This window comes from Sparus aurata, chromosome 11 (genome assembly GCF_900880675.1).
Source record: "Sparus aurata chromosome 11, fSpaAur1.1, whole genome shotgun sequence".
In the NCBI taxonomy this organism is placed as follows: Eukaryota; Metazoa; Chordata; class Actinopteri; order Spariformes; family Sparidae; genus Sparus; species Sparus aurata.
Window position 1 is genome coordinate 23,081,365 of NC_044197.1, and position 60,948 is coordinate 23,142,312.

Sequence of the window (60,948 nt, forward strand, 5' to 3'; positions counted from 1 at the left end):
AGAAAAACCCACAGAGGAGGTATTCACTGCTGTACGCCTGGTTAAAAGAACCTCTATGTACCAAAAAAGTGTTTGCTCATCACATGGTGTTACAGGAATTCCCCCAGAATGACAAAACATTTGGTCCCTGTGATCTTCAGAAGAGCATGGTGTCTCTCAGAAGATGTCAAAGAGTTGATAAAAAAATTAAAAAAATAAATAAGGCAGGAAGAGGAAGGATTCCTCTTGGGCAATTTTGTCAGCAAGGTTAATTCAGCCTTTTAAAATGTGAGCATAAGGTAACTTTAACCCACATCCGTCACAGTGAGACTCATTGTGCATGGATAGGCCTTTTGTTAGGTTATGAGGTTATCAGGGGCCAAGCCAAGCTGCTGTACGTGGAATTAGGGCTTTCCTTTAAGCCTCAGTGTGTGTGTGTGTGTGTGTGTGTGTGTGTGTGTGTGTGTGTGTGTGTGTGTGTGTGTGTGTGTGTGTGGGTGGGTGTGTGTGTGTGTGTGTGTCTGTTAGAGAGGTCGCACCATGTGGGATAGTGTTTGATATTTTCTTATAAAATGGCAACCTGGAAGCCCTGCTCAGAACAGAACATGCTCAGAAAGTACAGCCTGACTGTCCTCAGTTTTAGTAAAAGAGAGACAGGACCATCTTTCTGAGAAGAGGAATACAGGCCCTTATCTTCAGGGATGCTAAAGGACACATTCTGAATTAATTTTGGGTGATCTCTAGACATGCTCTATACAAGTATGTCTGAGTGTGTGTCTGTGTGAGACCACTGGATGTTTCAAAGGGGACCTCTCTACAATTTCCAGCTGAGTTTGTGGTGACAAAAAACAAGTTATTTCATGATTTTTTACTATCCCTAACAGAATGGTTCTCACGCCTTACCCTAACCAGAGCTAAAGCACAGTGTTGTCACAGCATAAGAGAGAAAATTAGAACCAAAGAAATAAAGAAGTAAAGTTGCAACATATCTGTGGTTGGGCGATTGGGGGTTGACGAGATTGCAGCATTAATCTGTCTGACCTTGCATGTTTTTGTCTCCTGGATTCTCTGTGGCGTTGGTGTGTGAGGAGACGGACATTTTTCTCATTTTTCGTCTTGCATGCATCAAAATAATTGTTTCTTTACAAAAAAACAATCATTTTTTTGTTTGAATGTTAAAAATATTGTCTTTGTTCTGAATTAAAGTGAATAAGGCGTGAGAAGGGTTTGAAAATTGTTGCAGTCTGTTTGTAATCATGCCTCACGCAGCGTCACAACTTTTTTTGTAATCCGTGTCGTACAGTACTTTCGAGTATGAGCCTGAGAGTGTGTATGTGTTATATGAGTGTCACTATGCATGAAGTCTGAGGCGGAGGCATGCCCTTAGTACACATCAGTACATATGTACCTCACATATCTGGTGAGTGGGTGTGTTTTTGTGTTTGTGTTTGTGTTTGTGTGTGTGTGTGTGTGTGTGTGTGTGTGTTCTGTGCTCTTTGAACTGCAGGTCAGGAATGCAGCTGCTCTCAGCATGAAGCCGACTGTGGTGGAGTCTGTGCATTCTCAACACAGTCAGGAGTCCAGAGCCATCACGGTGAAGCAGACAAACCCTCAGTACAGCCACCTGAACGCTGCACACACACACACACACACTGACAGCTCTCATTCACATCACACACATCTCATTCAGTTTATTTAAAAAACATTTAGAAACATTTTCACACACTATTTTTTGTGTTGGATCCACTGGTGTGTGGGAAGCTTACACCAAATATTCAAACATGACTGCATATTTGCATCAGATGAAAATGACCTAGGTGTCACAGGAGTATTTCCTCACCAATCGACTTTACATATTTGTTACAAATATTAAATTGGCAGTATCAAGGAAATGTAGTGTAATCTTCCACATGTGGACAGTCAAATTGCTCAGCCGGCGTGTTCCTCAGGATGGTTCAGCTGAAGATCAGTCCAATGATGACTGAGCCTGTGGGCCACTCATGAAAGCACTTGCATTTGCTGTAATACCAGCAGTAGATGTAGACTGGGTGTTTGGTGGCGACTTTCCCTGAAAATATCACAAGCGGCCCACAGTTAGTGACGTGTCACCCAGCAGTGGTTGATGGGCCAGAGACAGTAGGTGGTTCGCAAGCTTTGTTTGTCCTGGTCTCTGCTAGCATTGGGAGCACTGTTAACGTTACTGTTAACGGTCACGGTCAAACAAACAAAGAAAAGACCAATAACAGCGATCAATGGAAGGAAGGAATGAATGGAATGAGATGTTTATGGATTAGTGGCAAAGCTGCCAGCTGACAACTGACTGACGTCACACAGGCGACACTGGATCTCCGGGAAGCCCTGAGGTCCTGCAATTGCCACTTGCACAAATCTTCGGGATTGCCACTTAAAAGGACAATAAAGTTGACGTTGGCGCTAAAGTCATGAAAAACTTCTACAGAAATGGACACCGTGAAGAATAAGATAGAACACAACATCTCTCTGTCTCTCTCTCTCTCTCTCTCACACACACACACACACACGATGTGTACACACATGTTTAACCAGATGAAGCCCTGAGGGCTATAGGAGTGGCTGAACTGTGAACACCTGTTGAGCAAAGATTCACATTTCTGCATCTATTATCTCCTCACCTGAACAGAAGAGGCTTGTGTCCGTGTAACAGAGGAGGAGATTAAACTACACAATACAAGGAATGATAATAAATCCTCGAAAGCTCATATCTCACATGATTATGACAGAAAATACAACCAATTAGAACTCCCCCACCATTTTATTTTTTGCCCTTAACCTTTACATTACTAGTGTGAAACAATAGTAAAGGTAATTCTCTTCAAATGGTGGCCTGAACCTTAGCCAGGAAGTGTGCTAACGGCGTTAGTAGAAGTGCAGACGAGTATGAAAACTGAGGTTAAACTTTAACTCTGAGGAGTAACTCTGGGCGAACAGGCGAGAGCACATGACTCCCTGCTCCTTCCTCATTAGCCCCACTGCCCTTTGGCCCAGAGGCCAGAGGAAAAAAAGCGTCTCTCCTCTCTCCCCCTCCCTCTCTCTCACTTCTCACAACACTCTCTCCATCCTCGGGCCTTTGACCTCGCGCGAATGATGGAGCAATTTAAAATACACAGGGCAGCGGAACCTGCCAAAGGAAAACATCTGCTGGGCTGACACACGGTGTCCAATCAATATTTACCCTCCTCCCCGCCCAGGACCTGCTGGAGATGGTGGGAAACTTCCCATTTGGCGTTGCTTTGTTGTCATTCAAATCAGCTATCTTGTGTTCGCTGTGAACAAGGTATCAACCCATTCTTTGTAGAGGAGTCAATAGAAACTGTTTACTGTAGTGGTGGTGGAGCTTTTTTCCCACGTGTCTGCCTTGAAGATAAGATATGTTATTGAATGTAGCTGAGTGGGAAAATGAGCCCCGGCTTTGCCCAACCTTTGGCTCCACCACTGAAACTGTGATGTTTACAATATTCCTGTTCAGTACTTTCCACACCTTCTGGAAATTACTTGTATATTGAATAGGTTTTGTAGCTGGTTTCTGATTCGCCCTCTTGTCGAGAGTTCAATGGGAAGACTGAAACCACTTAGCAATTAGCTTAGCTTAGCGTTGGGACTGGGAGCCAAGGGAAACAGCTAAGATCCCTCTATCCAAGTTTAAAAAAAAAAAATGTCCCGCAGCATCTCTAAAGCTCACTAATCAACATGTTGTATCTTGTTTGGTAAATCTGTTCAAAAACTCCAAGAAAGGCTGATCTGGTCTGATCTGTTGATCTGTCAGGATGAAGTCTGTCCATCACAGACGATGACAGACAGATGGCTCGTCCAATCACCCACCAAGTATTTTTTGCAGCGATTTTGCAGCGATTTTCCTTTTCCAGATGGTTCCGTGTTAAATCTGGCGCATTAATTGTTCTACTTCCATTTCCAGCTTCAGAAAAAAATGTTGTGTGTAATTCAGAAGGCTACCTATTCATTATTTTTTAAAACAAGTTGTAAGATCTTTCGGATGTAGTCTGATCAGGAATATGATCTGCTGTTCCCTGTTATCACCAGTGAATGTAACGTACCAGAATTAAAAACGTAAGGGCAAACTTGTCCACTGGCGGTGGAAAAGAATTCAGTTGCTTATTTTTTAATTAACCCGCACTTTTTTCACTGTCTGGTCATATATGGACTTTGACAAGATAGTTATGTCCCACATTTTTGCTGCCTGTATGCTAAGCTAACCTTGACATGCGCAATAGGTTCCCAGCCAGATGATCAAACTGGAGGCATGGCAGCTACACGGGAAACATCGCAGCATGAGAATGCCCTGAGGTCACATTAAAAATCAGTTAAAACTTATTGACAGCTTGTGAATGGATGGATTATAATATTCGTGTTTCTTTTTTGTCTGTCCTTCACACATTCTTTGAGGGGAAATTTCAGGCTCTTTGGCTGCTGAATTCTCAACTATTGAGATATACTACTGTCAGTTTATCAGACATTTTGCTGGAAACAAGCCTAGTCCTTCGGCCTCATGTTCATATAAGAGCAGATTTAATTTTGACCAGTTTTGTCGTTGACTCCTGCAGCGAGTAGACATAATAACATACTGTCTGAAGTCATAACAGTTCAAAAGACTCCAGTTGCAAATACTCAACATCTTTTAACTTCTGTTCCAACTTATCACATAAAATTTTAAATATGCAAATGTGGCGCATTTATGGAAGCGACCCTGAATTCTTTAAGGTCACTTCCTTGTTTTTCTATTGCGCACCATTACTTTTACCACAGTTTGAAAAACTGACGGCGTTAACTGTGATTGTGCAGATAAAATACATTTGTAACGACGAGACCCCTGAAAGATCTGTGGGGCTTAAAAAACAAATTAGCCAAATGTCTTTCTTCAGATGTCAAGTTATTGCCGTTGACAGGTTGTTAACAGGTCGTCAGCGGAACATTCAGACCGGGCTTTATCTTAACGCTCTCGGCAGCCACAACACATTTGATCATGTTCCCAATCGCCATCTTCAATCTCTTGTAAACCTGTGTCCAATCTGTTACCCCACGATTGTACCCTCTGCTACCTGCCAGACTTCGCCTATAGTTCAATTAAGGTGCTTAGGATGGCAGAAAATTAACCTAATCAGCTCACTGAAGACGACTCAAATGCTTTAACGGGATTTGAAGAGGCCCCACCCCTCGCCATCTTACGCCTCTAAACACCTTATAGCTTTAATCTATCGCACACAGGATGACGAACTAGCTGACCTCTTCAGCTCATCTGATCTGTTGTTGGTTTAGACGCTGACCTGTGGGGAGTTCCGCTCACACTCAAAACACAGACTGTAAGATATGAATCTAAAAGGTTTTTAGCTTCATTCATGAATTCTAGCGATCAAAATGAGCAGACACTACTTTTGCACTCAACTCGATCAAACTCTACCTTTAGGAGTCACTGTGAGACTTAACTATACTTTTTTTTTTGCCCACCCCACTTGAATGTGCACTTTATAGTTTTGGAGAAGATATTTTAATGAGAGGAGAAAGATTTTTATTGACAAAAAAAGCAAGCTCTTGTTGTCTAAATAAACAAACTGATCATAAAGGTCGACACAATGTCATACTTTTTTACTTTTTGTATAACACTGCATTAGTTTTTAGCTTGGTGTACCTTAAGAACTAATAAATTCAGCACAACAAACACAGTATTTGTCAGTTTTTGACAGTTTTGTTATAGCTGTACAGATTTTTCCAAACCTAAAGCTGTTTAATCGCTTGATGGGAACAAAACTTTTGGGCAAGCACATTAAGTCTTTCCAAGTTCATTTTCATACTGCAATGCAACCAGTGGAAAGGAAACCAGTTGCTGTGTGTATTATAGAAAAACACAACTTCTTCTAAAGTAAGATTGACTTGGTCCGCTGAATAAAACTACCTGTGAGGCTTCCTGTAAAATCTATTTGCTGCTAGGCTGTCTTACGTTTATGTTATTGTACAACTGGGTGACAATTGCTCCACAGTTTAATTCTAAACAGTTCAAAATTGAGGAGCGCTGAGGGAAGGGGCTGACCTGCTGACCTGAATGCTACAGGTACTGCACCGAAAACTGATGTTGCAAACATTTAGTTTTAGTAAGTCTCAGTTCTGCAGCTGCCCCTACAACGTATACACCGTTGCATACAGAATGTATGTGACCCACTAACCAACTTTGACCTTCTTGCTTATACATTCATCACATTCCTCAGTGCAGAATGTGAGGTGTCATTGATCTGTTCTCTCTCTGCAGCTCAGTCATGTGACTGCAAAATGCAACTGGATGCAGCAGGACATCCTGATATTTTTGGCATGTTGCATTTGACATCCTGTATATTTTTGGCATGTTGCATTTGACATCCTGTATATTAGGACATACTGTACATTCAAAATGTAATTTTTACACCATATTTTAGAATGGCAGTATGCGTGTGCATGTTTGATTTTGATTGATTGATTTGATTGTGATTTTGGGCTGTATAAATAAAACTGATTTGATTTGATGTCTTTGGTTGAGTGTGATGCATTTTATCCTAATAATAATAATACCAGTACAAATTAGACTCTATACCTTTAAAAACTATGTAAAAAGCAGGGGTAAGTTTCCCGGAGAAGTCTGACGATGAAGATGTTGCATACGATAAGTGTTGTGTCTTAAGTATGTATGTTCGGGATTTTCTGATAAATCACAAAACAGTTTTCTTGAAAACTGGCTTGTGGAAGCGTTACCGTATCCACTGACACTGGTTAAGTGTTGCTTTTTTCATTAGAAAAAAGCATTTTTAAATGTGTGAGTTCCCTCCTGTGTCATCTAGCCGTGAATTCTACAGTAACCGTTATAAGTGCAACTTCTTTTCCACACAGTTTGTTTTGTGTTCTTGATTACGGATGTACTGAGGAGCATTATCGAGGCGAAAAAAGGACCAACACTGCCAAACATGTGTCGCCATTTTTGTGAAATGTTTTATGTAAAACATATAATAGGACTACACAGCTGGCATGCTACCAGTGTTAGCTAATTAGCCAATTGAACTGTACACCTAAAACTAATGTATAGATAAAGCTGTATTACATATGTCCATCAGTTAGCCAACTTCCTGTGGCACATAGTGCACACAGTCTGTCTGAAATAGAGTGCTGCAGGGATGACGTATTTTGGCAGGCTAACCTGCAAGTTAGCATCACCCTGCTACCCTCATCAAAAGCTTATGGGATTTTTGGACTGGAGTTTGGATTATTGCTGTAAATAAGCTCTGTGGCAACACGTTTACACACTTACACATTATATTCATCAAGATAATCTTCACAAATGAACACAATTTTCATTGTTACGAGCCTTAATGTCTTTGACAACCTCTGTAGTCTCAATTAGAAGCAACCGCCTTTTTTTATAGATGTCTAAACGCTTTTTAATTCACGTGTGGGACATTGACTGATGTATATTATGTGGTAGAACAAAACATGAAACTCTTTGTATGGTGGACTTTTCGCACACATTGGGGATCACTGAGTTTCCAGTAGTAGTTAAATGACTTCAGGGTGACTCTCATGGTGAAAGGAGGCATACAATTTGAAAATGCTGACATTTCAGGGACTAAAAAACATTGTGTTCTAGCTTGATGTTCATTAAATTGATCCAAGGATCCAGAATGAATTCGTCAGACTACTTTGTTAACCTGCAGACAGGGAGGCATCTAATCCTTTAATAGGAGCTTGAGCATAAAAATCCCTATAATTGGACTCAGTTTCACCACAACAAGGTTTCACTCCTAATCTGGTTGTTGTTATGGTGAGAAGGACTGTTGGCCTGAGCTGTTTGCTGTCATTATCTGAGTGGGTGAGAGCACAAAGCGGATGTGATCGGCGTTTGATTGAGGTCAAATCTCTTTCATGCATCTCTTTGCTGATAGTACCCGATACTCCTGACCTCCACACGGGCTGGCTGGTATCCAAAAGCTCAGGAGAGAGGTGTCAGGTCAGCGTGGCAACGTCCCAGAGCACCGGGCAGAGAATAAAGACATTTTGAGAGGAGGAGGAGATGAGAGGGGATATGGAGTGGCTGTGACAGGTGAGCTAATGGCTTTGAGAAAAAAAAAGGGCGCTGACGAAGGCGCAGGCTGTGATCTCTTTGTACAGCTTACACAGGGACAACTTATTAAAATGAGGAACGGATGCAGAGAGTAAATGAGTTGACCTAAATCCCCTAGGTCAGCGCCCCCCTCCCCATGGATGTGCGTGTGTGATGAGTCCACCCCTGTGCTGATTGACAGCCCCTGTCGTTGTCTAATAATGGTTTGAGTATTTTTCCCAGGCACTGAAAAACCCCCCTGTCCACAGGCTCGGCTGCTGGCTTTTACGTGTGGGGGTGAAATGTGTCCAGAAATGTGGAGCTTAAATGTTACCAGATGAGAGCGTTGCTGCCTTTATTGAAATGACTGATTAAAAGCCCAAATCATTTAGTTCTCATGTTATTTGTTTGACGGTCTTATCTCACTTGGTCATGAGTGCACTTTTACTTTGATGCCTATTTAAATGTCTTTATCACGAGAAAGATTAGCTCGGACCTTTCACACTTTCATGTTGGATGAAGGTTAAACAAGGTTTTATTAGTTAAACACAGAAACGTAGATGTTTGAATAACATTTATCTCAAAGACATTAAAAACTTCCAGCAGGTCAGTGAGTTCTAGTGGGGCAATATTACCAAGCTGATGTACTCAAATACTGTATTTCTGTACGATTTTTAGGGATTATTTAAGTATATTTAAGTATTGACATTTCATACTTTATACTTACACTCCAGTAGATTCTTCATAAGAAAATATTTGCTACTTTACATCTTTACATACAAAACATCAGTTTATAAAAAACATTTTGACTGCAGTGAGCATATAAATGTTAATTATGATAATATATAATAATCAGTGTTCTGGTCATTGAGCTACTTTCATACATATTTTTAATTAAAAAATTATAACGTGACAGTAAAAGAGTATGAATTAGTTGAGTTCATTACTTTATTTCCTCTTTTAATGTGACTTTGTTAGAACCGTATTGTTTCGTGTGTTAAGGAGGTTCTGTTTTCACCTGTGTCCAGTTGTTGATTGGTCAGTTTGTCAGCAGTACTGCACATAAAAACTGCCGGGCAGATTTACTCCTGGAACATTTTCTCATTTTCTTTCACATCGAAAGATGGGCATTTGTGTTAATTTCTCAGGGAATAATGTATGGATCTTGATTAAAACATAAAGCTGTATAAACTTGACTGGTATGTATAAGTGAGTACAGAAGACGACGGTTGGGCCTTGGCAGAGGTACGCGCTTTACTGAGTAGCATTCAATTTGTTCTGTTTCTGTAGAAACATTAAACGACTATATATGACAGCAGAAGGGCTGGTCAAAACCGTATGCAAAATATCTTTTATCTTCCAGCTTCAACTAGTTCACTACGACTACAACCAGCTGCTTACACATGAATGCTTCAGTAATAAAAATCCAGTATCAACCATCACTCAGCTTTTGACAAGCTGGAAAAACCAGACGGGAAGGAGACTCAACAAGCAACATTTCACAAATTGCATCTTTTAGAAGATGTTGCTATTCATTCATAACATTTTCAGTCCAGTGCTTCCTCACACCTGATGACAGTCCCGAGGCTGGACTGCTGAGAGAGAAGAACAAGTCATCAGATGCTATATTTAAGTTCAATTTTGAGCAGTGATTGAATGTAACCAATTACATTGACTCAGGTACTACAATAAAGCGCAGATTTGTGGTACTTGTACCACCTTAGTACATTTAGGAGGTACATATAGAACTTTTTGTCCAAGTACTTGTATTAAAAACTATACTGCATCAGATTCAATGTAGATTATCTTAAATAAAATCACTTAACATATAACTTATCAACATAATCAGGCAGGTTGAGAAGAAATTGATCACTGATGTACAGTGTAAACATTCATGTTCACATATGTATAGTTTAGGTTTGCTTGTATTTCTAATACTCAAGAACATTTGATATCAGATACTTTAAAGCTATGGATGACTTTCATATTTACCAGAGCAATATTTAAATTCTAAAGTGTGACATTTTAAGGTACTTGTGCTTTATTTACTTTATGTTATTTCCATGTAACACTTTCTTCTACTGTTTTACATTTTACATGCTTTTAATTGATCGGTGTTAATAAACAAGGTCTCTTTCAGTGGGACATTTCGTCATAACGTGGCCTCTTTGATACAAGAGTCACTCAGAGGTTACAACGATCATGTCGTCTAAAAAAAACCTTTGATGAACTGAGAAGCTTAACATAGGTCTTAGGGAGAGCGAACACAAAATGGAACGATAATTGTATCATCTGCTCTAATGGCAGCTATTACAACAATAGCGATGGTGACCTGGAGGTGCGGGGGGAGCGGCGAGGACGGGCCCTCCGCGCTGACCTCTGCTCGGGAAAGGGCAAGCTCAGGCAAGAGTCAGGGCGTCAGGGGGCTCGCCACCTCGTCTGGCACTCTGAACTCTCCATTCACAGCCTAACACAACAGCCAGGCATCACTGTGACCCTGTGGGTGTGGCACTCAACCTTTGCCTTAACCTCCTGACCGCCGGTCACAGCTGCAGCTGACCGGCTCGGGCGGGTCAGGGCACGGGGTCGGCTGGAAGGGGGGAGGAGGGATGGAGATGATTGAGAGATGAGGGAGGACGGAGGGATGAGTGAGAGGTTAAAGACTGAAGGGGGAGAGGAGTGAGATGGATTTTTAAAGGGCTGATACACCCAAATTGAAAATGATCTCAGATACTTCAATTTTGAGTTTTTTTTTTATCTCCACGTCCAATGCAGCCACTGTGAAAGGGATTTATTATTATTTTTTTTTTCCCGTGTTGATCACAGAATATAAAGGATGAGGTTGGTATTATTTTATATTTTTCACTTCAACAACAAATCGATGAAATTAATAGAACAAAAAAAGTGTTCATGTCTATATACTTTATCTTTTGATATTCATATTTTGTATTACATACAACAGTGTCACAAATACAACATTATAAACAAGAAGTTGCCTACATCTATACATGTACAGTCTTATTTCCAATTATTGTATATTTAGTTAATACAGGTGTTTTATTACTGTTGTTGAGTCAGTGTCAGTTGTGGACTACAAGTTTGAAATTGAAAAAGTTTGGAGGTGTGGTTAGAAAGAAGTGAAGTCCCTCCACCTCTGCAGCCTGGTACTCATCTCCCCTTGAAGTCAGCGACACAATGCTACATTAGCCACTAATAGCATTACTCTTGGATATATTGAGGGATCTGGATCTAGTGTTGGAGGCAGAGCCCTGAACATTCCTAGAAAAGCTGCTGAGACTTCCATTGGTTGAGCTGCTGAGGTTTTGCACTCTGCTAACTTCAGTGGGAATAAAATGATGTAATGGTTCAGCTCTTCTAGACTTTCCAAGTGTTGTCAGACTGATTGGCTGAAATTAAGACAATGAAAACGAGTCATTTGGCAGAGAGCTGTGATGCTCAGAAACATGTATCCACTGTTTTGCCAGCGTTGTCTAATGGGGAAACTTAATTGAAAAAGTCTTTTTGGGCCCATGAGCACCACGTGATGTTGTAATCACACAGTTTGGCCACTATGTGAAACTGGTTTCAAAGCCCAGCACTTCGGGACTTGAGCATAATGATGCATTCACATTCTCCTCAGGTGATCCCATTTCCCGAGTTGGGAGGTCCCTCTTCTGACTTTGGTGTGTTCATGTGCTTCATGCCAGTATGTGGGAGCATGGATGCCAAAAAGAAGCTGTTTTGCATTTTATTGCTCAGAATGTTGAAACAACGCATTGACAGCTGTTTCCAGTATTTGCGTGACCAGGAAGAGCAAAGAAGACGATACAATGAGTATACAATACATGACTTTGGTTTGGAGTATCTGACCATCAACCGATGACGTTATATTAAATCTGGACACAGTTTTAGAGGCAGCGCCCAATTCATGCCTATAAAAGCTGCTCAGTTTTTGAAGCCAAAAGCCAATTTAATCATGTGTCTCTGCTAGACTCGCCAAATTCTATTTGACCAAATGGCTCCAGACAGTGAAACGAGTCATTTTCAGGGTTTTGACACTCCAAGATATGTAGCCCTTGTCTTACAGACACTTCTTTCACAATGTAAGCATATGGAATAAGTATTTTCGAGCTGAAGTGCATAATGTGACGATGTAATCATACTGTTTAGCCGCTACGAAAACTGGCTTCAAAGCCGGGCACTCTTCCTGGGAGCTTGCCATCAACCTGATGTTTACTTTCGTCTACTTAGTTTCAGCATCACATGAAGTCAACTTGGAAACTCGTGTTCAAAAATGTTGTCAGACCTTCTGAGTCGTTGTTGGATTTCATTTCACTTGAATTTCCCCAGTCAGTAAATTTGTTTTTTCTATGTTTTACGACAGCAGATGAATGCACAGTAACACACCTAAATCTAATTCCTGACAGTCAAAACTGCATCATGGGTAATGTAGGCAGGAGGTTTTGACAAGAAAGAAGAATGCATGTAATATTAAAAGGCAACATATGTGGTTCTGTTGCATCGACTTTTTAAATTTAACCCTTCATTGTGAGTCCCACGATGCTATACAAATGCAAAAATTACTCACTGGAGAGCTCTTTGACTAGTTTGTTGTTAAAGCTTTTTGCTGGCTATAAGCAAAATGTACATCACAGCACAGTTTGGAATGTCAAATCATATAATGTCTTAATGTCATTGTCCAGGTTGCCACAGAGTCCTAAACGTGCTTGTTGGCTTATTCACTCTCATCTTAATACCGTCTGGCCTCCCCATCCTGTCTGTGACTGTCAGCCCTAGGAGTTTATTTTTGTTTTGTTTTTTATAACTTGAATCCAATCACTTTTTGAGCATGTTCGATTAAGAGAAATGGAAAAAGGGCAATACAGAGAGATCAAAATGGAGGGCACTATGTGAGTGCGAAGAAGACAAAAGGGCTGGCCGTACATTTTGTGTGCACATCATGTGCACCATTGTCCATCGGCCCCCATCCCCCTTTCGCGGAGCATTGTCATGACAGCTCGGCCGACCGGGAGCGGCTTCATAGAGTCGGCTTGGACGGGAAAAAGGACATGTGCGCTCTCGAGGTCAGTCCCTAGGTCCTCAGTGGGGTCAGTCCTTGAGTCAGCCTTTACACATTCATGACTGCATGACAGCTGTTTCTCTGAAATAAGGCATGTGTCTTGTGACGTGTGACTCCTGTTAGACAAGTTAAGCTCTGGAATCCAGTTTATTGGTGACTCTCAAAGGTTGGAAAGACAGAACTGTGAGTGATTTACATGTTCGACTGCCCTACATACTCTATATTTACCTCTCAAGAGTAAATGATGCCTGAACAGATATCTGTAGATCTTGACAGAGCAAATGGATGAAAACGTTTATGTCTCTTTACAAGGATAGAAAACTAAGTTAAGATATGACTTCTATACACATCTTAATAAAAAGACCAACCAGCTGTGCTGCTGTGTTATCAGGCTTCTGTTTGCTGCAATAACTTCATAAATCATTTTAAAAAATCACATGGCCTGAGTGAGCTGAATTGAGCAGGACGTTGCAGTTGATGTGGATATATTTGACTGACTCTCTGGCTGAACTATCACAGGACAGTCTCTTCCCTCCTCCACTCTGATGCCTCCCCTGCAGCTTTCGGTGCTCCACTCTGTTGGTGGTGACTCTCCGTCATGGCTGCCACTTTCTGCTCCAGCCGCCACACCTGCTCTCGGTACTTCCTGCGAATCTGCCGGTACGAACTCAAGGCTTTACTGGAATGGAAGAGGAGAGGATTTTACTACACGTCACAATGGCCCTACAGAGCTACTACTTTCGAGATGATAATGAACGAAGACATAATACCATTCCTGTGATACTTACCTGTGAGCTTGCGTGAGCCGAGCAATCTGCTCCCCGTTGTCCCTCCTGTGTGGGCTGTTGTCCGTCACAGCTGTGTTTATTGAGTCATGGACTAAAGCCAGCCGCTTCTTCAGAGCTTGTTCCCTGAGATCAGATGAAACACAGTGGTAGACAAAGTATCCAGGTCCTTTAAGTGCTAATGCCACACTGTCAAAATACTCAATTACAAGTAAAAGTCTTGCATTGAAATATGTACTTCAGTAAAGGTGTTATCAGGTAAATGTACTTTGTGTTTAAAATGAAAGTACTCAATGCAGAAAAATGTCTTCTGAGGATGTTATACTTTTATATATCATATTATTATTAAGTTGTAGTTCGTTGAAGTCAAGCTAGATTTGAATAAATAAGTATAACAACTAATGATTTTTATCTGTATGGCTCGATCAGCTGAATATTTTCCCTGATGTCGATCGATTGATTGATGTTTCCTGTCAGGATTCATATGAATCTAAAGATCTCTCCTTCACTAAAGAGTGGATGTGCTGGAAAGTGTGAATGGCTGTGCTTTAAATATTCGCTGTGCGAGGTCAGAGGAGACAAAGGATGTTCTCTGAAGCAACAGTGTGAAAGAACTGCGAGCCTTTAATGCCCATATACTGCATTTGTGCTGATAGCGTTCCTAAGCAACAGATAAAACCAGACAACAGACGTCTGAATGATTCATTTCCTGCACATCTCATCAGGAACCTTTATGTATCTGTGAGAACTTAATGTCTCCAGTTGAACTCACTGCATCGATTTACCAGGTGTCCTTGTAAAGACACTTTTATTGAATATGTTATATATAAGCTGCTTAATAGGTGCTTTTATTGTGAGTATTTCACAGTAACACATGTAGGTAAGTAACATGTTTTTTTTTTATGCATGGGCCAGACAAAATCAGCCCCCTGCAGCCTCAGTGTTTAAAAAAGCAGAGCAACGGCGTCTCACCTCTGCAGGACGGCCTGCAGCTCTTTCAGGATGGGTCGGGTCCGAGTGATGTCGCCATCAGCACCCAGTTTAGCCGCGCTTTCACAGAGTCTCTGAAAACAAAGCAATTAAAGAGGATTACATTTATCTTCTTACACCCCATTCAGTTCTGTATTAATGAACATGGTATACACAGTTATTCAAAGCCTCTGCGTCTGTTCCCAGGTAGAAGCAGATGAAAGAGCAGGAGGGAGGGGAAAGTACGGTATCTGTTTTCTTTACTCAAACGTAGCGCCATGTGATCTTCTGCTTTAGCACACTTTAACTAAAAATATTCATGGGACCGACAGAGAATAACACATGAGCATTTAATATCCCTGAAATTCACATTATAGACACCTTAACTATCTGCCTCTGTGACAAAGTGGCCTCATTTTCACACATGGACCATACACATTGCAGCCACATAGTCATGACCTGGTCTTGTTCACCTTGTGACTATCCAACATGTCACAGTTTAAAGGTAAAAAAAACAACAACTGACGCTTTGGGATGGCGGCTGGACCCTCCTATAATCCCAGCAGCAGTTTTTGATGAGTTGGGAATGAAGCTCAAAAATCCACTTTTCTTATTAATAGGACCTTTCGCTGAAGAATGATTCTGACACTCACAAATGGCTTCATTCTAATAAGCTTAAGAGAACTGAAGAGGTTAAAGTGCCCTATACAGTAGCATAATTATTTTTATTTAATTTAAGATTATAGTTTTTTTTCAAATTTTTAAAATCAGTCATTTCTATTCAGTCATATTTCTTGAGCTTCACAGCAAAACAGCATTGCAGCAATCTCCTAATGAAACTGAAGTGGATTGCAACTTTTTTTTAAATGTAAAAATATGACCCAAAAACCCCCCTAAAGACAAAATAGCTCTGTAGAGCCGGTCCGTAATCCAGGTTTCCTGAATTGAAATTTGATTGCAGTAGAGATGTTGTGCTCCCTCTTCAGACGGAGTGTGCGCTAATGCTATTAGCTTAACAGCTACAGTGACAATCTGAGCTTGAAAAGAGGAATAAATATCATCTTTTCAAAATCATTTTGGGATTTCGTAGCTTCTGGAGACTTGAATTCCACCAGACGAGCTGTGTGGAGCCATTTTATGTTTTTGTTTTTAACAGTTGTTTTCTGAACATTTTAAAGCAAGTCCCCATTTAACCTCTATTTTTTGGATTTTTTGATTTCCCACCTTGATCATCACTTTCGATTCATCATATTTGTCTATCTTAGTGGACCTACTGATCTCAAGGTATGGAGAAGATGGTGCAGAAAGCAACATAATCACTCATGCTGTAAGTAGACGCCATGTTATTTTGATTGACAAAGCTAAAGGGATGAAGTAAATCAGTCTGTAAAATCAAACAAAGGGATATTTGGTCAGACCACGTGCAGACAGATAAAATCTCTGTTCCTTTAAACCATCTAAAAGACCTATCGAGGAAGAAAAGAAACCAGTTTTTGAGGACATTTGAACCCTTAAGGCACCAGAGTGTGTGCAGCCGTATTTCTGATGCCCTGTGTGTGCAGTCATAGCTAATGTGTGAAGCCGATGTTCAGTTCTTTCTCATCTGGCGGTGACGGAGGTGTGCGGTGCGGTATGAATCTGTGCTGCGGCGACAGGACAGCCCAGAAGAAGACCTTGTAGAACCGAAATATCCCTCTTGGCCTGGAGGGATTCTGCTTTGGTAGATGTGTGATTTCCCATGTGGGACACCCAGATTTGAATCGGGTCTGCCACAGTAGACCAACGTCCTGCTCCCTCTTGCTCGTTTCACCTTGACTTATTTGAAAATTAAAAAGAAAAAAGCCTCCGTTGCTGCTGATGGAGGTGGTCCTACCTGTTGTTCGGTCTTACAGTCCTCCAGCTCTTCTCTGAGGCTTTCTGGAACGAAAGCTCCAGCCGCCTCCTGGGCCTTCTGGGCCATTAAACTCCACTCCAGACACCGCAGCTCCTTCTCCTTGAGGCGGATGAGAGCTCGCAGATCTGACATCTCCTCCTGAACACAGAGTAAAACCATACATCACTGTGTTTAAATAGTCTATCACACAAACAGCACAAGTGAAGTTAAAACCTGTGATGAAACTTCTTCCATCACAGATTTTGCAGGTTTTAACTCCATTTGGTTCTGGTGTGGGCCGTTATAGGCGGACTTCCAACTGGGAAGAGTAGGAAACAGCTTAGTCTAAAGGTAACACTATGCACCAACCAGCACCCTAAAGGTTCACTTATCGACATGGCATATCTAGTTTGTTTAATTCAAGGCAAATTTTGTTTTTACATGGAGTTATATGCAAGATTGTATCTGTCCAGAAGAAGTAGAACATACTGGCTGGTAATCCCATGATGGCCACAGGAAAATGTTATCTTTCTTTTGAATTTTCGCTCTGATGCAGAATTAAATCTGCAAAGTAACTTGTACCTAACCTTATCAAATAAATGTAGTGAGGTAGAAAAAAGTGCAGTATTTCCTCCAAAATGCAGTGGAGGTACAAAGTAGCAAAAAATGGAAACACTCAGCTAAAGAACTAAAATTGTACTTTCTCAGCCCTCATACTTGAGTGCTTGAGTAGAAGGACGTGGTTACATTCCAGCAGTGCTCATACATGTACTTTATATGACCTCAGAACACTGTGTTTTGGCATTGTGAGCTAAGTGTAAAGTTATGTCGTAAAAAAAAAGAGTTTCCCTCTAAAAATTCACCTCAAAACAACTTGACAGTCGACTCTTACCCTGACAGAGATGAGTTCATAGAAGAGGGAGGCTTTCTCTTTCTTGGTATCTGAAGGTTTGGCGTTATCTTTAGTCACATGTCCTCCCCTCGATCCGGCCTGGTGACCAGTTTCTGGGCTCATTCTGCCCTCAGCTCCTGTGCTCTGCTTAGGTAGACAAAGGGCCGCCCGGTCACTTTTAAGGCGCTTGATTTTCTGACGGAGAACAGCCTCTCGCTCCACCGGCTCAGGCGTCCTGGGGGGGGGGGTTTACAGGCCACAGTTCACTGAATCATCCCTGATAGCTTTTGAAACATTTAGTCAATATCGATCTTTAGTGGTGGAGCGGGATGATTCATGCAGTATTTATAAACTTTCCCTCTTTATCTATTTTTGCTCTCAGTCTGACCTACAGCCATCACTGACACATGTTTTCCTTTCCACCCATTCCTCTGACTGTGCTTTGAATGTACAAAGAGTGCTTTAAAGTATCACCTCTGGCCCGGGTGACTGTGTCTTTCCGTCTCCTCTGTGACCCCTGCTGTTGAGAAGGAGGTGGACAGCTCTTCAGCTCCCATGTTCCTGAGCGGGGCTGATGAACTGTCGGGCGGCTGCCTGTCACCGGCTGCCTCTGATTAGAGGAGAAACTGTGAGCCCTCCTGTGTATCTGTGTGTGTGTGTGTGGCATGCATACCAACTGTATACGTATGTGAAGGGATGCGTGCCCTTAGTTGTAAGTATTATTAAAACATGGTATTCAAACACCTGCTGAGTCTGTCTGCAGAGGAATGCTTTGCTGCTTCTTGGCGTCATAAAGTGACAGCAGCTCGCTGTAGGCCTCCTCGCACTCCTCGCTGTCAATCACAACCACAAAGACAAAATATGACCTCACTGGGGGAGAAGAACCTAAATTAATACTGTTAGACTGCTGACGTGCGCACATTGAATATTTAGACACACGTCAAAGGACGTTTTCGGATGCGGAGTATGCGTGCAGACAGGCCTTTGTGCTGTGTGTCAGGTGTGTTTTAGTGTGCGTACCAGTATGTGAGAGCCATCTGAAGAGCAGAGCAGTCGGCCTCAAGTCTGTTCAGTGTGAGACTGATCTGTTCGGACTCTCCCTTCCTTCGCTCCAGAGCTGCAGTCAGACGTTCATTTTTGGCCCGCAGCCTTTCAATGCACCTGAGACGATGAGGGAGGGGATGAGGAGCGTTAAAGACGAAATGTGCGACATCTCCAAAGCAAAATGTCCAAAAAAGACCAGACCTTTGTTGAGTTGTGTCTTTACATTATTTGAAATATGCACCAGAATGAAAGAAATGGTCACTGTTTTTGTTTGTTATTAAAAATGTGAAATGCCTCACGAACGATACTCAACCAAAACATGGCTATTCAATGAGTGTAATGTAAGCAGCCCTCCTCAGACTCACCTGTTCAGACGCTCTGTCTCAGACTCCAGGCTGATGGGGCTGGGACAAGGACTGCATGAGTTAACAGACCCCAGAGGAGAACCATCCACACCCAAAGACAGAGTTGTTACAGCTCTGGCTGTTCTCCTGTGAAGTAAAGGTGAGCCAGGGAAAGGAGGAGAGGCCCAGTCTGGACTGAGAGCTCCAGACGTGGACCGATAGGAGGGAGAGCGACTGCCAGACCTCCAGGCTTTATGGAGACCAACCAGCTGAAGGATGAGAGATAGGAGTTGTGTTTATTCTTGTCTGATCTCATGAGACGTGTTGAATTACCACATGTTTGTGGTATTTAGGCTTCTAAATAAAAGGTGTTCATTTCAGCTAACAAAATAGAAGCTTGAGGTGATCCTCCTGGTCTGATATCATACAGAATCAACCACATGAATTTGGATGTCTAACATCACTATATCTCAAATCTCTGAGCCACCAACAAGTCGGTCAAACTGAATCAGTACCTGATTGTACATAATGTACTTACACATCTTAAATCAATTCATGTTTTTGGCACCTTTATATATAACTAACAGCAGAGCCTTCCCCACCTTGTTCTTCTCCTCCTCCAGCTGGCTGATGGTGCTTTGCTCCTCCATGCTGCCTCTGAGGGCAGAATCATACTTCTCCAGATCCAGGCAGTCCTCCTGATGCTGGTCCTTCAGATGGCCTGGTGGGCATTTAATCCCAAACTCTCGTTCCATGTCCTCCAATATCTGCAACCAGAGAGCCAACATTACTATTACTATCCTTATACTTACTATATTATGGGAGTCTAAAGATAGCCTGAACAATAACATATCTTAGTCCTCATATGGACTCATTTAAACTCAGACAGACACAGCAATACTAAACCTCTATGTGACATTTTGGGGGATTTATAGTATTTCAGTCAGAGTTTATGAAACAGAGTTAGTATATCTGTGCATTGACTGACTCACAGTCATGGAGACATCTGAGTCTCAATGTGCACCAACGCCTCCACGTGCTTGTTGCGTCGACACATTTGACCAAACTGACTAGAACTTCATTTTTATTAGTTAGTTAAAGTTATTTCATTTCTGAAGTACACAGTGTCGTTAAAGTTTTTATTTTATCTCAAGTAACTGAAATGTTTTTTTACAACTAGTTTTTAGTTAAATTTCAGTTAACTATATTAATCTGGATTAAAAGATTGTGAAGATACAGATGATTAGGCTGTCATTAAACTTAAAACTTCCGTTGAATTTTCAGCTGTAACAACAATTCAAACACATCAAACTGTCATCAGAATCTTTTCTTCTTTCTTTCTTTCTTTCTTTCTTTCTTTCTGTCTTTTTATGAAAAACGTTTTAATACCTGAGTGGCCTTAACCCAGCTCTCCTGAGCTGCTCTCAGGTGTTCTTGGTGCTTGTCCTGGTCAGAAGCTGTGATGGGGGCGGCCCAGGACCTTTTACAGCTGATCGAGTCCTCCACTGATGATAAAACCTCCTGGAGTGTAGTCCACATTACACCACCACCCCCTAGTGGGAGAAAAGTATAGACACAGTTTATCATATAACATGAAGTGAGGGGCAGTCTAATTCTACCTAGAATAGCCTCAGTATATGAATGAAATAAAAATGGATGTCGCCCGCTTTTCTTGCAGTCTTTTACAGACTAGAGTGAATATCTAAAATAATACATCATTTGCTCTTTTGGACTCAGAAATTCTTGTTGGAGGAATGTTCACCTGTAGTACAGGTGCACAGCATCCAAAAGACATGTTCTGATGAATAAAGACAAAGTTATGCTCAACCTCGGCTGGTCAGTGAAGGTTTGGATGTGGCGGCAGAGGCTGTGTTCCTCTCTGGGCTGCTTCTCGCCAGCCGGTGGGACAGCAGGTCTGGGACCAGAGGCCTTGATGGTCCTGGTGGTCTAAGATCTCCTGGTTCACTGGAGAAAACACAGCATTCACATGTTTGTTAATTTGTGTTTATTCTGAGACTATAGCTATAGGCAGAGCAACATATAATGCATATTGATTGAAAATATGTAAGAACAAACAGCAAACACTTTTTCAGTCCATTCATTCAGAGCCATGTCGTCGCTCATGTTATTCACTGACGCTACCTCGGTGCCTTTAATGAGCCCATCTTCTTGTTCAGTTCAGCGATGATGTTGAGCAGCGTGCCCACCTCAGCTTCACACTGGGCCAGTTCTGCTGGTGAAGGCTCGAGGTTTGACGTGGGGTCAGAGCCCTCGGGGTCAAGGGTCAGATGGTCGATCGGTGTCATCACCTCCCTGTAACACTCTGATCCAGTATCTAGACTGTCACATCTGACCAGGCTGAAATCCTGCAAGAGACATTAGCATTCATTTTCATCGATGTGTTTGTAAAGAGTCGTTTTCCTTCAGTCATACACATACAAGTGGACCAATATGCACACATTCATCCAATGAAGAGTGGCTCTTCAAAATATCCCTCAGTATTTATTCACATCTGTCCACAACACAGAATCTGTTAAGCCCTTGTAGCAGACATTGTTGCTGCGGCTATTGTTTTAAGCAGCGGAAAAGGAGGAAACTAAAACATCCTGAGATCCAACTTCCTGCCCAGCAAATATTTGTGGACCAAACCATCTTTTGTTTTTCCACAAAGAATGTCGGCTAAATGCCTAAAACATCAAATCAGAACTTCTATTCTGCCATGAGCTACATGTAGTCCCTCTATGAAATATGCCAAAATGACAATGAATGGAAGACCTATATGTTGCTAACATTGTGCAAACCATATATACATATTTTGAATTCTTGATCCTGTAACACATTCACTTTACCCACCTATTTCAATACAGACATGCAGAAAGGCTTTTTAATCCGACCATGCACTGAGCAAAAAGCAAAGAAACACTTTCGGTCACAATAGAAACACTCACATTTACATTATGTAAAATGCATATGTATGTATAATAAACAGATACTTAAGCATTTGCCAAATTTTCTGAGTAGAAATATGATAAGTGACATATTTTCAAGACAAATCATTATAACTTACCTCCATAGTTCTTGATCCTGATGTCTGCAGCAGTGATTTAGTTCCTCATGTGACTGTTCACCGCCTGAAGTAAAACATTTTACTGAAACGAAAGAATGTTTTCGTCAGTCCTGTTATTTTGTTTCGTTGTGCTATATTTTCCAGTAGTTCGTCAGTTGCTGCTGCACTCAGCTCTCTGCATGTCTGCCAAACAGTGTTTAGTGTGATGAATGAAGTAAGTGGAAAACACTCAGAAAGTCATCCCCACCCATTCCCCGTCGCTTTGAGTCCTTTCCTGTTTTGTCCACAGTTAGCTTCCATGCCTTTCTAATAGTAGAATATCTCTAAAATAAACTCTGGATACACACTGGAGCTGCTCTGTTAGTATGCACAAAGTTGTTATGTAATAACATAATCAGTTTTGACTATGGCTGTGAGTTAATACATAGTTTAAAGGATTTTTATTGCTTTCTCCCTGTTTAAGACAATTTCAGCTGTATTAATTGGGCTTTTCTGAAAGTTTTAAGCCGACGAGCTGGCTGTACCAGATTCTTCAGAATGGCACTGTGTGCCCTTTTAAAGTTAGGATGTGGTTTTTCATTTGATCTTGTGATACAACGCTCCATTTTTTTTTTTTTTATCTTGGTGAGAGGCTCTGTTTACTGGGCAATACAAATGAACGAAAGCAATCTACTCTACTAAAAAGCAGAACAAAGCAAACATGAAATAATATAAAAATAGAATAATATAAAGAAAAACAACCAAACTTCCTGGAGACAATCTAACTGCAAAGGATACAAGCATAAAATGCAAAGGAATGCTGCGCAATACAAATATATGTAGGATAAACAACATGCATTTGAGTCTTATTTACTCATGTATTTATTTATTATTGTTATGTATGTATGTATGTATGTATGTATGTATGTATGTATGTATGTATGTATGTATGTATATCTAATATATTGAATTGATTTTTTTGTTTATTTGTTTTTTGACTGCTACTACAACAGGCTTTAAAGCCTATATTTAACACTATAACTAGATGGCTGCTGAGAGGAAGGACTGAGATGCCGGAAGTGTGACTTTCCTCAATAAACTCCATTACCCATAATGCTCCGACTCCTCGCTTTCCCGGATTCGATCATTTCCGGCAAGGAAGTTATCCGATCAAAACAAATGTTAAGTCGCCGCTGAAATATTTCTGCAACTTTCAATGAGTTTAATTTTATTTGAATCGTAGAAAATTCGCAGTTACCTACCAGGTAAGTCTCCTTGAGCATTTTAACATGTAATACGTTTCGAGTCGTCTGCTTTGCTTTGATTAATCTTAAAGCTAATGCTAACAGCTCTCGTTGCTACTGCGCTGTCATCAAACATCAGCAGCCCCTCTGCGCTAGCCACATGAACTCACTGTCTGACTGTGCGGACGCTTTTATACAAGAATTTCTATCCAAACCATTCTCATTTGAAGCTAAAACACTTTAGTGTTGTTGTTAAAGTTAGCCCCACATTGCACCCTGTGTTCATACGGACAGAATCGCAGCTTTATTAGGTACCTTTGTCTATTCTTTATGGGCATGAAAGTGTGAATACGATATATAGTTAGTATAGATAACTGGGGTGGGCAGGTGTCATTTTAAGCATCATGTAGCTTTCTTATTGGATCAGGGTTGATATGAAAAGGTGACTCTTGTTTAGATTATTAGGATTTATAGACAGTTATCCAGCTGGTGTTTTTGAGAAGTCATAGTGGAGAGTCAACTAGGTCAATTCAAATAGTATTTACATTTTGATGTCATATGATTCAAGCCATATGTAAATGTAGAGGACATCTTTGGTTAAAAGTGTGGTTAAACTGTGTCTCATCATCTCTTCTTTAGCAGCTTGTGTATCCATGGAGACCCCAGAGCCAGGCCCTGCAGATGGAGAGGAGCGTCTGGTGGAGCTACGGCCTCGGACCCGCTCCAACCCTGAAGGTGCTGAAGACCGTCGCAGCAGCACAGGCAGCCTCGGTGGAAACAGCAACCCCAACATATCTCAGCCCGCTGTGGGAAGTCGAGTTGAAGGGGAGGGGGAAGCTTCAACCAGCGACAGTCCTCCGAGTTCCACCACCACAACCGTCTCAGCCGCTGCAGCTCAGACTGTAGCCCCTGTTGCTGTAGTGACAGCAGCGGCAGCAGCCGGGGCCACAGTGCCACTATCCACTGCTGCTGTTGCAGCCAAAGACAGGCCGAAGCCCACACAGCAGCAGCCCACATTGACAACACCTGTGCCTCCGCCAGCAGAGTACCAGCTCAGAGTTCCTCGTGTCAACTGTCCAGAGAAAGTGGTAGGACCACAGTAAAGTTGTTATTTGGAAGACTTACTTTCATCATAAAGCGTTTACTACTAACGTTGTCTTCCTCATGGCAGATCATCTGCTTAGACCTTTCTGAGGAGATGTCTTTGTCAAAGTTGGAGTCTTTCAATGGGTAAGCTGGAGTAAAGTAAAGTTTTATAGCCCAGGGCTAATGTTTCATTGTCACACCATCTTAATTTGACTCTCTCTCCATTTAGGTCTAAAACAAACGCCCTGAATATATGCCAGAAGATGATTGAGATGTTTGTCCGAACGAAACACAGGATTGACAAACGCCATGAGTTTGCTCTGGTGGTGGTCAATGATGATGCTCTGTGGGTGAGTACAGAAATGTTATAATCTGCTCCAGATGTTACGTACTGTGCCTTATCATTACATCTCTGCAACATGGATCCTGTTATTTCTGAGTATCGTCTTCCTTCTTCTCTTATGCCTCAGTTATCAGGCTTTACCTCTGATCCCAGGGAGCTTTGCAGCTGTCTGTATGACCTTGAGACCAACATGTGCGACTCCTTCAGTATCCTTTTAACTGTAAAAGTAACTCTTCAATAAAGATAAATGTCCTACTGTGAAGTGATACCTGGTGTATTAAAGACATTTTAGTTGTGAAGTTTCAGTCTTAACTGGCCTGTGTAGACCTGGAAGATCTTCTTAATGTAATGTAAGTTCTTTCTGATTATAAGCCTTTTCAGTTTATTAAGATACAAAAAACGTTACACAGAAGTGTTTACTGAAGGTCATCTCTTCTTCCTCTGTTGTCTTTGTAGTCGACAGAAGATCGAGCTGCCATTGATGGAGAATGTTCAAACCATCCCTCCTCCGTATGTGGTACGGACGGTGCTCATCTACAGCCGTCACGCAGGACAGCTTCAGTTTAACCCTTCTGAGGCTGTGAGTGTAAGTACGAGACCTGCCGAGACGTCCCTCTTCCAGTCTTAGTTTGCTGCTTTTAGGAGTACACTGACTTTACACTGAATTGAAAATCTTTCTTGTGTTGGTGTCCTGCCACAGAAAATGCTGCAGTCACCATATTTCTTCTTTGATGTGGTCTACCTACACAACGGGGTGGATGAGCAGGGGGATGAGACCAGCTGGAGGGTAAGTAAATAAGCTGATGAAGGGATGATTATTGGTTTTGATTGTACACTGAGATTAATGTTGTTGTTTGGCTCAAATTTGTTTGGTGTGGTGTATCATTACTTACTATTAACTTGTGTTTCTTCCTGTGTGAAAAAACCTTCTTATAGAACCCCTGATAGGTCAGAGTGGGAATCTTTTATGGTACCTTTCAAATGCTTTTTTATTCCCACGATAGTAACCTGTGTTGTGATCTAGAAAAGGACAGGAAAAGAAAATATATGTTTTTCTTCGTCCTGCTCCTTTAATTATTGAATGTGAATGAATGTGCGAACAAATCTGTCATATCTGAAAGAAGCAAGTTTAAATCTGGTAAAGCTTAACGATGCTTTCTTGGCTAATGTTAATAGAAGCAGTAAGGTTACAGTGTAGCTGCCGTAGCCTTCTCCATAGCATCATAGATTCAACCACAAATGCAGCCATAGTGTGAGCAGTGATAACCATATCCAGTGCCACAGCTTCAACCAGCACAGCCAAGCAGAGCAGCTGCAGCTGTGCTCACAGCCATGTACAGTGTCACCTCTGCTCTCTGTAATATCTGCACAGTGTTTCCCTAACCTGTCAAGAAACTCAGAAGTAGTTCAGAAAAGTTTTCCCAACATGACCCGTTTGTCAATTCCGTACTTTTCTGTATTGGCAGTGAATTAATTTCAGTGATTCTGTCCATCTTCCTGAGCTTGATCAGTGCGGAGGGATGTTGTTAAAGCCTCTTTAATTATAACAAAAGATGTATTATCTGGATATTACTCTACGTGCTCCATTTCAACCATGTGGTATGTTTTCTGTCTCCAGGACAACTACACCTCTTTCTGCAACCTGGACTCAAAGGGCATGTGCTACCGCTTTGAGGTTTCCCTGAGTGGACCTGCCATCGAGCTGCACAACTGCATGGCCAAACTTCTGGCTCACCCATTACAAAGACCTTTTCAGAGCCATGCGTCTTACAGTCTGCTGGAGGGGGAAGACCCCCAGGACATTGAGGCAACAGTCTAAAATGACACACTCACAAGGCCCTGTTTCTGTGAAATCACACTGTAGTTCATCAGAAAAGTGTACACCTTTATTACTAGGTTTTTTTCCCGTAACCGCCGTTGAGCAATAATGCTATCTGGAAAATGTAGGGAAACCAGACTTTCTAAAGAAAAAAAACACACATTTCTATTAAATCTAACCGTTTAGTCTCCATAGAAGAATAAATGAGTCATTGATTGTTCCGAACTGGGAAGGACAGGCTAACAACCGGATCATTTTATGATCCGATTGTTAGACAGTAACCCCTAACCCTGCTGGAGGTCTCCAGAGGATGAGATGACTGTCAGAGAGTCCAGGAACAGGAAGTAGAGGGACATGATAATGGAAGAATTTAAAAAAGGATTACACAATGGTTAAAGCACTAGGCTAGTTAAACTAACTCCCTCATCATCCGTTTGGTTCATTCAAATCTTAGACCACACTGATCTGTCTGTAAGTCTTAAAGGGTAAAAATCAGTGCAAACCTGGGACAATTTTCCATAGTTGGCCTTCTGAAGCTTTGATGTAATGACCTTTAATGTGACACATGTTCTGTAACATTGCCTTTCCTTTTAGTTGGTATTTGTCACCTTTTGTTGCCTGTTTTTTTTAAATGTATTTTCTATTTTATAAGGTTGTCAATCATTAGTCACTCTTGTATGATAGACAATGAAAGAATGTACAGTAATGTCTCTTTTGACAATGATCTCTGTGGCACTGATGGATCGATTGATTGTGAAAAAGGCCCCTCGTACTGCCAGCTTAGCTGCACTTGAAACACATTGTACAGACAAGCTTTTTGAAGCTGTTTCTGGATATTAAAAAAAAGGCATGTTTAATCTTCATATGTGCTTTCTGGGGTTTTGTCAGAAGATGGCAGCAAATCCCCTCTAGAGATGACTGAATTCAAAGAGTTTGTCAGAAACCCACTGTGCTCCATTACGATTAGAGAATAGTCAAATTTATCTGAATAGTTAAAAAAAAGTATTAAATACAACTATTTTTGGTCTGTGGTGTGAATTTTGATGGATGTTTAGACGTTTAGCTCACTGTTTCAGTGTAAATCTCCAGACAACTCCACTGTCAGTCTTCATAATCAGTGTCTAATTCCTGAATCTGCAGACCAATGACAGCATGATTAAGCAGTTAATGCATCTACCAATGAAAACCTTATCTGTTATCCACCATATATTAACTCAGAGCTGAAGCTTTCTTTTCCTTTCACCCTAAAGGTGTCTGGTCTGTTATCTTAAAGAGGTGTTTTTATCTCAGTATGTGAGTGTTTGGTTTCCTGTTTTCGTTCAGAAGTCGATCCAGCGTCTGTCCCGACTCCTGATAGTCACTCATGTTCTGTCACTCTGACATAAATTAGTTTTCTCTCCAGTGAGGACAGATTGTCAGGGAGACAATGGGGAGCAGGAAAACCCAGGCGCAGAGGACCTTTCCCCTTTTGCACACACTTCCCCAGAAGAGCCGGCTGGTCCTCACGTCATCGCTGCAGATAACGACACGGGGGGGGGGGAGGTTCCAGTGCGTCTGGACTGCAGGGAGAATTTGTTATTCCCTCATCCCCGAAGAATGACAGGTCCCTATTGTTTTCATTCTTTCACTCCTCAGCTGCCATGACTCCTTTCCGTACTTGCTTGGAACAGGATATGGTGGAATTTTTTTTGTTTTTTGTTTGGTATTTTCTGCTTTTTACTCCTCATATGGTTTACATTGTATACCCAGCATCAGGGGAATATGACCAGTAATGGAAAATAACAACGCACTTATACTGAAATGCTCGACCTTTGAAGGCTACTAATTACTTTTTCAGGTCAGTATTTTACATGTAAAACACATGATTAGCTTAAAAAAAAAAAGATTCATTATTATTGGTTCAAATACCCAACAGCATGCCTAGATTTACCTGTGAGGGGACCTCAGGCAAGTGTGTAATCAGGTGATCGGAGTATTTACGAGTCTAGAACATGAACTAACACGACATAAATACATTTTTTTTAAGTATTAGGATTTGAATGATCCACTCAATCTTAACGCACATTCACTGACAGTGGACTTTTCACTGAAGTAGGAGACATCTTTTGGCCACTAGATTAACTTGTGAAATTAAACACATAACCAAGTATTTGATTCTAGATTCTTAAATGAGTGGGAGTAGAGAATCCAGCAGGTTATCAAACTTCCTGTGGAAAACTTATATCAGATACAAATTATTGTTCCAAGGAGAGTATTGCAAACCTACTGTTGTTCCAACTTCATGGAAAATTTGTCATTATCTGGGCTGTGGCACAGCAGGAGGCTGTAACTGTGACAGAGGTCGATGAGGGAGGAGAGGGGAGGGGACGGGAGGGGAGGCGAGGGCAGGGCCAGGATGGACTGGAAGTGTGCCTCCAGCACCGTGTATAAACATGGCCCCTTTGCACACCTAGAGGTCATTGTTTACATCCATCCATACATGCCATTTCTGCATCCTGACAGTGTGGCAGAGCTGTAGAAGACCGAGAAACAAACACCTCAACCTGTGTTACTGTTGTTTTGTGTTGCCATTTCTACTTGCTCACCTTGAAGCCTCAACACCTGTTCAACAGACAGAGGATCGCATCAGACAGTGAACACCTCGTGGATTTTAGCAAAACAATTCCTGTTTAAATCTTCCAAAACCAGCTGCCACCATTTCACCTCCGACAGCCATGTACAGCTCCAGCTACTCCCGGGCCAAGTTTGGCCAGGAGGCAAGGGAGCCACTGCACCATCGCAAAGGGAAGAGCTGCGGCTACTACATGAGGATCATCTTCTTCTTTTCCTCTCTGATCCAGTCTCTGATCATCGTCAGCCTGGTGCTCTTCCTCATCTATGGACAGCCGGAGAAGTCTGCGGAGGAGAAGAGGGTGGAGGTCAGTGATTTCTCCTAGTGTATTAACCTTAGTTTTATTTATCAGATGTTAAGGACCAGGTGTTTTAAACAAGAACTCCCAGCTTTAAACAATTACTTGTGTCTTGTTTACAAAATGCTCTTTAAATTACCTCATATTCCAGGTAAAAAAAAAAAAAGTTTAAAGGAAGCATCAATAACCACCGGCCTTTTCTGTTTCAAACACAGCATGTCAAAACTAAGAATGTTTTATGAGCGTATTGCTGTCATCTTTTTCATGTAACATGTTCACATCTGTAAAGTACAGTGATGCTGATGCTCAGTGATCTATTATTCTGAAGGAGCTGGAGCAGGGCTTCAACAGGCTGAGTGAGAACAACATCCAGCTGAGGAAGGAGAAAGGTGAGCTGGGAGCTCAGCTGGGAGCTCGCACGGCTGAGAAAGATGCTCTAGAGAAAGAGCTGGCGAAGCTGAAGATCGATGCCAACACCACAGAGCATGGGCTGAAGGAAAAATTGGTAAGCAGAAGTTTTTATTAATGGTTTGTAAAGTTTTATTGACGAGAATGTCATTTTTGTTTTAACGCCTTCTAATCTTCTTAGAAAGATTCTCTTTGCAACAAGAACAAATCAGGTTTTACAACGTGATTATACAGCATGATTACTTCCTCAGGCATTGTTGTAGTTTTCCTCTCGGTCACCAGTGGTGGCGGAAGTATTAAGACCCCTTACTTAAAGGTCCAATTTGTATGAATTCCCATGTCGTTAAATACTGATGCTTTGGGATGGCATCTGACCCGAATTACAATCGTAAAGCGTCAGTATTTTCTTTCTCGCAAATTGGACCTTTGAGTAAAAGTACGAATATGAATATATGTCAAAATACTTAATACATTAATAAAAGTGTGTAGGTGTAATCAGGAAACTATACTCACAGTTATTAAAATTGCTTAATGCAGAGCAATGCCCCCCTGTGACTGTAGACTGTACTATATCATTATCATTATATATAACGAGTCATTTTTTTGGGGTGAAGTAGTTTAACCTAGATTTAAAAAATGTCTCTTAATTGATCATTCAACTAATCAATAAATCCAATTTAAATTGTCTAATGGATACTTTGAACAATCCCAAAGCATCATATTTCATAAACTCTTCATGTGCTTATATGTGAAATCTTCAATTGTAAAGTCACAAGTCACTAAAAACATTTACTTTTCACTTTAAAATTTAGTGTAGTACTGTAGAAATATTAAGTAGCATATTATGAATATACTCAAGTACACGTACCTCAAAGTACAGTAGTTTAGTAAATGTACCTTCCACCAATATTGGTCACCGCGATTAAAAAGCAGAACCTACCAGTCATTAATCATCCTGTGTATTTTTTCATTTCCAGGCTGTCTGTAAGAGAATGAGTGTGACAACACAGAGCATGTTTATGCACCGTCCCACCGTTCCAATCCAGCCCCCTGTCCTGCTCACTACCAGCAGTACGTACTCCAACATTTAGTTAATTGCTCTAGTGCTGTTTAAAGTTGTACTGAGTTATATTACATTACATTGTGTCTTGTACTGTTTGGTCTGTTTCTGTTGTACATTTTTGTCGCTGAGTTTGTGTTTGTGTTATCTTTTGTGTATTGGTGTTGAGTTTTGTGTACTTTGATCTAGGGACGGCATCGCAAATTAGCTTTTAGGATTTAAATGCTGTTGTGTGTAGCATCAGTTCATGCTACATATTTACCCATCCAAATTAACATTAAATAAAGAAATAAATATGTTGAAATAATACAGTAACAACATATGTTAGATTATAGTCTGTTTGGTCTAAGATAAAACAAGATGGTTGCAGGGTAAGTGGAAATAATATTAGTACAACTTCCTAATGAGGCTAATAAAGCCTCCTTATAAACCTTTATGAAAGGTTATAAGTCTTATTTAAAGGCTTTATTCATTGATAATAATTAATTTACTAGTGCTTTATAAATTAATTACAGGACATTAATATGAACAACTTGGGTTGCATGATTCTGAAAAATCCTTCTGGCTGCTTAAATGATGGTTTAGTTGATACGTTATAACCCTTTATTAACGTTAAATACCTTTACAATTAGAAGTGACTCATTATAAAGTGAAACTTATGGGGGTTAAACATTAACAATATAAAGGATGAACTATTGGAAAATGGTACCAGAATAAGAAACTAGCAAAATGTTACATAAAATAAAAAGTTTTCCTGTCACAAACACTGTGTTTTCGCTGAACCCTCCAGGTGAGATGAAAACTCTGCAGAGCCTCAACGCCCAGCAGAAAGCTATGATAAACCTCATCGAGGCAAACTTCACCCAGACAGTTCAGTACCTGAGCCACGAGAGAGACGTGGCCCTCAAAGACCGAGACACACACCACCAGGACGCCATCACGCAGCGCAGGGAGAACACCATGCTGAAGGAGCAGCTCGCCACCTACACCAGGTACCATCTGTTTGTCTGTATGCTCCATTCAGCGTGTAACTGAAAACATCAAGATTACAACACATTAATGTGTGTTTTGATGTGTGTTTTTGTTTTTTAACCAGGAAGTGCAAAGAGGACTTTGCTCATCCTTTGGATGGGATCAAAACGGTGACCAGAGATTTCCTGAACCGGATCAACAACCTGTTTCCCCACCAGCTGACCTTTCACCTCACCTGTGACAGCCAGCAGGAGCAAATGGAGAAGATACGCAACAGCTGCACAAACCTCTCCAGAGACGTGGAGAATAAGTTCCAGCTGTATTTAGACAAAGTGGGCAACAAGGTGAGTGCATCATTCAAGAGGTTTGAGTGAATCTTTGATTTGATGTCATTATTTAAAACTACAGATAGACTGGCAACTTGTCCAGGGCTTCTCTGTAAGTCCACACGAAATATCGACAGTGTTTTACATTAAGGAACTAGAATAGACTTATATGCAGTGGTGGAAAAGTACGTAGATCCTCTACAAGTATTAGTCCTGCATTCAAATTCAGACTGAGGTCAAAAATACAGAAGTATCAGCAGTAAAATATACTTCAATTGAAAGAATCACAAGATAAATGAAATCAGGAAGGAAAGAAGGAAAAGGTTCTGCTTCACAAATTCTTTTTCAGTTTTTAAACATTTGTCCAAGATTTGCTTTAATTTGTTAGATTTTGGATACTTTAACCTCTCAAGCCTCAAATGTTTTCTTTGTGATATTGTCTGATCAATTTGGAGGTAAAATCTCTCAGATAACTGAAATATCACAAGGTTACCCTGACAGACTTATTTGAAGAGATGCAAATACATTGTATTTCATAAAACTATCCTCTGTTTTTTATTTAAAAATATATGGAGTAAAAAATTCAAAATTTCCATCTTAATGTTGTGGAGTAAAAGTATAAAGTAGCAAAAATCGGTTACTTTCCATCACCCTCCTTTAAACTCGCTGCAAAGCTGATGGAATATTCCAACAAACAAGTCGGATGGGAAACCAGTTTCTCGAGAGAGGAAGTCTATCCGCTGCATGATTCATGATAAATCTGGCTAAAGAGACAGATGTCCTCTGAGGCCAACTCAGGGTCACAGCCGAGGTGAAGTGTCTGGCTCTGCTGACACAGCAGCACAGTGCAGAGAGGCAAATACATATCCTCTGCAGGTATCTGCTTTTACTCTTCAAAACAATAGTTCTCTTAGATACAACACGCACAGGGGGTTAAGAAAACAACATCTGGTTTGAAATGAATCAAGTTTGTTTTGCTGCCGTCTTTATACAACTCCTTCTTTGTCAGAAGTGAGATGATTCTTTCCAAGTTGTTCATCTTCTTTAATCCACTTTTTCATTTAGACCAAATTCTAAAACAATTACATTTTTAATGTCTATCTTTATGGGGACAAGTTAGTAAAACAGATGCCACATACCACAGCATTTAGCCTCAGCTGGTATGCAGTGCTTATCCATAGGTGGGCCCTTTATATGATTATCTACAAAACAATTATATAATAATATTACCATAAAACGTATTGAGAAGTACCTGGACTGGACTGAATATAAAAAAAAAAAAAAAAAAAATCGAATTTTTTTGATTCATTGGCCTTCAAAAGCTCCGAAAATATAGAAAATCTCCTGTCACGTTCATCTAGAGTGCTTGGTGACGTCTTCAAATGTCATGTTTTGTCTCCTCAACAGTCTAAAACACTAGATATTCCATTTACAATCACATAAAACTGAAATTGAACATTTATTTGAATCTACTTCACACTTGATTTTTTTAATAACCGTATTTGTATTTACTTCATAGCATGTTTATCCTGTATTTTGATTTCGAGCTATAATGCATTTTTGTTATTGTAGTAAACTTTTGTTCTCCATCTTGATCCCAAAGTCTTTTTTTTTTTTGAGTAAAATAAATGTATTACAAACAGCAAATCCTCATACCAGAGAAGCTGGAATCATAGAATATTTTGCATTTTTACTTTTACTTATCGATTTCCTGTCCGAAGTTTTAATTTCACTCTTGGTCACCTCATTAGGTACACCCATACAATCTAATGAAATCCAGAACAACAGCTCTCCCACTTATTTAACCTTTACAACAACCAGTTTAAATTAAAACACAAGGTTATTTTTCTTTCTAACTGTAAAGATAGCATTTATGGCTGACCTGTTATACTAAATTGCTTTAAATTTTGCTGGCTCACCTTATAAGTTATGATAAACATCTTCAGAGATGACTTGTGACCAAGAAATCAGACAATAACTTAAATCTGTAAAAAAAAAAAAAGGTTTCTTTTGCATCCTTGCTCACAATTTTCTTAATTTCAGGTTTTTCATTGACCTTCAGATTTAACTAATTAACAACTGAGGGAGTCTGAGCCCTGGACAACAAGCACTCTGACAGTTTTCTTAATGTTGAGAATTTGAATGAGATGTCGCACCTGACCTTTTTTTCTTTATGTGGCTACATTCCTCTGTTTCAGCTCCATATTTGGACATTAACGTATGGGTTGTGTCCCTCAGGGAGACATTCAGTATAGATTTAAATCTTACGTCAGCATGAACAGCATGTAGCCATTGTGACGTGGAGGAAAATGTACATTACAGAGCACTCACATTGATGGACATAAATAGACACAATGTAAACAAAAAACAGGTACAATCACGCAAAAGGCACCATCTGGAAACACAGTTGGTTCAGTCTGGTGTGACACATTCTTCAGCCATGGTGCAATGTCTCTAAGTGACTCTCTCGTCACAAATATTTTAAACTAATATTATATTTAAAGGGAAAAACATGGCATCAGATAAAAGAGGAATGATTTCTTTCTTGCAGGTGGCCGAGATCCAAGCCACGTCCAGTCGTCTGGAGGTGCAAAGCGTGCATTTGAACACTGATCTGCAGCTGTGTCAACGCACTCGCAGCGAGATGGCTGCCGAGGCCGCAAAGCAGCTCGAGCTCAAGCAGAAGACCCATGATGATCAGGTGGGTTGTTTATCTCTGTGCATCGATGTAAGTGTGTGGGTGGGAAATGGGAACCAAGGGAGAGATCCAGGAAACAAGCTGATCTCCTCCGTCATGAAACTACCACTACCATTGTAAAATGTGCTGTTTATGATACTGTTTTGACAAGACAGCATGTAATAAGAATGTTTTGTTTGTTGTTTTTTTTTCACATCGTTTTGCATTTTAAAAATAACATGCATTTTTTGTTCAGGTGGAGAAATTACTGATGGAGCAGAACCGGCTGAGAGAACAGAAGAAGCTGCAGGAGGAAAGTTTAGCGCTGAGAGAGAGAGAGATTCAGATCCTCCAGCGAACGCTCCCACAGCCCAACCTTAAGGTAAAAGAAACACAGACGAACAGCCACTTGCTCTACACAGATTAATGAAAGGAAATTATGGAAGACAGTTCCCACAACTGGTTTCAAACCCTCAATGACCCGGGACAGATTTTTGAATTTTTGTGCTCATGTTAGCCTCAGTTTGGGCTGCTCCAGGTTTTTTCCTGTCAAACGGGAAACTGAAAATTCTACTTGCTTAACCTCTAGGTCACTGCTGCTTCGCTAAATGTATTGTATTTGGCTTTCTGAGTGCATTCACCAGAGTACCATCCACACCCGCACTGTTAAATATATGCAGAAGAGAGAGCAGGAGGAAGGATGGATAGGCGAGATAACGAAGAAAAAACATTTCAGAAAAAACATTTCAGAAAAAACATTTCAGAAAAAACAGAGTCATAAGTTCACAAAATGTCCCATTTCAAACTCCTCAGTAATGAGTGTACAGTGTCCATGCACACATGTGTTATCTGTTTGTAATGTTATATAATGCTAAGATAAAAATGTGTTTTTCCAGCCTGGTGTTCCTAAAGTTGCCGGCGTACAGGCCCCACAGCAGGGGGGACAGACTGTGCCTCGGTGGCCCCCTATTGGAACACCTGTCATCGGCAAAACTCCAACGGTAAAAATAATTTAATGATATTAGTTTCATATTTTGTGTAGCCATGAAAGCAGTTCTGTGAGGCACAGTAGTACTTTGTGCTAATTATTAATGTGTTATATTTATTGGTCATATGTGAGCGGGGTGTAACGTGAGGTGAAAAATTAGACCTTGAGACGATTTGTTTAACGCTGCTGGACTGTGGATTTCTTTGTGAAGGACTCGGATATATCCGCGACAGGTCCAAAGGATGTGACTTTATGCACATTCTCGAGTGCCTCGTCTCAGCGCCTCACAGAGAGCAACAGTAGCCAACATCACTTTAGAAATAGAGTTGGCTAAAATAAACTAACGACCGGATTCTAGCAAGACGCAGAAGTTCCACGGAGCCAATATGATGCTAACATGGCTAAAAATAACACAAAACTGACAAACTCTCTTTGTCTCTTCTTCACATATTTTATTTTATAAACTGTATCAACAGTAATTCCAGTATTCAGGTATTAAGACAGCGATCTCATTGCTGTCTTTGATATTTAATTCTTTTATTTTTGTGTTTGTCTTCCAGGTGAGATGAAACGAACGAGCGGAGCAATGACTGTAGGCACCACCGTTAAAGACGTTTCTGTAAGGACATGTACATATCAAACCACATCAATCATCGCAACCTGTAAATAATCTGAGTCCATATTAATAACATGTTAACTGTTGTTGGTCTTTGCATGCTTTGTTTAGTTTTACTTGTAACAGACGTTTCATGTGTTTTACTCTGAGTTTAACATTTACTGTGAATAGCCTGTGTTTGATCCACCCAGGTAAATGTACAAATTTCAATGACACTGGTGTAAATATTTCTGTCGTGTGTCACTCACTGTGATTTTTTTGTCATTAGCCTTTCTTTACTGTGAAATTAAAATTGAATTAACCAAGAACTGACTCGCTTTTTAAACTGCATTGTCCTCTTTAGTGTCTGGCATCAAAAATACAACAAAGAGTCAATCGGGACTTTGGGCAGCAGCTGCTCGCCCGTCTGCTAGAACACAGAATAGTCTTAAAATAGCAACATTTATGTTTCCTCATGATTCACACGACTGAATTTCTGCAGCAGCCCGGATGTCAATACATTTAACAACCGAGTCATAAACACATCATCACGTCTGCAGTCATTACACACTGCATGTCAGAAATATAAAGGAAGACATTCTGCACGAATTGGAGGCAAGGTTGAAGTTTTTATGGTATAAGTTCAGACTGTAAATCTATTACTGGCTTTTTTATGGTGCAAGTGCAGTATAGTAGATGTTATATGAACTACATGTCACTACTTCCTCTTCCTTTCATAAGCACAAGGCGATGAGCACATAGAGCGCTGGAAACACAGTAGTCTGCTTTTTCGGGGAACCTTTTTATGATCATCTGGAATTGAGTTTGGCACAGAGGAAGAAACTGAAATAAAACAGAAAAACCTGAAGTACCATTTCATGTCTAAGAGTTTGTATAACTTGTCACGCTCCAGATGTCAGTTCATAGTCTGTAATACTTTTCCCCAATCTTTGTAAGGTAATTAGAATACTGAAAACATTTTTTTGGAAAAAAAGCTTTTATTTTTAAGATATCGTATGTCCACGTTACGACCCTCTAGTAACAGTCCACTACAGTGGACATCGGAATGCCATACATCTGAAACTGGACCTTGATGGCAACTTAGGTGCTTCTGAGAATGAATCCCTTTCTTTTCATTTGAAAAAACAGAACAAAATGGAGGAAATAACAACAAATGTCCACCACAGAGAACATTTTTTAAACACTTAAATACTATGCTAAAATACAGTTAAAAAATTCCGACAATGTTTTAATGTGTTGTTAAGAGACTTATATAAAATATGCCAACAACATTTCAAGTCAAAATTTGCTCAATAAAAAGTATTATGCGCTTACTTTTCCCCTTCCCATAAAATGTGCTTATCATTTTCCTAAATGAGGAGGAGAAAGGTACCAAAGCCCCACCCCTTCACATTTGGTATCATTGAAGGCCCTAAATGTCCCCTGTGGATAGTAAAAGGAGTTAATTTAGTAGTATGCAGTGGGTGGGAGATATTCAGGTTTAGAAATGTCCTCCAAAGAGGACAATTTTGAACTACTGGTAGTCAGGAGGTAAAGAAAACTCTATATTGAAGATAAGGAAGATAGTATGTAGGAAGATAAAAAAAATGGAAGTCATGTTATAATGTTATAATGTCATTCCTGCTTTATAGAACATTTGTATAGATACAAATTTCCTCTTGATAATTGAAAACCACGGACCAAGTGCCTTTCTTACATAACCTCGGCTCATGTTTTCACATGTGTCTGCCTGTTTGTTGGTTGGTTTGTCAGCAGAATTACACAAAAAATACTGGTCAGATTTCCATGAAACTTAGGCTGAGGATGAGTCCCAGCCCCCATTTACTTTTGGTGTGGATTCGGATAAAGGGAAAGATCTAGGATTTTTTTTCTCACATTCTTTCAGGAAGCTCTGGGAAAAAAAGGGAAGTCGTCGTGAAACCCACCCTTCTTTGGAGCCTTGTTGTCTCGCCATAACTTAACGTGGAAAAGTGATTCAAACTTTAAATGAGTCACCAGAGTTAAGACTGTACTGGCCTAAATTTTTATAGCTTGAATGGTTTACGAGCAATCGCAGTTTATGCTTTGTGAGGTTTTCGGTCTTTCAGATTTTATAATGGGTGTGTATCACAGAGAGAAGCAGGAAAACATTTTTAGACCTTTTCTCTGAAATTGGATCAGATTAAGGTACCACAATTTTCACTCTACACACCTAATGTATATATCAGCTCCGTAGGACACCGACTCCGCCGTAGGTCCAATGTTAAGTTGAGCAAAAACTTCTGGAAGAAAGTGGACCAGACCCGGGGCCACGAGGGGTCTTAAACTGAAAAAAAAACCCCCACTAAAATTCAATAAAAAGAGGTATGTCTTATTTAATCAGTTGAGTAAGACATTTTGGCACTGACTCTGAGTCAATGGGTCACATATCAAGCTGCAGTCTGTCCAGTGGCGAAAGCACCACCAACCGATTGCTCCCCTCTTTAATTTGAGCCTAAATGTCTGGAGGAAAGTACAGTGCCAGTTTTCATCATTCCCATCATTCATCTACATAAATGCACTTGGCAACTTCTCCTGTTGCTCAGGATTTAAATGTTTGCCCATAAGAGCTCTGCTGTTTTCAACAGAAGCTTGGGAGTTATTCTTCTGTAAAATCAAGTGAGCTCACACACATAATCATTGTCAGTAAGACACACACACACACACACACACACACACACACATGCACACACACACACACACACAGACACACGCAAGACTTCTTGAGAAATGTTTGCATTTAGATTCTACTGTTTCTTCTTTTAAGCTCCACAAACTTAATTCTCAACTCTGTGTTGATGCATAAGGTTGTTTTTCATCTTCTTTAGTTATCTATTTATTGTTTTTATTTCAAAGTTTCATTAACAAAAACTTGATTACTCTGGATCTTGTGCATTGATACATTAAAATGGGGCTAATAATACCACAAAACAAAATATAACTTTTTAAATTTTTTGTAGAACTGAACGTTTTTGGGAAGACTGCTGCAATTCATTTGCAACAGCTGAATTTGGCGAGCTCACACCGGATGTGGAAAAATCACAGACATTCAGACATAACAAAGATTCCTTCCACATTGCGTAATACATCCAATGAAGATGGATTCCCAGGCTCACTGCTCTGATGGATGTGAGTGTTACAGGTGAGTAAGTCTGCCTTCTGTCCTCAGGAAATCCTTTGTTTAACATCAAGTGTTTTCGATCCCATGTATAGACCTGAGCACACCCACACACCTCCTGACTACACGTCAAATGGGTACACAGTGGAAGTGAGTGTACTAGACCTGGCTACGGCAACCATCTGAGCACAGCCATTCATCAAAAGCACAGGAAACTGACAGACAGCGAAAATTACCGCTCATTAGTCAGCTGTGATCACACAAAATGACTTCAGAGATTGCAATTTCAGTCCGCCTGTTCACCACTTTGGTGCAGACTGGAATATATCAACAACTATTACATAGATGTCCATATAATCCTGTACAGACATTCATGTTATCCAGAGGATGAACCTACAGTTCATATTTTCCTCTCCTCTCTCTTGCTACCATGAGTTTGACATTTGGGATTTTTAGGGTTTTGAACACTACTGTAGTGCCACACATTTTGGTACAGATATTCATGGTGCCCAGAGGATGAATCAAAATGCTTTGGTGACTCCCTGATTTACCCTACTGCTGTTTTATTGAAAGGTCAAATAAAAATGACTTGTAATCACAATTTCTATGACTGAGTTTGTCTGATAAACTGTCTAACAATAATCCACACAACCCAATTATTGCTGACCTATCTTATCATTCATCTTTCATCTCATGGACACTCTTTTACTGTAGTTCATATAACGTTAATACTTTCATGGACCTGAATGTATCTGTGTGAATAAGCACTGACAACGGTCGAGCATTGAAATCTGTCATAGAATATCTGGTCACGACCGTAATCTGGATTACTTATTGTCCGATCAGATTTCTACAGATTTAAAGATATTATGAGGTGTTTTTAACTGGTTATAAAATAGCCTTGTGTGCAGACTGGAAGAGCCTGTTTTCACGTTTTCACAAGCCAAGTTACACCGAGTAGGACATTAGTCAGTTAAAAAGAAGCAGGAGGAGATTTTTCTTTAGTCAACCTCATTTTTTACATCATATTTTGTGGTTTTGACAGTGAACCATTACCATGTTTGTCCAAGAGGCCTCCAACATCAACAAAATATCAGAGTCACTTTAAGCAGCTTTATGTAAAAAAAACCCCAAAGCAATTATTGAGTTCCCTAATTTGACAAATTTATATTTCAGCTGCTTGCGATAAGACAACAGATGATAATTGAGAACATTTGGCTCCTCTTGTTAACTTGAACCAGGATTTAACAGCCCTGCTTGCAGCTCTGTAAGGCATCTTTAAATTAAATGCTAACATCATAATGCTAACATGATGACAATGACAATACAAACATGCTTATGTTAAGGAGGCTGAATGTATATAATTGTATGTTATCGGATCAAAATGAGCATGTTAGCATGCCATCCTTTGCTAAATAGCACACAACACAAAGTGCAGCTGAGGCTGATGGGTGTCACAAGTTCTGAAGTATTGTTCAAAATGAAGGGACGCCAAAGAGGAGTGTATGCATATCAGTAATATATTTTGATGGCATCCTTTGCATTTGTATTGATATTTTATTTACAATCACAAAGGCATCTAACTGAATACATCCTCTAAAAAAAAACATGAATTCTGTAGAACATCTGATGCCAACCCATCAATTAGATTTAGAGAGATTATCTAGATCAGTGGAAGTTTGACCTACTGGTTGACCTGGAGGAATTGTCATATTTAGGATATAGGATTCATCCTCTGGGGAAAATGACTGTACAAAATGTCAGGGATATCTGTATAATACTGTTGAGATATTTCAGTCTGGTCCAAAGTCATTGACTTGAGTCAAAACATGTTTTGGTTCCAAGTGAGGTAACAAAAAAAAAAAGTAAACATCCAAAGGAAGTCATACACAGGCACAACTTCAAAGACAAACAAGCCTCCAAAATGTACTGCCTCTAATTTGTATGACAGATTTTAGTCCCACTTTTAGCTTGTACGTCCCCCATGCTGTAATTTATTAGGGGAGAACATGAAAGAGGACAAAAAGGCTGACGGAGCAGCACGGAAAAAGGAAAGGTCAGGTGGTAAAGACGGAGCGGGGAGAGACAAAAAGGCTGAAAGACAGACGGACAGTTATGATGGTGTACAGCGGGGCGAATGTCGTCAGAGACTGGGAGAGAAGAAACCAACTGGGGAAGAAGGGTGAGGAGTTCAACAAGGAAACATAAATATTTGATCGAGGCCAGATTGACAGGGGAACAAAAGGCACAGGGAGCATCGCCTCCCTTTCCCACAGAGCAGAGAGGGTCACTCTGTCCCTCTTTACGTACTGTATGTCTGTTATGTTGTGCTTTATGGCAGGAGCTGGGCTAAAAATAAAGCCTGGCGACAGCAATGGTGTAGTAAATATTAGACCTCACTGACTCAATCTTTGTCAGAACAGGTTATATTTCATATTAGGGGAAAAAACTTTAATGTGTTGAGGGTATTATGAACATGTCGGGTGGATAATCGGGTATGTCTGACACCGTGACAGCAAATTTAATCAAGCATTCAGGTGCTTAATGCCCTGAAAACAAACAGGTATTGAGATATATTACAGACTCTGAAGCTCTATGAAGCATTTTATCACCTTTCAGCTCATTGTTTTGGTTTTATGGACGACAACTTTACTGTTTGGTTTGCTTTCTATGCTTCTTGATTTCTCTCTGTGGCACCTGCACGGCACCAGTAAGATAAAGTTAGTGACCAACTGGTGAATAAGTGGTGGTGATGCATTTAGCTGCTAAACCAGACAGATCCTTCATGATCTGAGACAAAAACTGGTTTACAACAAGAGTGAAATTTGGGATTTTGGTTTAACAGAGGCCAGATAATATTGCCCTATTGGATGTTTAATTAGGAGACTAACACTAACATATGTTTCATAACCATCACTAGATGATATCATGTTAATGCCGCGTTTCTAAATACTCCTAAAGTGTGTTCTGTGGTCTGTTTGATTCATAGGATGAATTTGATTTGTTACAAAAACACACACCATCCAATTTATTCCACATCAAAAATTCCATGTGACAAGGATCATATTCATTTAGTTTGGTGGTTAAATAAATATCTGATGTATTACTCTGTTTTTAAATGTGATAGAAACAGGAAAGAGGAATCAGCCCAAATATAATGTTGTTGCAAAAATTGTGATTACAACAAAAAAATAATAAATATATATTACAATTACATCAGAAAGGCAATGTTCTTATACACTGATATTAAGAAAATCCTTTCACACTTTTGAGTATACTATGAAAAATAATCATTACCTGCTCTGCTAAATAAAAGCCTGTATCTAATGCACATAAGCAGGCACATAAAGACACATGACTTGTAACACAATAAATAATACAACAACATTTCTCAACAACCTTTTTGAGTAATGGCAAATAGTTTCAGGTGTTAATGTGTAAATATGTGGCATAACTGTGTGGAATATGTGGAAGGACACAAACAAAAGGGTACAGCTGAAATGATCCACCCACCTCCCCAAAAAAATATTTTTCATTGTCCTGCAGTACAAATAAACATCCAAACTCTGAGTCCCTGACCTTGCAGAGGTCTGCAGCTGGCTATATTTTAAATGATCTTGGCTGTTATGTCGTGACCCAAGAGCCCAATCTTCACCTATCAAAGGCTTTCAAACAATATTTTTAAATTGCAACTCAACAATTTCCAAATACTTGTCCAGCATATGGGGCCTCTGCGGCACCTGTCATCACGCTAAAACTATTTCAGTCTGCTAAAAAGCATCAACAGAAAACATTTCTGTGTCTTGGGAGCAAAGTGATCCTGCAGCCAATAACATGAATGTCATTCTTTTCACTCCTGCTGTGCCTCGAAGCCTGGCGCAATGCCGAGGCTGTGGCTTAACGGATACTTTGGGACCAACAAGAACATGGCCTTCCTCCCTGGGCAGGCTGATATAACATGTATTTTATGTTTTTGCTGCTACTCATCCAACTATTTCCCAATGCAAAAGTCTTTGAAGATGATATCCAGGATCTCCTCTGCCCCGACCCGACCAGTGATCCTGCCCAGGCTGGTGAGAGCCAACCGGACACCCTCGGCTGCCAGAGCCAGGTCGATGTCGCGGTACCGCTGGTATTGTGCCAGGGCTGTAAAACACTGCTGCAGGTGGGCCCTGTGGCGGGCCTGGGTCAGGGTGGGGGCACCAGACAGAGGGTCGCCACACCTAGAGAGGAAGTTAGAGAACAAAATGAACCAGAGCAATCAAACAGTCATTATTTTGTATTTTTGGTTGAGAAATGGTGAAAACAAAATCAAAAAGGGCAAACGCACGAGTGCAAATCAGACTTAGAAAAAAATGCAGCAAAAACACTGCCTTTTTGTTTAATTCATTTAAAATCTTAAGTTGGAATTCAAATTGGATTCGTGAAATGCTGACCTAAATTCTGTATGAATGATTCACAGGTCACACAGAAGATATCAATCTTTCTGATACAACAACATGTCATGTCTTAGCTTTGGCTACAAACAAAACGTCATAAATTACAACAACTCACAGAGTCTTGACACTGCTGTGCAGCACTGTGAGGAAGTCCTGCAGTCCTTCATCAGTGTGGCAAGAGATCAGAGAAACAGGAGGGAGTCCAGAGACCCGTCCCAACTCTCTGGCCAGCTTCTGCCTCTGCTCCTGAGGCAACAGGTCCGTTTTATTCAGCACCAGGAGACACCTGTCTGCAGGAAGTACCGTGGCAAGAGAGGAAGGGAGACAAAAGTTGATCAATAGTAATGGTGGAGATTTCTATTTGATTACACTTCACCTTCTTTCCAGCCTGTTCACTCTAGATGTCTGCTTGATTTCTCCCATAGATTAAATAGCACTTGAATTACTCCCAAGCTTAATAATGCAGGATGGAGCCTTCTCGGGCTGTAACGCAAACAACTAAGCATATTAATGTGAAGGAATATGTTAGTGTAATTATTAATTTGCTTATTTACTTTATTGTGCCTGAAGTGCTTTCACATTACAGCTGCGAGCACCACCGACAGTCCAGCTGAAGCGGGAGCAGAAGATGTTATGTTATGTCTCTACCTGTCTCTGGCTGCTCCTGTGTGGGCAGGACGCTCCTGAGGTGTCCCTGGAGGAAGGCTGCAGCCTGCTGTGCCTCTGTGGGGAGATGAGCACAGTCCACAACCACCAGAGTCAAATCTGCCTGCTCCACTCTGGAGAAAAAAGAAAGTAGACACAGCTCAAATAAAACGATGTATATGATCACAACTGCATTTTGTCAAAATTATTTATATGTTTAAACTCGTGAATTTACACTTTTGAGATGGAGCAAGCACCAGTCTCGGCACAGGAGGTAGTGTACTGATGATATTAGACTAGTTATATTAATTTTGTATTATTGTTATATTCTGACACATCAGTCATGTTCAAAAGGCTGCAGTATGGTAGAGTGAGTTTTCTGAACTCTTCCACCAGTCATAGGTAAAATAAATGCTTCTACCTTCTTGGCCATTAAACAGTATCTTCATTAATAATGTTTTTAGTGTATTTAGGTTTTAATATATCCAAAAACTATTGACTGCATTGCCATTCACATTAGCCTGCTGGCAGGACTGGAGACATGGAAAACATGTCAGCAAGATTTTCCGCTGACTTGGGCAAATTTTCAACCTAATCATTTTTTGCTATACTGTAATTAGGGATGCCAATAATTTATCGGCCCGATATAACACCCTGCACGCCAACAAGTTAGGAAAAATGTAAAACTACAGGTTATCTTATCTGTATCACCCATTAGAAGCAGGTAATTATCGGTTATCAGTATCTGTTATAAAAAATTCCATATCAGGCATGACTGTAATACCAAGCTCAAGTGGAAGAGTCCTGAGAAATACTGTAATGTGTTTTTCATCATCTTAGAGGAAAGGCCTGAGGTCTCTGTTGTTTTGTTTCAGAAAACATTATGGTATTCCCCACAAATACTGTGAATAATAGCAGTGACACTTTTTTTTAGATACGTGTCAAACGTATCAGCTTTAAATACTCTAAATGTGCACTCTAGGGCAGCAACTAACATTTATTTTCATTATCAAATGAATCTTTTTTTGTTTGTTTGTTTACTGTTCGTCTACAAATTTTATTTTTGTTTTTTAAAAAAAGCTCATCAAAATTTCCCTGAGCTCAGAGTGACGTTTTTTAAATTGCCTCTTTAGTCCAACCAACAGTCTGAAACCTAAAGATGCTTTGGTTATCATAAATGAGAAAGAAAAGCTGCAAATCCTTACATTTAGGAAGCAAATGTTTGACAAAAAAATGACATCAACAATTTATAGAATATCACAATAGTCAAAATTATCTTTTGATTGACGAATTGATCAACTAATTGCCGCAGCTCTAGAGCTCTCCTGCATCTCGGCCCCACAGCAGCAGCAGCAGCAGCAGCGGATGCTTGTACTTACCGCATCCTTCCTGCAGTGACCCAGGTCACGAGCCTCTGACCTGCTCCCTGTGCAGAAAGTTCCCTACTGAACAAAACTGCCCACCCTTCCTACAGAGCCACCAGGTCGCCCAAATAACTTAAACAAATAATATGAGAATTACAGGGTATATTTGCACTGGAGAAGGTTCTTTGCAGTCACATCTTCATCTGGATTTTCACTTGATGTTTAATGTCAGATTTTAAGTCAGCAAACATCCTGACATAGTCATGATGCTATAAATATGTATATTCAATGAGGACGTATGAGAAAATAGCAGTAAATCCCCTTAAATCTCCTGCCACTTCACATATTTCATTTGTATTGTTCTCGATACACACACAGTAATTTAACACTTAATTGCTGTGTCAGGGGCTTCATCCCCCTGCCAAGAACAGAAGTACTTGGGGAAACCATTTGTCTTTGCTGGCATGTAAATGGTCACAATTTATTCTGAATGTTTGCCTCAAATAATGTAGATTCTGAAGTTTCAATTAACTGTAAGCATGTCAGCTACACAATGTATTGGTTAAACACTTAAGTTTATATATAGCATTACTTGTATTTACTGTATATTTTTTTTTGCTACAATCATGCAAATACTGAAGTTGACATTCACCTATAAATCACTTATTAATGAATGTGTGTATTGTCACGCTAATCCTTTTCTCCTGCACTCACCAAACACCAAACACGTGATCAGACATGTCACTCTGCATGTCTGCACATATAAAGTTGATTAATATAGTCTGTATGTGCCTGTGTGTCCGTTCTTCTGGCCGTCTGTCTGCCTGTTTGTATATGATAAAGCGGTGATGACAATGTGCTGCTATTCTTCTCTGCCGTAAACAGTGGAAGCAGCCCTCAGTGAATGGCCACATATGTCCATTCTCAACGCCACACATGAGGAATGTTTTAATAGTAAATACTCTACGACGGGGAAAGGGGGCTCTTCATTATGCAACCTCCTGAGAGTGTTTATCCCATGTATTTATAACTGGCTCAGCAATAATATAAACTCTGGAGGTTACACAGACATCACAAAAATATAACATGTTGCAGAGGGGAAAAGCAATGACTTATTTCTTCCCTTCTTTGTTCCTTCAGTCCCCTGTCTTCTACGCATGTGCATGTACATGGGAACAGTTGCTGAAGCAGCATGTACCACGACACGTGCACTGCAATCCTGTAGACGAAGCCAAACCTTCCATATAGCAGCGTTCATTTCTCAAGATTTGTGGTCTGTCTCGTTAAAACGTTAAAATCAGGAAAACTGAGGTACATTATTTTTTAGTATTTCATATAAAATGGACTTCCTGCCTTACCTTTCCCGAGCTCTGCGGACCCCCTCTCTCTCCACCAGGTCGGGGCTCTCTCTGAGGCCGGCCGTGTCGCTCAAGAGGACCGGGAATCCACCGATGTCCAGCGCCGTCTCTACTACATCCCTGGTGGTGCCAGCAATGGGAGAGACGATGGCCGCAGGTCTCTGGCCTGGATATAAAAATCACAAGGATGACAATATCATACATTTTTTTCTCTTCACTTGTGTATTTCTCTGTCCTCTGACATGACATGTGTCTGTGTGCGTGTCTACGTCTTAATTCATACATCCGTCTGCCTGCCCGCCTGCCTGCCATGATTTCTTAAAACAGCTCGACACTATAGCTTTTAGCAAACATTACCAGAACATTAAAGAGTGTAAGGGTTGGGAACTTTTTTCAGCCACGGATTGATACACATCTAATGGTTTATGTAATTGAAGTTGCAGTTCTGTATCAATTGTAGACAATATTTCAAATAAACAGGAGGTTGCAAACAAAAGCTGTACGTATATGTGTGTGTGTGTGTGTGTGTGTGTGTGTGTGTGTGTGTGTGTGTGTGAGATCCACCTTTTAAAAATAGTGGATTGTGATTGCTATTAAATTGATTGTTTGGCCAGACCGCTGACCCCTAATGGATGGATTGAACAGCAGTGGAGATCTGTGGCACAGAGGAACAAACTTCCTCACACACCAGTTTTTTGTTCGGTTTTGCTCATTTCATGTGAATTGCTGACAACAAGAAAAATATCACTAATTACAATATTACAGATCAGCTCAGTAGCTATTGGGTACTGATATCAATGGTTTATTCCTTATAATTATAATAATTATATTTCTTAAAGCTGGTTTCAAAACAGAAAAAGCACATGCATATTACCTGATTTTTTTGGTTTTCTGTGATACATCAGTTGCACTCTACTCACTCACTCACTACTACAATAGGAAAGTCTGCACAGTCCAAACACAATAGAAGATATTTTCAGTTTTCTTTTCTTCAGTCTACACGCTGGACCTTGGCAGTCTGACCATCCCCATGTAACCCCACGTCAAGTAATGATGCCAGCTCGTTATTACCTGTCTGTGCTGACTGGGTGTGAGCCCGGGCCACAGGGAAGACTAATCAGACCAGGAAATGATAACAGGATCTAATCTCAAGTTTGATATATCACCTATTATTCTGATAGGAAGCTGTGAGGAGACCCTGCCAAGCCTCCTCTCTGTGTAGTTTACTTAAAGTGATTCTAAATGATTAAAGGAAACAATATCCTGAACAAACATACAACCTTGACCATAAACAACCAGCGTTTCATTAGGCTGACAACAAACCTATTACACAACTGACGGAAAATTTAGAATGAGAAGTAAAATGCTAAAACGTTTGTTTCAGGTGCTGTTTATAGATATCAGTTGCAATTTACTATAGACTGTGACTCCAGTGTTGTTTAGAGGACACCTGAATGAAAATCGGAAGCTATTAAATCATCATTAATCTGGAACTGTCCCGTGGCGGTTATATGCCTCCACTTTAAAGAAGGTAAAGCTCCTCAGAAGCTACAATATGGTACAAGGTCACTGCAACCTCACAACATGTTGCAGTGACCTTTGACCTAAAAAATCCGTTCACCCTCGAGTCCAAGTGGAAGTTTGTGCTAAATTTGACACAAGTCCCAGAATGCATTCTTGAAATATTTTCCTCACAAGATTTAAGGTCACAGTGTCCTTGACCTTTGAGCTTCAAAAGGTTATCAGTTTATCCTTGAGTGGAAGCTGACACTCGTCACGTCACAGTGATGATGAAACCTTATCTTTTTAACAGTTTATAATGGAGAAAATGTTTCAGTGCACTCCATTATATATCAATATCGGAATTTTTGACTCCTTTATTTCAACAACATCCTGAAACAATGGAGTATGAGTCGGGCTCTAAATATAACAACACTTTTTTTCCTCACTATCTTAAAGTGAACCCTGGATGGAGGAGATGAAGGTCACTACGTGTGCTTTCAAAGTCAGACAGCTGCTTGACTCTAGATTTGTCTTCACAAATCACAAAATCCTCCATATATTTCTCTGACTTTCTGTGGATGGAGGACAGTTTTTGCATTTTAATGAATAACACACATTTCACTGCATTTTGTGAGTCCATGCTGCTAACAGTCTGACAGATGTTGCCATCTTCCCCTCCCAAACCATGGCTGACAGCAGTATGATTCAACAGTAAGGTATTGAGAAGCTAGGACGTCATATTCAAATCTTAATCTCACGATTTGTGTGTGTGTGTGTGTGTGTGTGTGTGCACTGGTTTACTTGGTTCTCTTACAGAGTGTGTTCAGGAGGCTACTTTTCCCTGCATTGGTTGCTCCTGCAATGACCACCTGGACTCCGCTGCGCAGCCGCTCACCCCTCCTCTCATCCTTCAGGTGTCGCTCCATCTCTGCTTGCAGATCACACACCGATCTGTCCACTGTGTGTGTTGGAGGGTGGGGGGATAGAGACAGAAAAGGGGACAGGACGTGACAAAGGTTTTGAGTTCAACTTCACTTTCATGGCCTTGTAAAAGGAATTTCTGTGCTTTGAAGAGAAAAGGCCTGTCCTCCGGTGTCTGACACCCTTCGTCTGTTTGAGAAATGGGTCATGGACATGTCTCTTTCCGCGTGCGACTAAAGAGGAAATTTATAATACAATGCACCAACAGCACGCCATTTTTCTAAACTTTGGCAAATGTAAATCTCTTGATATTATTGATTGAGTGTAGCACATCAATTCATCCAACCTGGGCTGACTTCATATAAAACTGAAACTTTAGATATAGCATACAACATACTGTAAGTGTGCAGGTGGCAATGGAAAGTATTTATGCCAGGTTTTCTATTTTTGGAAACAAGTCTATTATTACTGCCACTTTGAGGCCTGAGCCCACATTCCGTGCCACCAAAACAAACACTACTTCCCAGGCTTTGTTGTGTCGAAACATCACAACATCTGAGGCTTCTGAAGAGCTCTGTCAGTGCCAGACAGCAGGCGACACACACACGCACACACTCACACACACACACACACACACACACACACACACACACACACACACACACACACACGTCAATATTGCTAACAGGGCACTACATTTCTCCAACATCCAAGAGGGGACACCTTTTCAGAGTCATTTAAAAAAAAAAAAAACAAGAATAGAAAAGCTTATTTTAAGGACTTTTACCATAATATTACTTAAAATGTGTTCTTTTAATTTTTTTAAGAAATTGAAAGGGGGGCCTGCATCAATTTACGACGTCTACCTACCATAGAGAACACACACACACACACACACACACACACACACACGCACACACACACACACGCACACACACACACACACACACACACACACACACACACACACACACACACACACACACACACACACACACACACACACACACACAGTCAGCATGGGAAACCTGGACACAGAGAGAACAGTTGGACAGTACGTTGCTGCTGACAGCACTATTCCTGTGAGCGACATGGCATGTCGGCTTTGAAGGTAAGACGAATGCCTCTACTGTCCCCCCTGGCCTTCTTTCCACACTTCCTAAAGGAAATTGACTTTTGAGCAGTTTGATGTCTATGGCTTCTCCCCGCAGAGCAGCAAAAGCACACGATGGCCAGTTGAAGATCCAAACAGGAAAGGCAGCCGGACTCCTCTCTCCTCCGAGAGAAACAGAGCCCTCTGACCCCCCAATCACCTCCCTCTGAAAGCCCATGGGATGACTGTTCTCTTATTTTTCTTCAGCACCGAGGACAAAGTGTATTCGTACCTTGGTTTAAGACCCCATCCTCGATGAGCTCATCCTCACTGAAGTCTATGAAGGCCTCGACATGAGCCAGACACTGTGCAAAACACAAAACAAGAGAGGAGAGAATCAGTGCGGCCTTAGACCTGAAAACATCATAGTCGGGGGTCTCAAAAAATCTATACATGTTGAAAAGGTGAAAGCAGCCAGTAGTCACAACATACTTAGACATTTTTCGAACTTTAGAATATTTTCAGTAACATTTCTTATATCAGAGCAGAATCAAGAGACTGCAGTCTGTGCTGATTGTTGATTATTCGGCATTGCTGGAGAACAAAGTTGTAAAGTTGTTACGTTGCGACGTCACTCTCATCGTGAGGTTAGTTAAAATTCACACCTACTACATGGCGAACCTAGATTTACAAATCTCTTGGGAGATTGCCATTTCTTTAGTGCCCCTTTTGCTTAGAACCGCTGGCTTCCACAATTGTGATAATTGAGAAAATTGCCTAAGATACATTTTCTGTTGTGTAATTGGTTAATTGTGTCATATTTTCTGTTCCTGTTGTGATCATCTCAACAGACAAGACAACATTTTAGGCTTTGAGTTGCTTTGTATAAAAATCAGTATACAAAAATTTGACACTATCCTTTAAAATTCAAATAGTTTCCTCCAAGAACATATGTTAAATCAGGTGCAGTAAACTAAATTAATTTAGCCACTTTATGTCACATACTTCAGATACATTTGAACTAGAAAACATCAGCACAGTATTTTCACCATAACACTGATCAGTATCTTGATTGACACTGCGGAACATAAACACAATAGTAATATAGCTGCACAAAAACAGGAAGCGTCAGATTCCCATACTTTAATCCATTCACAAAAGTAGGAAGCCAACGGTTAAAAAAAAAAGGCATTGTTTGGGTGTAAAATGACGGTTTGACCCCTCACATCATACAGATGGTATACTTCTGATTACTTGGATTCCCAGAAGTACGAGTCCAGAATAATGGCTCATTAGAAAACGGATTCTGGGAAACCTGCTAAAAAAGCTGCCGACAAGCACTTTCTCAGGGGAGATCACCTGGACCGGCTCGTCAGATCATTGGTCAGTATTCTTCAAAACAGTTCACAGGATGGCTCACGGGTTGGCTTGCAACCAGTAAGTTCAAGTGTTCATCTGCGGTCAGTGACCTGCTGCTCTGAACTGCCTCAACCAGATGTGAGATGAAAAATCTTTCAGGATTAGATGTAAAAAAGAATTAAGAACAGGGATTATAATAAGTAATACACTTATCTGGAAGTCAACCATGTAAAGAGTGCACTGCAAGTCAGGTGTCTTTTACATGTGACCTGAATGCAGAACGGTTACACAATTTTAAGACGTCTGCAACTGGAACAACCTTGCAAATTTCCTTATTGTTATTTTTATTTTATTTAACTTTAGTTTCTGATGTTTTTGGACAGTTTAAAACGGAGCATGACAAATGAGTGTGTAGGGATGGAAATTTATACCGATTTATTGAGACCAATGTCTTTATCAATTCGGCTAATCAGTCCGATTGTTTATCGATTCCTTATAAACGGTGTGTATGGCGTGAATGTTATCATAACATAGGATATTTGCCCTGCATTTCTAGAATTTAAGTCCATGTTGTATAGTGTTTGTGTTTCCTCACATTGCGGGTGTGTTTCCACCTTGATTTGAAAAATAATTTTACAAACAATACAACTAGCACTGCTGTCATCTTTCTTCATGAAATGAAGCCATCCTTTGGACTGTTTCCTCCACTCCGCCATGACTGTAAGTAACAACTGTGCAACACTTCCACTGAGTGATAATAATTTTACAAAATGTTCTGTCCTGACAAACAGTCAAAGTGCATATCATATAACTGTCATCATGTCATCTCATCTCTCTCTCCCCCTCTCTCTCTCCTCATTTCCTGTCAGTGTCCGACTGTCAGCCATCCAATTAAAGCAAAAAAGCCACACACACAAAAATCTTGCAAATCAGCAATTCAGTACAGAGAATACATTTCATTCTTCCTCCTCTCTAAATGTATCTCAACTTCAAGCCTGACTATCTGAACTGCAGTATGCAGTACAGGATACCGTGTAGATAAGAAAAACAATACTGCCCCAGATCATATATCAATGTCTTTATTGTGTGCCTGTCTTAAGTGACAGACATACAGCTGTGTTGCTTTGTATGATTTATCTAAAATTCCATCCAATACAATACAAAGCCAGATGTACTGTGTTGGAAAACAAACATCAACTCCACTGGAGTGACGATGGAACAACAGCACATTATAGAACACAAGGTGCTATTTTAAAACAACTTCTATTAAGAAAGTCAAAAATCAAAAATAGCGACGTGCCCTTGAATGCCTTCTAGTGGTTTTCCTCAGGAAAGTCCAATTTAACAGCTTAGCGACGTCTCTGAGCAGCACTGACTCAGTTCTGGAGCCAGAGAAGGGCTGCATTACACAGACCACTTGATTGTATTCACAAATATTTTCCAAACAGAGTCACAGGGCGGACCAGAGGAAATGTTGTGCCAACACTTCAGTCATTTCATAAAACTAATTACAGCATATGAACTGTATTTACATATTAAGAAATTTAAAACTTTTGTTTATCAGTACTTCTGTGAATAACATGTTATTACTGTATATATAAAAGAAACACCTAAGGAAATAAATTATTTTCAGCTTTACTCATTACCATGACATCATTAAATATATGATCAATTATATAACAATCCTAAGTACTTTAAATTGTTAGGTTAGTTGAATATTCACACAAAATAATATTTTCCCGTATAATATTTTTGATGTTTATAAACACTTTATGCATCAGTATCATCAATTGATATACCTGCACTCCATGAGGGTTTTCCCCTTATTTTCCAGTGCTGGCTCTAATGAAAGATAAATATCTACATGTGCCATACCGCTTAGTATTTTGATACTGGCTATTGAAAAAAAACCACATGTACTGCACGTACAACAGCGATATGAAAACAGGAAGCCTAATCGTCCCATAAATTAATCCATCTACGGTGTGTGTTGCCAAAGCAGCTGTACAGACACACAAAAAAAACAAAAAGAGAGAAAAACATTGTTGGGTGTGAAACCACTGAGGCCTGACCTACAGCACGGAACAGACAGGTTCTTTCCACAACACTGTTTTCTGGGAAATGTCAGACATGAATATGGACTCTCTGGGGAGAAATCCAGGAGTTCAGCTTGTTTCTGCTGTCAAGTTAACCCAGAATGAGATACACGCCCGACTCCACAAATTGGGCTGTTGTGTAAAACATCAATAAAAACATGATGCAAATCATTTGCAAACAAAATGTGTTTACTCCTGAGTCCATGTACCACAATCCTCTATACAATCATGTGTTTCACAAAGTGGGGTGAACGTCTGTTTGTGACCGACTGAGCCTTCTCGAGGCCGCCCCTTTCATACCCAATCATGATACATCACCTGTGTGATAACCCCTCCACCTCAGCATTAGGTGTCCCCATCTCTCCTTGCTGCTGTTGTTTGTGTTGCCAGGTGATCTGATGACGTGTGGAGTGATCCAAGCAGGTTTTCTTGAACATTTCATGACTTTCCCAGTCTTTTGCTGCCCGTGTCCTAACTTGTTTGAAATATCAATGAAGTTGATGATATTAAACATTCAATTTATGGTCTTTATGCTGTTTTCAGTTGAGTATATATGTCACAAAAAGACTCATCAAATGATCATTTATTTTTTACACAGCGTCCCAAATGTTTTGAATCAGGGCTCTTGGAGGAGGAATTTCTAATGGCCCCCATTAACATGTCACTACAAAGACAAGATCTTGCTGGGTTTCAGTCACTATGAGGTCCACAGGTGGTTGAGATCAAGCGAAAAGAGTTACAAATCTTTTGTTTATTCTCCCATGGATACATCAGAACACTCAGCCTCGCTATGGTTATTGAAAATGGCGATCATAGGCGGTTTCAGTTGGTCCATGGTCATGATAACACCACAGCCAACCCTGATGTAAGTGGTCCTTTGTTCTAGAGCAGCATAGTGTTGGTGCTGCTCTGGAACCAGCCTTACTGACCGAGAACCAGTTCTTTTGTTGTCCAAAAGCAAAGAACTGGTTCCAGAGTAGGCACTGGCTCCGCACCAGCACCTGAACCACCCTGGCCAACATGGGGAAACCAAAGCAAAGCAAGTCTGATTTCACCAAGTGTCTGTGAAATAGAAACGTATAATCTTGATCCAGAGCGATTATTGTAATTCCGCAGCTCCTTAATCAGCAGGTGAAACTCTCCATGCTCTTGACTTGTCCTTTTTTTATCAGCAATGATGGGCACATTGTTTTAATTTTTAAGTGGTGAGAGCAGCACAAAATCAGCGTCACTGCTTGATGACTCCATGTTGTCTCGTGTTGAGAATTTTTGCAATGAATAGAATAATTAATACATCAGGCTCTTTGATTAGATGCAAATTCAGGTTCCAGGCGGTGCAAATGTTTGCATCAAACGAGCATTCAAGAGAGTTGAAAATACTGAACTCAAGCGAAATTTTCACGTGACGCTGTGTCGCAAAAGCCTGTTTGCGTTGACGTCATGATGTTCACGTCGCTGATGTCCAGACGTTCATGAACAACAACAATGGAGGACAATAATTGTGGCTGTTTGCAGACACCTAGAGCTGTACGATAACACATCCAATTGTACCGAGACAGGACAAATATAAGGAGCTGCCGTGGAGGGAAGTGAGATAATGGGTAAGACTACCTGGTAGTTTTGGAAATCTCGGCACAGCATAGCTATTATCAATCTGAACTCCATTCAGGGAACAAGTATTTTAAAAGTTGTTTGCTTGTCATCTGGCGAAGCATGAATTCAAGCTTTTTACAAGGCGGCATTATGATGTTAGAACTGGGGAGGATATCATGCAGGCAGCTACAGTCTTAAGTATATCCTGCTTTATCATCTATTTCACTCTAAATGAGAGCGTAATTTACAAATACACATCAATCTGTACTGAAGAAGACTTGAAACTAGCAATTAAGACCATAAACTCATTGGGAAACTGTTGACTGAGTAAATAAATCAAGTGAGAAGTCAGAAATCAGAACAATGAAGTCGCCCCCTGCTGGCCATCAGAAAAAGATTTAGATTTAAGTCACTTCCTCATTGGTTTCACTTTACACAGAAGCTCCATCGACTGTCTGTCTTTCATGTTTCTTCCACATAAAATGGAAAAATGGAAATGTAAAATTTGTTTTGCATGATTATGCTTGAAACCTCGGTCTACACCACGAGTATCTGCACCACTGCTCCACTTACCCGTTTCAGCCTGTGGCTCCAGTCCTGGTAAAGGCGTCCCAGCTCTCCTGACATCTGCCTGAGAGCCTGCCTCCTCTGAGCCTCCGTCTCAGCATGGATCAGATCTCCGAGTCCCTCCACCTTCAAGGAGCATTATAATCATGACTACCGTATATTCTTTTATTGTAATATCTACACTTGTTTTTCAATTTCTTGCTCTAATGTTTAAATTCTTACTGTATGACTCAAATCCCCCTTCTGATGTGTATGATAATGATGAGTTATATGGTTTTATAAGCATGTGTTACTGTTTGTCAGATGTACAGTATACGGGTAAGTTGTCTAAAGTATATATATTCTCATTATCACCTAGGATAAGTTATCTTTTAGCAAAGGAACCTCTTTCACGTTCATGATGGGACATTAAGAGACATTTTGTTTTTTATTTCCAGGAGATATTTTGTTTAATCATAAAAACTAATTTGCCTTGCTTGTTGATATACCCTACTCAGTTTATTGAACACAGCCCAGTCTCAATCTGAATCATAATATACTGTAAGGAGCAGCCCCTTATTAATTATTAAAGAGGCAGTTCTAAGATAAAGTTAGCTACTGCTCTCTGTTAGCAGAGCGGCGAGAGGTGCTGAGATGAGGCACTCGAGAATGTGCATGTGCAATTCAACACAAACTTTTGCAAAGAAATCCACAGTTCAACAGCATGAAAGAACCTTAACAAATCGTCCACAGGCTTTTATAGACAACAAACAGAAAGACGGGTTAGGTCTCATTTTTCACGTCACATTACAACCTGCTCACATACGGCAAATAAATAAATGACTAATACATGTAAATTGCTACAAATTGTTACATAGAGCCCCTTTAAGGCTGCACACATGCTAACTTTTTGAGAAAAATCCCAATCTACAGAAGCTCAATAGCTTTATTCATGCTTAAATGTTTGACAACCCAGTAAAATATGTTTTGAAAGGGCAAAATATGTAAAAGGGGACATTTTCACTGTGGACATTTCATTGACTTGAAATCACTGCTCAGATCTGTCTCAGCGCATTTTTACTTGCGCTTCTTGACCTACCTCTGTTAAACCCAGTTTCCCTGCTTGAAAGGCTCTCCGCGTGAACTCTCCAGCTTCAGCAGGCCTCATGCCAGGCACGCTACCTGAGAAACACACACAATAACATAAAAAACATGAAGAAACACATGAGGCACGAGGTGGGCATGCACACACACACACACACACACACACACACACACACACACACACACACACACACACACACACGCACACAAATAGGCAGAGGAGGATCGAACACAGGGTCAATGTGTCACTCGAGGTTCATTTGAAAGGTAAACAGGCACAACTGTGCAGGTTAAAGAGGTGACACTTCTGTTGTTTTCACAACCATTTTTCAAGTCTCATCAGGAAGAGACAGCAGCAGGCATAAAACCATTCATCATGGAGGTCATGATCCGTTCACTGGGGGTAAATATTCTACTGACTGGGTATCATCTTACATTGTCACTATCTTTAACTTGAAAATAAATAAGAAGTGTACAGCAACGCCCCGTGCAGCACTGTACTGGTTTCATTATCTAACATTTCCTGATCTGTGCTCATTTTGCATTAACTGGCCACAAGCTTTCATTAACATTTCTGATTTATGCAACACTGCCCTCTGTTAGGCCAGTGGGTGAACTGCAGTAAATTATAGCTTGTCAGTCACAGATGGATTGCCACGCTTGCCAAGGCACATAATATTAAGTATCTTAGAAATATAAATGCATGCATCAGTTTTCCCTTTTAAGTTTCGGTGACGGACAGCTCCATGACTCGTCCACTTACTGAGATTAGAATTCTCATGAAGGCTCACAGCTTACCAAGACACACATTCCATAAAAAGCCCTGCAAAGCGATGGTGCAATATGTGACCCTGTATATTTGCACTGCTTTTAATGAAGTTGTATAACATTGTATGGTACCTAGAGCCTGTAAGACAGCAGTAATGACTGCAGAACCGCCGTGGATGTGGAACTCCACGCTGTCCTCTCCCGTGAAACTGTGAGGAGCTGATGACGAGAAAACATGAGAGACAACAACATGGTCTGAATATCCTTTAGTCAGTTTGTATTCATATAGCCCAAAATTGCAATCACATTGCCTCAATGGGCTTTACAAGTCAGGGGAAATTTCGTAGTCCATAAATCATTTCTGGAGCTTCACAGAAAGACAGCGTTGAAGCATTCTCCTAAACAACTGAAGTAAATTGGGGCCTGCTTTAAAACTCGGGGGGCTTCCGGAGACTTGGATTATGCCAGCTGAGCTGTATGGAGCTATTTGATCTATTTTTTGATTGCTTTTTCAGTTATTTAGGACAATGCTGTAACGCTGTTTTTATGCAAAGTTCCAGAAATGTTTTATCTTTTCCAAACAAGTGGATGATACTGATAGAACTCAATACTGTGATGATGTAGGAACAGTGCAGCTCTAGCTGGCAGGTTAGTGAATACAAATGACAGCAGGAGAAAATAATTTTAAGAGAGTTGGGACCAAGCTGGTATATCTTTACTTAACACCAAGAGATACCTAACTGATGACAAGACAGACAGAAGTGCTCATACAGGTGAAAGATTTTACTGGACCAGGTCTTTAGTTGATAGACCCTTAGCAGTAGAAGGGAAGCAGCCAATGTTGTGTAAAACAAAGGAGTACTGTACATCCACAACCAACCTGGGAACCAGAGGACAAGTCCGCGGTCCAGCACTTCCCTGGTTTGGGGGTCTGTGATGCTACGTAACAGGGCAGTGCGTGGAGCAGGCAGGCCGCATGTGAGACCAGCCATACACTTCAGAGCTGTAGCTGAGGCTGGACCACTGGCTCGTATCACTGCCACTCCACACCTGCCATGGCCAGAGGATAAGGCAAAGATAGTCTCAGCGTCAGCCAACCCAACTGGGGGTCCATCGCAGGTGGACAGGAATCTGCAGGGTGGAGGTCCTCTGCTGGAAATTAAAAGATAAGACACACTGTAACCAAGTCCATAATAATCTAATATGTTGTTACATATGCATGCTGTACATTGTATTATGTAGAGACAAACCTGTATATTCTGGAGGGTAATTACAAATTGTCATTGTCAAAAATAAGTAAGTAAATAAATAAATAAATAAATACATAAATAATAACACTGTTAGTACTGTTAGTTAAGTAAGTAAATGGAGTTGAAGAAGAACAAAAAGGGGAGAGCTAAAGCAAAAAAAAAAAAGAAAAACTGAGAGGTTGAAAGGTAAAAACAGCAGATAAATGATACAATTAAAAGTAAAACATATTCCATATATTGAATGCACTCATTAGTAAGGGGGGGGGGGGGGAAGCTTATCTTTATTTTTACGATCAGTCATAAACAGGAGGGCAGTTTCGTGGCCAGAAACAGGTTGAAATGGCTTACAAACCTTGTCCTAAGTGTGTGAGCAGCAGCAGCTCTCCACACCCCACGATAGATGGATGACAGCATGATATTATAAACAAATACTAACGTTACGTACGTAAACGTCTCACGTACGAGCTGTTTCACGTGTGGAGGATTTTACATACTGACATGGCAGAACATGCTCTGTCCTTGACAAAATCCTCACGTTTCCCTCATTGTACTGTCAGCTAATGTCAGAGTAACCTGTGAATGAAACGCCAGCTGATAAATATTCCGTTTATCACTCATAACCGTGGAGGTTTTCTATCGGAGCTTCCGTAACAGAGTCCTGCCGCTAACGTTTACATTCACCACGATGGTTCTGTTGCTCCCTCTGTCGACCGTGATTGGTCTGCGCCTTTCACAACAGCGCCGGGTTCTGAAGTCCTATTTGTTCAGGACCTGTCAATCTGCAGTAAGTCCCGCCCACTGTGCGCCGGTGAATTCGGTCCGTGTAGCTACCGTAGCTACCGCTGTTTTCTTTTTGTTTATTTGATTAAATATATGTTAATGTTAAATATACTGTAGGCCCACATTTCAGTGATATTGTTCTCTATTTTAATTTTTAAAATGCAGTATAGAGTATGAAGCTGAAGTGCTGCACGGACACAATAGATACTGAAATCGATAAATTACACATAACACAATAGACAACAATAAACAACCTACATCAGATGTCCAATTTTATTTTTAAGTTTATCAACTGTGTTCCCTACTTTTATTGTCTTGTCTTTGGATATATCTTGAAAGAGGCTGGGGCTAGGCTGTTGTTACGATTGAAAACTGATTTGAGAAAACAAAAATGAGTGGCACTTTCAAAGCTAAGTAGATCAT

At 40.5% G+C, this 60,948-nt stretch overlaps 4 protein-coding genes across 6 annotated transcripts; 2 read left to right on the forward strand and 2 right to left on the reverse strand.

The window, feature by feature from the left end:
• Positions 1–10,996: 10,996 nt before the first annotated feature.
• Positions 10,997–22,370, reverse strand: ushbp1 (Usher syndrome 1C binding protein 1). The gene is made up of 14 exons (XM_030432153.1): positions 22,144–22,370; positions 21,219–21,442; positions 20,905–21,041; positions 20,466–20,629; positions 19,679–19,843; positions 19,098–19,345; positions 18,709–18,849; positions 18,433–18,521; positions 18,163–18,298; positions 17,689–17,923; positions 16,797–16,955; positions 14,927–15,018; positions 13,958–14,080; positions 10,997–13,848 (listed from the first exon to the last, which is right to left on the reverse strand). The coding sequence occupies exons 1-14, from the start codon at positions 22,147–22,149 to the stop codon at positions 13,683–13,685; spliced, it is 2,085 nt and encodes a 694-aa protein (XP_030288013.1). The 5' UTR covers positions 22,150–22,370; the 3' UTR covers positions 10,997–13,682.
• Positions 22,371–23,231: 861 nt separating this feature from the next.
• Positions 23,232–27,477, forward strand: babam1 (BRISC and BRCA1 A complex member 1). Of its 2 annotated transcripts, none has more exons than XM_030434552.1 (9): positions 23,232–23,387; positions 24,009–24,454; positions 24,538–24,596; positions 24,682–24,802; positions 24,923–25,001; positions 25,121–25,145; positions 25,252–25,381; positions 25,496–25,582; positions 26,414–27,477. In XM_030434552.1, exons 2-9 carry the CDS (start codon positions 24,020–24,022, stop codon positions 26,612–26,614), a joined length of 1,137 nt encoding a protein of 378 aa, XP_030290412.1. In that variant the 5' UTR covers positions 23,232–23,387; positions 24,009–24,019; the 3' UTR covers positions 26,615–27,477. The 2 variants fall into 2 exon arrangements, with proteins under 2 accessions (XP_030290412.1, XP_030290411.1); XM_030434551.1 differs by having other exon boundaries at positions 23,237–23,387; positions 24,006–24,454.
• Positions 27,478–29,061: 1,584 nt separating this feature from the next.
• Positions 29,062–36,878, forward strand: plvapb (plasmalemma vesicle associated protein b). Its single transcript, XM_030432165.1, has 9 exons — positions 29,062–29,532; positions 29,852–30,028; positions 30,909–31,002; positions 31,782–31,983; positions 32,088–32,307; positions 34,841–34,990; positions 35,223–35,348; positions 35,863–35,967; positions 36,515–36,878. The coding sequence occupies exons 1-9, from the start codon at positions 29,329–29,331 to the stop codon at positions 36,521–36,523; spliced, it is 1,287 nt and encodes a 428-aa protein (XP_030288025.1). The 5' UTR covers positions 29,062–29,328; the 3' UTR covers positions 36,524–36,878.
• Positions 36,879–41,685: 4,807 nt separating this feature from the next.
• gtpbp3 (GTP binding protein 3, mitochondrial) lies at positions 41,686–60,440 on the reverse strand. Of its 2 annotated transcripts, none has more exons than XM_030432167.1 (11): positions 60,098–60,440; positions 59,376–59,644; positions 58,628–58,714; positions 57,723–57,805; positions 56,651–56,770; positions 51,322–51,394; positions 49,830–49,973; positions 47,513–47,678; positions 44,794–44,924; positions 44,261–44,435; positions 41,686–43,929 (listed from the first exon to the last, which is right to left on the reverse strand). In XM_030432167.1, exons 1-11 carry the CDS (start codon positions 60,157–60,159, stop codon positions 43,698–43,700), a joined length of 1,542 nt encoding a protein of 513 aa, XP_030288027.1. In that variant the 5' UTR covers positions 60,160–60,440; the 3' UTR covers positions 41,686–43,697. The 2 variants fall into 2 exon arrangements, with proteins under 2 accessions (XP_030288027.1, XP_030288026.1); XM_030432166.1 differs by having other exon boundaries at positions 59,376–59,647.
• Between the last annotated feature and the right edge of the window lie 508 nt (positions 60,441–60,948).

What these genes read in the sequence shown, in the direction of transcription:
- ushbp1 (XM_030432153.1), bottom strand. An exon ending in GGCTCATTAAAGGCACCGAG is followed by an intron (nt 21,042 to 21,218) that starts GTAGCGTCAGTG and finishes TGTTTTCTCCAG; the next exon opens with TGAACCAGGAGATCTTAGAC. An exon ending in GCTGGGTTAAGGCCACTCAG is followed by an intron (nt 19,844 to 20,465) that starts GTATTAAAACGT and finishes CTCTGGTTGCAG; the next exon opens with ATATTGGAGGACATGGAACG.
- babam1 (XM_030434552.1), top strand. Translation starts at nt 24,020, where the DNA reads ATGGAGACCCCAGAGCCAGGCCCTGCAGATGGAGAGGAGCGTCTGGTG. An exon ending in AAGTTGGAGTCTTTCAATGG is followed by an intron (nt 24,597 to 24,681) that starts GTAAGCTGGAGT and finishes CTCTCCATTTAG; the next exon opens with GTCTAAAACAAACGCCCTGA. An exon ending in GAAGATCTTCTTAATGTAAT is followed by an intron (nt 25,146 to 25,251) that starts GTAAGTTCTTTC and finishes TTGTCTTTGTAG; the next exon opens with TCGACAGAAGATCGAGCTGC.
- plvapb (XM_030432165.1), top strand. Translation starts at nt 29,329, where the DNA reads ATGTACAGCTCCAGCTACTCCCGGGCCAAGTTTGGCCAGGAGGCAAGG. An exon ending in CGGAGGAGAAGAGGGTGGAG is followed by an intron (nt 29,533 to 29,851) that starts GTCAGTGATTTC and finishes ATTATTCTGAAG; the next exon opens with GAGCTGGAGCAGGGCTTCAA. An exon ending in CAGCTCGCCACCTACACCAG is followed by an intron (nt 31,984 to 32,087) that starts GTACCATCTGTT and finishes TTTTTTAACCAG; the next exon opens with GAAGTGCAAAGAGGACTTTG.
- gtpbp3 (XM_030432166.1), bottom strand. Translation starts at nt 60,159, where the DNA reads ATGCTGTCATCCATCTATCGTGGGGTGTGGAGAGCTGCTGCTGCTCAC. An exon ending in TGCTGTCTTACAGGCTCTAG is followed by an intron (nt 57,806 to 58,627) that starts GTACCATACAAT and finishes TGTGTTTCTCAG; the next exon opens with GTAGCGTGCCTGGCATGAGG. An exon ending in GGAAACTGGGTTTAACAGAG is followed by an intron (nt 56,771 to 57,722) that starts GTAGGTCAAGAA and finishes TGCTCCTTGAAG; the next exon opens with GTGGAGGGACTCGGAGATCT.